Consider the following 72089-nt stretch of genomic DNA (forward strand, 5'->3'; position numbering starts at 1 on the left):
AATGATGTGATTCATCAATTACAGAAATTTTGGAATAGAGAATCAATGGATTCCATCAATACACAAAAGGATTATCAATTTAACATATGAGAAAGAGGTAATCATAACACATAAACACATCCAATACATATGAATCAAATGTATTATTTGTTATTCTTTTGAAAATATACAAGTCCAAAAGCTTTGAGTACCAAATGTAAAAACCAAAAGTTCTTTAAAGTTTCTCTACAAAATTCTGCAAAGTTTCCCCTTTGTCCGAGTCTCCCTTTACAATGCTAAAGCCTTGTATTTATAGGTTTGAGAGAATAACTAATTTGCAACCACTTCACCTTACTACTTAAGACAACTACCTAAGGGAATACTTAGAGTAACTACCAAATTGAATACAAGCTAGGATTTACCTAATTTTTACAAAAATAAAGCCCAAATTATAACATTAGTTACAATAAGTGATATAAGTCACTTTTTCAAAAAGATAAGTGGAAACACTCGTTGAGAGAATGAGCAAGTCGTCAATTTAGTCAAAGTGAGCATTGTGTCATCCTGCAATAACAAACAACTTGATCTTCAAGGAAAATCACTCCAACTCCAACTTGGAAAGTTACTCCTTTGCATGCAATCAAATATCCACCTTTTGTAACTAACAACAAATCACCACCAAGAAGATTGAAACCTATCAAGTTCTTGTTACACCTCTTAAAGCTAGTATCATAAAAGAATTTACAAATGATGTAGCTTTAACAAGGGCTACCTAGACCATTTCTCAAGTTGAGATCATGAAAATCATCTCCGAAATACTTTGTAGATGTCACATTTTCTAACTTCATCACATGAATGACATAAGTCATTTTTACAAAAGTGTAACTAATAACATTTGAATTTGAAGGACCAAATCATTGATCTTGCCAAAGGGGCTTTCCATCTTCATCAACTTCTTCTCTGACACTTTCAGGACATGCACCCCAATTGCTTCTACATCTGTCCAGCATTCTTTTATTTCATGAACATAACATTTCTTTTCATAATGGGAAAGTTTGTATGATGGCATGATTGATTCTTTTCATTCATACATTGTATATTTCATCAATCATATTTCGAAGAATATTTTCATCCTTGCACAAGGTATTGTCTAAAACTGTCCTCTTAATGTCATAAATAGATCTTCTGACCAAGCGTGAAAATAAAAAATTTCATGCCGATATAGGCATCAATGGCAAGTTGGTTCAAAAGTGGTGTGCTTTTGCAACTCGTGCTTCTTCCTCTTCCTCGGCTTCGCTTGCATTATATCTTAATGATCAGCTATAGATGTGATTACTCATGCAATTGAAGTATGTGCAACCACCTTCCATTAAATAGGACACAAACAAAATGGTTCGAGAGTCCTTCATTAATTCAAAGGCCTTGATAGCTCCACTGCAAAATCCATTTTGCACAAGTCATGTTTCAACATTTTGCATTGCATGCCTGTGGTTGCATTTCCAGCTATAACTTCTGATGAAAATCTTGAATTCTATTATGCTTTGTGGACGTCCATACCATGTAAGGAACTCGCAAAGGTTGTGGCATTCGAATTTACACCTACTATTTTAAAATTGCTTGAATGTTCCTCAACTAATTTCAACGAATCCATTTAGTGCATGTTCCACAAACATTAAATTGCACGAGATGAGATCTCGTCATGATATTTTATCAATCATTTTGAATGATTTCTCTATTCCCTATAGGTTGTAGCTTTGGTACATTGAAAGTCCCTATCAAACAGTTCACTTGCCTTAGCTTTGCTTCCAGATTTCTTTGAAAATCAATTTGGGTATGTTGCCTTTGGGAAGATGCAAACAAAGGTTATTGAACACGACTCCATACTGGAAAAAGTTTTCAAAACTTTTAGAATGAAACTATTATTTCCTTTAATATCCAACGATTGTGCATTCCACCCCGTGAGATGATGACTCTTCAAATTATTATGTTTGAGTTGCTCACATACGAGATTGTCCCTATGACCACGGCTTGCCACCACACATTTAATGAGACGCAGTATCTACAAGGCATTATGCCAAGTGTTCGCGTGCTTGGAAGGATAAGTCGACAACATTTCAATTAGCTTGCCAGATTCGTGATACTGTGTGTTTTCTCTCACAATGTCTAGGGTCGTTAAGTCATCCTTGTTAACGGCAAATCTGTTTATCCCCCGTGTACAAAGCAACAACTTAACCATATTCGAGTTCATTTTCTTTGTTGCAATATGTAGAGGCATGTCTCATTTACTTATCTTTGAAAAAAAAAGATTTTCTTTCTCAGTCAGATCTGCATTTCCTCCACTTCGCAAGGGCTCTTCCTTCAATCCTTGGTTGACCAAGTATGATAATCCTACCACTTTATTCAAGTAATCAACAATTCACACGTGGCTAACTTGGGTTGCTAAGTGTAGCACGTTCATTCCACAACTATTCCGTATTTTGAGAGCATCTTGCCTCAATTCTATCAACACTTTTACTGCTTCCAGATGCCCCAATTTTGCTGGCACACAAAGCGGAGTTTCTTCATTGTCATTAGCCCAATAGCACAGTTTGGGTTCAAACTCTATTAAAACCTTTATTATATCCTTGTAGTTTCTTCTAACATCTATATGCAAAGTTGTGTTGCCAAGTTTGACCTTTTCTTGGATTAATTACTTTGCATATGATGACTTTAGTATATGGTTGACCAAACCTAAATGTCCTCTGTTGATTGCAACTATTAAACATGTTCTCTTGTCCTCTGTCTCTGGGTCTAAATTGCAAACAATGCCTTTGGCAAACGGGAGTAGGCTCGACGGACATTTGTAAAACAATAAGCTTTGAACAAAGGCATTTCTCCAAGCTTGTTGGAGACATTTACACCATTTTGTTGTTGTTGGAGTAGAATCTTAACTACATTGGAGAAACCTCCCTGAGCAACCAAGTGCAACGCCTTTACCTTAGTGCAATCATGAAAAACAATTGCAAAGGTGGCGGTATTTGGCTTCGGCCTGTCAATTGCATATTTACTTGAAAAATTCTAAAGTCGCTTCAACAAATCCATTTGGTTGTATTCTGCAATCGTTTCATTTCACTCTGAGAGATGGTATCTCTTTGAGGATTTGTTCAAACTAGTAGCTTTGTTTGCCAACACAACAAAAACCCATCCAATAAATCCTTATATTACTCCCGCTCAATGGATGAACATAACTAATTTTCTTTCAATGCTCGAATAGAGGTTAGCAAGTTAGGGATTTTTAGCAACTGAGCATATAGGTTAGGATTGCTCAATTTTTGAGCTTATCTAACCTCCTAAGGTTAGTATTTTTACTTTTTAAAGCAATAGGTTAGGATTGCTCACTTTTTGAGCATTTTTAACCTGAGGTTAAAAATTTGAATTTTTTGAGCAACAAAGGGCATTGAGTAAAGGATCATTTGCAACTACTCCATCAGCACCTACATAAAGACTTTTGATTGCTTTTCCTCTTCAAAAAGAGGCAAAATGGGAAATATATTTAAAAACAATTTAAAATATTTGAATTATTTTTAAAAGAATAATTCAAATATTTCCCATTAGACTTTAATGCCTTGATTTAGGAAAAACGGCCACAACTTTCAATTGGTAAGGAGTTAGGCTCTGAAATTCGAAACACGCCTTCAAGGTAGGAGGATGAGTAAATACCATCATTTATTCCTCATGACAATACCTAGGGTGAGGGATTTTAATTGTTTTTGAGTGAGGGACATCAAAATTTAAAAGTTTAAAATATCAAAAACTATGAACTAGGTTCGTAAAATTGGTCATATGGCACAAAATGATGCTCAGGACATGTTCACAAAGCGTTTTCCCTCAATTCCTTGTAATTTTCAAAAATCGTCCATTTTTCACATTTTGACTGGGATATTTATGATTGGCCACCATGTGGATTAAAAATAGCAACCTTGGATCACATGCTCTCTCATTTGGCCAATTCAAAGTTCAAATTTTGGGTCTTTCAAATGTGGGGCAACAACTGGCTCTGACTGGGGACAAGGACTGCAAAGGACACATGATGAACCCATAATCTCTGGTTTCACAGGCTAGTGTACTATCCATTGGGCAACAGAGTCAAAGAGGAAATAACATAGGGAATAGTTGGAGAAACCAAACACAAACCAAAAATGAAATTGTTGGTGTTGGAAATAAGCCACGCCCGGACCGACGATGGACTAGTCCAAGAGGGTCCAATAGCTCAGTGGTAGAGCACTCCAGCAGCATATGGAAGGTCCTAGGTTTGAGTCCTAGTTGGTCCATGTCTCAACATGGTATCAGAGCCAGGCCCAGGCTAGGAGCCCCAAGCACACGAGAGGTGTGGCTTAAGGGGGGGTGTTGGTGTTGTAAATTAGCCACACCCGAACCGATGATGGACTGGTCCAAGAGGGGCCAGTAGCTCAATGGTAGAGCACTCCAGCAGCATATGGAAGGTCCTAGGTTCGAGTCCTAGCTAGTCCATGTCTCAACAGAAATGAACACAACAAAACTTTCAACTAGATATATACATGGTAGGCAAAGCGTACCTCAAATTTCTCCAGGACTATCATACAAAACCATCAACGAGCTAAGAAATAAGCACCTTTGCGAAAAAGTAACGTGCATCCATGTGACACCTGTAAACTTAATAGGTTGGCAACATTAACAAATGTGAGATGTGGAAGAATTTTGAACAACAAGCCGAGAAACCATATCTCATCATAAAATTGTGAGTCCTCTTGAATCAATTTGGTACCACCCTGAACATTGTTGGCAACTTTTGGAATATTTTCAAGCATAGCAATATCCTTTGTCTGAAGATCCTTCTAATAGTTTAGATTGGAAGAAATTGAGCCACGGATTGGACATCCTTTATACAATTTGTGATGTGAAGAAACTTGAGGAGACATAACCATTGAATCATGTTCTTGAATATCAACTCGAAAATCACCTGTAGAAATACATTCATATGAAAACAAAGGATTGAGGTACACACTTTCACCATAGGAGAAGTCATCATTTGAAGCCTTTAAGCACCAATCTAGGATACAAACATTGTGAGGGGTGACTTCATTGGACTCTTTCATCAAATCATCCATTACCTCATTTCTCTTTGCACTTTTGGTACATTTCCCAAAACTATCCTCTTGTATAAGGGTGTCTTCTTGATCTATAGATTCAAAAAGAGGATTGCTTTGAACCTTGATTACTTCATAAGGCATAGATTGTAATTCCATCAAGATAGGGACATTTGTTGATATACCTACATAGATTTCATTTTCAACCCGCTCATAGAGATTTGTATTACTTTTTGTCTTCTCTTGTCCCAATGATTCCTCTTCATCACACTCTTCATGAAATTTGAAAACTTCATACTCAGATGGCATGTATGATAAAGAGTGGATGCTTGATGGTTCATCTTCTTTCACTCGGGGTTGATCTAGAAGTTCAATAAAAGTCTCCATTTTTGAAGATAAAGAAAATGTCTGCAAAATTTTACCTATGGTTGCTTCTCCATTGGTCATATTCATACAAGGTTGTCCACTAGGTATTGTACCTTTGATTCCCTCGGAAAAGTTTTCATCTTCAACTGTTAGTGATGGATGAATGAGAATATCTTCTCCACATAGAAAGTCATCGTCAGAAGAATTGAGACACCAAGTTGGAATGAAAACTATAGGGGATTCCTCTTCATGCATGTCTTCATCATTATTTTCAAGTTGGGGCTGCAAAGAAGACTTGAAATCACTTGATACCTCTTCTTCAAGTTCCTTGATCTTAGGTTGATGGAATATTTCTTCAGTGCAATACTTATGACATGCTCCAACACCATCTTCTTTTTCTTCTTCACACACTTTCTTTTGATCTTTCTTTTGACATGTATCTTTGTGAACCGATATGGCTTCATCTTCCTCAACACATGCATAATGTGATGGATCTTTTTTGAAATGGATCACAAGACATCTCATCAGGAATGTGCACGTCTTCAAGAAAATAATTTTCTCCCTCTTCTTTTTGTTCAATCTCTTGCAATGTTTGAAGCAGAGAAGGATGCACTTTGTCATGATCAAGTTTCCTATTTCCATAGAAGCTTTTCAAAAACTTGATATGTGAATCATTCAGAATCTGATTTTGTTGAGAAATAGGTGAAGGAGAATGAGCATCATCATTATTATCCATTGGTGATTCAAGAATACAATCACGAGCAAAAATTTTGTTCTCTCTTCCATCTTTTTCCTCAATCTTTTGCAAAGTCTGGAGTAGAGAAGGATTAATCTTATGATGATCAAGTTTCTTTCCACTGTAAAAACTCTTCAATAAGTTGACTTGTTCAGGATTATCAAGACTTTGATTATGTTGAGTAACTGGTACAGGAGAAAGATCACTTTTATCTTCATCTTTCTTGATTGTTGTTGATTTAGGTAAATGATCACAAGCAAGAAAACCAATCTCTTTTCCATGCTTTCCTTCAATATCTTGCAACACTTGACATAAAGAGAGATGAATCTTATCAGGAGTAAACTAAATGCCACCATAAAAGCTCTTCAAGAACTCAACTTGTATGGGCTCATCAAGAACTTGCTTCTTTTGATATATATAGTGTCCATCATCACTTTAACTGTCACTTTCCAACTTTCCTTTGTACCAAACCATTCTTATGAATTTGATCTTTCAAACAGAGTCATCAACCTTCCATCTGAAGATGGTACCTTGAAATTTCTGAGGAACAAAACAGACTACTATTTTGCTCCCTAGCAGAGTCACCAAAAATCTGTTGGTAAATGGATTTGTCACTACGGTTGTTGATCTGAAACTGACCCTGTTTTCTCGAAGAGCAGTGACAACCAGTTCCAACAGTTGGAGAGATTGCAATCAAACTGCAATCTTCCTCTGTATTTGAGAGGAGCAACTCTCTTGTATGATGGGGTATTTGGGATTTTTGTGTACTTTTTATTTGAAAGTAGAAAAAAGAGACAAAATTAAAGAAAGGTGAACAATAGAAACCCCAATGGTAGACATACACACACTAAATAGGATTTCACAAATGATGAGAGATACAAAGGGGGTTTAAGAACAAAACAAGTTTTAGATATGCAAGGATGATGAAAGAAAGACAACAAACCTCAACATACGAAGAAATAAGTTGTACTAACACATACAATTTCATATACCAATAAATGATGTGATTCATCAATTACATAAATTTTGGAATAGAGAATCAATGGATTCCACCAATACATAAAAGGATTATCAATTTAACATACGAGAAAGAGATAATCATAACACATAAACACATCCAATACATATGAATCAAATGCATTCTTTGTTATTCTTTTGAAAATATACAAGTCCAAAAGCTTTGAGTACCAAATGTAAAAACCAAAAGTTCTCTAAAGTTTCTCTACAAAATTCTGCAGAGTTTCCCCTTTGTCCGAGTCTCCCTTTACAATGCTAAAGCCTTGTATTTATAGGATTGAGAGAATAACTAATTTGCAACCACTTCACCTTACTACTTAGGATAACTACCTAAGGGAATACTTAGAGTAACTACCAAATTGAATACAAGCTAGGATTTACCTAATTTTTACAAAAATAAAGCCCAAATTATAACCTTAGTTACAATAAGTGATATAAGTCACTTTTTCAAAAAGATAAGTGGAAACACTCGTTGAGAGAATGAGCAAGTCGTCAATTTAGTCAAAGTGAGCATTGTGTCATCCTGCAATAACAAACAACTTGATCTTCAAGGAAAATCACTCCAACTCCAACTTGGAAAGTTACTCCTTTGCATGCAATCAAATATCCACCTTTTGTAACTAACAACAAATCACCACCAAGAAGATTGAAACCTATCAAGTTCTTGTTCACCTCTTAAAGCTAGTATCATAAAAGAATTTACAAATGATGTAGCTTTAACAAGGGCTACCTAGACCATTTCTCAAGTTGAGATCATGAAAATCATCTCCAAAATACTTTGTAGATGTCACATTTTCTAACTTCATCACATGAATGACATAAGTCATTTTTACAAAAGTGTAACTAATAACATTTGAATTTGAAGGACCAAATCATTGATCTTGCCAAAGGGGCTTTCCATCTTCATCAACTTCTTCTCTGACACTTTCAGGACATGCACCCCAATTGCTTCTACATCTGTCCAGCATTCTTTTATTTCATGAACATAACATTTCTTTTCATAATGGGAAAGTTTGTATGATGGCATGATTGATTCTTTTCATTCATACATTGTATATTTCATCAATCATATTTCGAAGAATATTTTCATCCTTGCACAAGGTATTGTCTAAAACTGTCCTCTTAATGTCATAAATAGATCTTCTGACCAAGCGTGAAAATAAAAAATTTCATGCCGATATAGGCATCAATGGCAAGTTGGTTCAAAAGTGGTGTGCTTTTGCAACCCGTGATTCTTCCTCTTCCTCGGCTTCGCTTGCATTATATCTTAATGATCAACTATAGATGTGATTACTCATGTAATTGAAGTATGTGCAACCACCTTCCATTAAATAGGACACAAACAAAATGGTTCGAGAGTCCTTCATTAATTCAAAGGCCTTGATAGCTCCACTGCAAAATCCATTTTGCACAAGTCATGTTTCAACATTTTGCATTGCATGCCTGTGGTTGCATTTCCAACTATAACTTCTGATGAAAATCTTGAATTCTATTATGCTTTGTGGACGTCCATACCATGTAAGGAACTCGCAAAGGTTGTGGCATTCGAATTTACACCTACTATTTTAAAATTGCTTGAATGTTCCTCAACTAATTTCAACGAATCCATTTAGTGCATGTTCCACAAACATTAAATTGCACAAGATGAGATCTCGTCATGATATTTTATCAATCATTTTGAATGATTTCTCTATTCCCTATAGGTTGTAGCTTTGGTACATTGAAAGTCCCTATCAAACAGTTCACTTGCCTTAGCTTTGCTTCCAGATTTCTTTGAAAATCAATTTGGGTATGTTGCCTTTGGGAAGATGCAAACAAAGGTTATTGAACACGACTCCATACTGGCAAAAGTTTTCAAAACTTTTAGAATGAAACTATTATTTCCTTTAATATCCAACGATTGTGCATTCCACCCCGTGAGATGATGACTCTTCAAATTATTATGTTTGAGCTGCTCACATACGAGATTGTCCCTATGACCACGGCTTGCCACCACACATTTAATGAGACGCAGTATCTACAAGGCATTATGCCAAGTGTTCGCGTGCTTGGAAGGATAAGTCGACAACATTTCAATTAGCTTGCCAGATTCGTGATACTGTGTGTTTTCTCTCACAATGTCTAGGGTCGTTAAGTCATCCTTGTTAACGGCAAATCTGTTTATCCCCCGTGTACAAAGCAACAACTTAACCATATTCGAGTTCATTTTCTTTGTTGCAATATGTAGAGGCATGTCTCATTTACTTATCTTTGAAAAAAAAAGATTTTCTTTCTCAGTCAGATCTGCATTTCCTCCACTTCGCAAGGGCTCTTCCTTCAATCCTTGGTTGACCAAGTATGATAATCCTACCACTTTATTCAAGTAATCAACAATTCACACGTGGCTAACTTGGGCTGCTAAGTGTAGCACGTTCATTCCACAACTATTCCGTATTTTGAGAGCATCTTGCCTCAATTCTATCAACACTTTTACTGCTTCCAGATGCCCCAATTTTGCTGGCACACAAAGCGGAGTTTCTTCATTGTCATTAACCCAATAGCACAGTTTGGGTTCAAACTCTATTAAAACCTTTATTATATCCTTGTAGTTTCTTCTAACATCTATATGCAAAGTTGTGTTGCCAAGTTTGACCTTTTCTTGGATTAATTACTTTGCATATGATGACTTTAGTATATGGTTGACCAAACCTAAATGTTCTCTGTTGATTGCAACTATTAAACATGTTCTCTTGTCCTCTGTCTCTGGGTCTAAATTGCAAACAATGCCTTTGGCAAACGGGAGTAGGCTCGACGGACATTTGTAAAACAATAAGCTTTGAACAAAGGCATTTCTCCAAGCTTGTTGCAGACATTTACACCATTTTGTTGTTGTTGGAGTAGAATCTTAACTACATTGGAGAAACCTCCCTGAGCAACCAAGTGCAACGCCTTTACCTTAGTGCAATCATGAAAAACAATTGCAAAGGTGGTGGTATTTGGCTTCGGCCTGTCAATTGCATATTTACTTGAAAAATTCTAAAGTCGCTTCAACAAATCCATTTGGTTGTATTCTGCAATCGTTTCATTTCACTCTGAGAGATGGTATCTCTTTGAGGATTTGTTCAAACTAGTAGCTTTGTTTGCCAACACAACAAAAACCCATCCAATAAATCCTTATATTACTCCCGCTCAATGGATGAACATAACTAATTTTCTTTCAATGCTCGAATAGAGGTTAGAAAGTTAGGGATTTTTAGCAACTGAGCATATAGGTTAGGATTGCTCAATTTTTGAGCTTATCTAACCTCCTAAGGTTAGTATTTTTACTTTTTAAAGCAATAGGTTAGGATTGCTCACTTTTTGAGCATTTTTAACCTGAGGTTAAAAATTTGAAATTTTTGAGCAACAAAGGGCATTGAGTAAAGGATCATTTGCAACTACTCCATCAGCACCTGCATAAAGACTTTTGATTGCTTTTCCTCTTCAAAAAGAGGCAAAATGGGAAATATATTTAAAAACAATTTAAAATATTTGAATTATTTTTAAAAGAATAATTCAAATATTTCCCATTAGACTTTAATGCCTTGATTTAGGAAAAATGGCCACAACTTCAATTGGTAAGGAGTTAGGCTCTGAAATTCGAAACACGCCTTCAAGGTAGGAGGATGAGTAAATACCATCATTTATTCCTCATGACAATACCTAGGGTGAGGGATTTTAATTGTTTTTGAGTGGGGACATCAAAATTTAAAAGTTTAAAATATCAAAAACTATGAACTAGGTTCGTAAAATTGGTCATATGGCACAAAATGATGCTCAGGACATGTTCACAAAGCGTTTTCCCTCAATTCCTTGTAATTTTCAAAATTCGTCCATTTTTCACATTTTGACCGGGATATTTATGATTGACCACCATGTGGATTAAAAATAACAACCTTGGATCACATGCTCACTCATTTGACCAATTCAAAGTTCAAATTTTGGGTATTTCAAATGTGGGGCAACACACCCACATAATGGTTGTAATGTGTTCAATTTCAGTGTTTAATCATTAAACATGTATTGAATGATCTTCACAAATATACAAGGAAGTTGGCAACTATTTATAAAACTTTGAAAAAAAGAAGTTCAACAATGAAACAAAGTATGAATGAGACTCTTTTCATTATATTAAAGGCCTTTGGCTATACAATTGAATGAGCGTAAAGGATAGTAGGTGAATACAACATTGGTAAAATTGTGCAGGTATAATTTATTGAATCCCATCTATTACATAAATTGAGTCCCTAAAACATGTCAAGACAAATTCAAACACTTCTATATTAAAATTGAAAATATGTATCAATGAAAATTAAAGTGAAACCTGTTACATTGAAATCGAAACCCTAAACATTAAGTATGGAATAGAATCCCTAAACATGTTGAATAAAATCCATGAAGAATACAAAAATTGATTACATGAAACATGTAAAGTGATTGCAACAAAGTAAAATGTGTAGATATATAATGGAACGAGGTCGGATTTCATAAATTGAGCCCCTAAAACATGTTTGGAATTGTTCACCTACAACCGAGGACTAGTTTTGAGTTGTTCACCAAGAACCATAAAGTTGTGGAAATGTAAACCCTTGTACAATGAAATTGAAACCATTGATGCCAATTGAAACAGTTATATTGAATCCCTCAAACCCTTAAACAATTAAAGTGAAATTGTGAACCCTAGAACATTAACAGTGAAATTGAATCCCTCGAAGGGTTGAGATTGAAACCCTTCAACCCAAGTAGTTTCAAATTATTCACCTAGAAGCATAAAATAGTGAAAATGTAAACCCTTGGACAATGAAAATGAAACAGTGTAATGTCGATTGAAACAGTGATTTAGAAGCCCGCAAACCCTTAAATAATAAGGGTGAAATTGAAACCCTTAAACTTTAACAGATAAAGTGAATCCCAAAATCAATTGAGAGTAAACCCCTTGAACCCAAGGACTAGTTTCAAATTGTTCACCTTGAACCATAGAACAGTGGAAATATAAACCCTTGGACAAAGAAATTGATACCGATGTTGCTAATCGAAACAGTCAACTTGTAAAACCTCAAACCCATTGTACAATAAAAGTGAAAATGTGAACCCTTATACATTAACAATGAAACATTGAATTTGAAACCCTGAAACCCTTAAATGGGAAGGGTGATTTTGACAATTAAAATGGATGGAAACAATTAAACCCAACATGAACAATTCATTTTAAACCACTATGTAGATTAATTTTGCAATGGCAAACCATTTAATATAAATAGTGTAATTGAATCCCATGCATACCCTTAAACATTAATGGTGAAATTAAAAATCATTAAACCATTAAACTATAGTGATGCTCGAAATTGATACCAACACTCCCAATATTATCAATGATACACAAAATGAAAAAAAAATTATTCATAGGTCACCATTAAAATGACAATAAAGCTAGGACAGAATAGTATGATTCCCTTTTTTATGTATTTGTGTTTATGAACACAAAATTTAGTGTTAAAAAACACAAAGACATACAGAACCCTTGCAGGACAAGCAAAAAAAATCTGAGGAGGACAAGGGAGATAGAGCACCACCATATCAAACAATAAACTAAAAGGACTAATGATGGAAAAAAGAAATACAACACAAGAGCACAAACACGATGAAATTCATGAGCCTTAGTGAGGATAAATCCTCACCTGGGTTGAAGGGGAAAAGACCCAAGTGTCATCTGCAACTGAGGGTCCCTTGTCCTTGCCATTCGGCTCCAAACCTGTAAAATGGAGCTGGCGAGGGAGTAATGCACTTCAATGCAAAAAATGAAACCCCAAAAACCAGTTAAAAAATAGACAAAATACCAGTGAAAGAGGGTATGTATGCATGTGTTACCTGATTTGTAGTGTGCACGTTCTAGTTCGAAGTAGGCTTGAATGTGTCCCATGGCGAGCGGTTTGTGGCGAGCGAGAAAACCAACAATAGTCATCGATTGGGAGGGAAATGAACTAGTATCGGCTCAATGTGCGAGGTGTCGGGCATATTGAATGTTGAAAGGCTCAAAAAATGTGAGTCAACAAGAGCAAGTAAGGCAAGGTGACGCATAGTTAATGCCACTGTAGTGGAAGTTTGAATGTGATGGCAAGAGTATAGGATGGATGAGGTGCTCAATTGAGTGTGCATGTGGTTGATCGCCACGCAGGCACCTCATTTCATACTGATGGGAAGCATGGTAGGTTTGGGGTGTGGGCCTACCACATTTCAATCGACACACCAAAGTGGCATATTTTTTACCAATTGGAGGACAAGTCATCGATGACGTGGCAAAAAGCCGAGTTAGCATGCACAATCTTGATTTGGGGTAGCCAACTTAGCGGTCTAATTGGCCGTCGGTATAAGTTGGTATGTGGGTCCATGTGGCATGCCACATGAACCCTTAAAGTTAGGGTGTGTGCATTCTAGCTCCTCTCCCCTACTCACATCTGGCCCTTTCTCCCCACTTTTTCTCTTTGGTTTTGTCTTAGATTGGAAAGTTGGTGGTGGCATCCATGGACACCCCTATCATGTTAATTTTGGACAAGACGCAAATGCCTTTCCTCAAGGAAGTAAAGGAGAAAATGCTTAAGGCAATGTCCAACTCTCATGGACTGATATTCCATGCGATGAGGAAGGTCTTGGGGGGAATTCATATTCACTAGTCATCGCTACTAGGTGAATACAGATATCACCGCCATGTTCTTCTTAGTCACACTAGTGATGGGAGAATCCAAAGTGGGAGCGAAGGAACTATGTAGGAAGATATTCAAGGAATCTTTGTTGGACTTAGTAGTGGCAAATGCGGATGAAGATATGCAGATTCTCGCCCTATAGGACTACTTTGTGGTCAGATGCCAAGGAAGGGAAGTGCCCAAATTCCCCTATTCTTTCCTATCTTGTCTCTTTATAATTTTGACTACTTAATCTTTGAATAAGAGAGTGAAATCTCCATTTTATTTTTTGTATTCAACCTCCTAGCTCATTTTAAAGTTAACCTGTATAACTTACAAATAATTTAGGTACCCATACAGGGTGGAGGGCATAAAAACCCTAGCATGGCATGAGTAAATTGTGGTTCCCTCCTCTGCATAGGGACTAGAATTCCCCAAGAATGAGTTATCAGAGTTATAATTATGCCCAACCCCACACACAAAAGCAATAGTTCTTTATTTCTAGACTATCTTTTAATTAATTATTTTATTTGTGTGATGTTCTATTGAAATTGAACTACATAATTTTTGAGTCAAATTCATTCACCCATAATTTATAAATAATAACTCTTAAAATTCTCTCCATATGCTTTTTCATACTCACAAAATTAAAACTGTTATAATTGCTAATCTATTTTATACACACAAGTATTACTTTGGTTTTTGCTCTTTACTTTTGTCTTCTTAAGATATTTTTTACTAAAAATCAAAGCGTATTATTTGTGCTTGTTTCTTTTTCAATCTACTATACATATATTTCAATTTAATTTAAATGTATTTTAACATTTTATTTCTTACATCAATGCCTTCTCATTCACCTCTCCACTTTTGTAGGGCTAGTCAAGTCATTTCATGATATTTTTTCATCTAATAGAACATTACTATAATGTAATTATATCTAAAAAATACTGATGTTTTCAAGAATAGGTTAAGGACAACATAATTAAGGTGTTCATCTCATAGCGCTTTGGTTAAATGATGGTGTTATTGTTGTGACCACCAAAGTTCAAATTTTGATTTGTGACCTCATCCATTTATAACTCAAAATCAAAAGCATTTCATGTGATACTGACCAACCTTCAAAAATATTTTATGTTGTATTGAAAATCAGCACCCTTGTTTTTGCTGCTTTCTTAATCAAAAACATTAAAAAAACACACATCATAATTATTTTTTCTTTTTAAATGATGAATCCTAAAATACTTATTGAACAAGAGAGCATTCCAATTTACTCTTTTAACTATAAAATACAATGTCTATGATATATCATCTGCCCCACAATGTGCCACTAAGATTATGACCCCATTAGAACATATGATTTCACTGGAGTGATCTATAAATGAGGCATGAAGATTACAAGTATCCTATTATAACTACATGCTTTCCATGTTTGAAAACAATAATTTATCAAATACATATCAACTCCAAAAAATACTTTTGGAACAAAAATTCCCATAGCTATCATCACTGGTGTACATAATTCCAAAACATTATCATTACTACTGATAGGTATTTACGCTTCAATATAGTATAGGTCAATGTTGATTAGACTCTAATCAACTTATGCTGGCAACTTGACACATCTCAAGATGAACCAATGAATAACTAATAATTGAAAGTGAGGAATAAAAAATTATTCTATTTCTAACATTGTTGGCCAAGAAGACTAGATATCTCTCTTAGCTTTGATTAGATTTTATTTAAAAACATCAATTATTAAAAAAATATTATAAATTATAGATAGCTTCAATTATTACTTACCAGAAAAATTAATTAAACTCTATCCCATGCAACTGAAAAGCTAAAATGAGACAGGTAGAATTGCAAGCAGTGTGTATTAAATCCTTCATTATGTATCATAGCCATTTTTAAAATGGTCAATATTAATGCACAAATGTTTCATTAGTTGTGCGTTAAGATATTAATAAAGTTACACAATTCATCCAATTATAGTCTACAAATTTTAACAAGGGTACAAGTGGACAGCTATTGTTAAATATGAAATTTATTATTGAGCTTTTAGTTATCATTTTTCTGGTTTCTTTAAAGTTAATAATTGAAGAAATTTGGTGAGCAAGGAGCAAAGAATCATTGAAACATGGACAGCTACTGATGCTCTTCCCCTAAACATCTTCCATAGAAAAAGAAATCAAGAAATGTAATTTTTATTATACCTTTGCTTAGTTATTGTTAAACATTCACCATTTGCATAATTTCTAATGCAAGCAATGGAAAACATATTCCAATCTCCTTGTATAGGTAATCCCCATCTCTACAATAGGATGTCAGATATCCAAAAATTCCACATCTTTGTCAAAATTTAATTACACAATTCTCTACTCATTCTAGAACATCACATAAATAGCACGTGACCTCTCAATGCAAATCTTGTAGTCCAATACTAATATATCATCACATAAATGATCTCTAATCATTCTAAGTTTATTTATGTGATGTTCTCTTAGAATTATTTATGACCCATAATTCTGGTGAACAGTCAACAAAATATTTGGAATGATTAGAGAGTCAGCAGAAAATGTAACCTCAATGCAAATGACATGCTGTAGCAACATTGAACGTTTCCCAATAAGCCAAACAAAATCGAGCCTCAAAAATACATTCACATCCTAAACCTTGAGGAAATAAACTCACGAGGTTGGTAACAGAAGCTATGCACAATAACATTTACATCCTATCGAAACAAGTAGGCTAATGTAATATACAATTGACCCTAAAAACAAAAAACAAAAAATAAAGTACGTTATTCATCCTGAAAGAAGGTTCACATATCAATGTTATTCATCCTGAAAGAAGGTTCACATATCTATCTGATTCGTGATTGGTACCATATTCTACTGTCATTAAATATACCTTCAAATATTTGCAGTAAACTCACAACGACCACATTCACACTATTGAAAAATATATATCAAAAGTTCAAGCTGATGTAATGGACCAAGCTTTAAAATACAGATGTATAATGCATAAATTTCAAATTTGCAAAGAACCAACAACCACGTAGTAAGTAACACATGATATTACAGCATAGTGCTAAGATTCCAACTTGGCTCGGAGACACAGTCAAACTGTTATGAGGTTAAACAACTTGGAATTAGGGAAAATCTTGACAATTAAGAACAGGAAAACATACGCAATCAAATTTCAAAAACTGCAACAAGAACCATCATGGATTGTGGAAAACTGATAGATTTAAACAGAAAAATATTTAAACATTCTCATGCCAATGTCAAAATATCTATTCCAAAAATTATCAGACATGCCAAAAACTCTTAATTTGCCCATTCACTAAGCTGGACTCACATGTTGACCTGTTTTAATTTGTTTTGTCCAACTAGACTTAGGATAGGGAAAGTATATAAAAAATTAGTAGCCTTGACAATAGCAGAGCATTTGACAATGAATATGTCAATTGAGACTTCAGGACATCCGACCCACAAACTGCACATATCATGCCAATCTATTTCAATGTGGGTGAAATAGACCATATCATTCATGTCGGTACGGTTTCTGGGGCATAATCTTTTTTGGTCACGAATATTGAATATAATGGTTGCTCTATTTAGATAGCAGAGAAGTGGAAAATCAATCAGGATGAAGAATGCCCAGTTTTAGAATTACATATCAGATAAAACTAGACAAAACAACAATCTATTGAATGAAATCATGCTTGCAGTGAGAGAAACTGATTAATGTATCGGTATTTCAAGCACATTGTTAATACAGTACCAACCCTAATTGTTTCCAACAAGCAAATAAAAAACTCTAACAAATCGTGTACACATCCACCCTCCTTACATGGTCAATGTTGACGTGCCTGACTAAATCTGAAAGAATACCTAGTGTTTGGTAGATTTGATACAAATTTAACAATTGCATTCGCAGTTTAAAGCGTCTCAAAACAAAAGCTCAGGATGCACAATATTGCTGCAATAATCTAGAGTCCAAACAACACTAGGCAAGCAAGACAGATCCATTTCTTCTGAGCTCTCTGAGTCTCAATTTCATCAATTAAATTTTATTCTAATGTCAATGGAGCAATAGACTTCTCTTAATTAATTGAATTGTTGTCAGAGGAACTGATTAGAGTTTCACATCACTATTTCAAGCAAGTTGATAATACATTACCAATCCTAATTGTTTCCAACAAGCAAATGGAAAATTCTGACAAGTCATGTACACGTCAACCTTCCTTACAGGGTCAATGTTGACCTGCGAGATTATATCTGGAAGAACACCTACCCAAGTGTTTGAAAGATTTAATACAAATTTAATTATTGCATTTGCAGTTTAAAGTGTGTCAAATCAAAAGCTCAGGAAGCAAATATGACCACGATAATCTAGAAAGTCCAAACTACAACACTAGTCAAGCAAGACCTAGAAAGTCCAAACAACAACACTAGTCAAGCAAGACAGCTCTGTTTCATCTGAAATTTGAGTCTCAATTTCACAACATGCATGTTGCACCAATTGAAGTTAATTCTAGAGTCATTAGGAGAAATGCTTTTGTAACAGACTAGACTTGATTGATTGAATAGACATAATTGTACCCATAGAAGCAATACCGATATTCTTAAACTCTAAATTAACAGGCTAGGGAAAACCATATAAATACTGACATCATAAAGTAAGGATCAATTATGAATCAAACACTAGATTCCACTTAAAAATGTACAATACAACATCACATGCAGTTATATCATATCGAGGCTTTCCCTGAATGCCATAGGTCTCAATCTTATACCATGAGAATAGTAATTCTCTGTCTTCCTGAGTTAAGGAAGAAGATAACACTTGATGTAAACAATATCAAGTATTTTATGAACTGCAAACTCTTCCCTGACCTTTATATATAAATGTTAGAGGTTCATCATTCCTGACTCAGCTCAGTTCATGGCATACTTTTGAGTCCATGCTCTCGCTGTCTCTTCATAACGAGTCCTTTGATTCTTATAAATATGGGCTATTTCAGGAACAAGAGGATCATCGGGATTAGGATCTGTTAAGAGAGAACAAATTGACAATAGTACCTTTGAAATTGTCAGTGCAGGACTCCACTGTTCCTTCAGGATGTCCAAGCAAATGCTACCGCTTGAGTTTATGTTTGGATGATAAACCTAATTCAAGACAGGATAGCGTCATGTTAGTCGTATGAAAAGCTATATTATGTATTACACAAAACTATGAAATGCTCTTGGTGACAGAAAGCCAACACTCAAGCACTGGATACCCATCAACAATGTAAAGGTTCATTTAGACAGAAATAATTTTATTTTGCCACATGCAACAAGTCCTACATGCTCTATTGCTAAGAGGAAAGGAAAGAAAAGGGGCGAAAACAAGAAGAAATCTATGTCAATCTAGATAAGATAATGCATATCATAGAGAAAAATTAGTCACTGTTAGAATTCAGGGGCAAGTTGTGTGCTATGAAGGCAGAAAATTAAACAGATATTAAGAAATTGTTTTAAATGAGCAGAATTTCAATTATCCAAAGAAACGTGACATAATCACAGAGCTCAAATATAAAGACAGATTGTTCAGTTAATCAATTATGAAAAATAATAATTATAGTAAACATCAACGATGGAGTACTACATGACCCATAAATAGAGTGAAGTCAAGAAATGAACGGTGATATTTTTTATAGAGATAACTTCTTGTTTTGGTTAATGCACAAAGCTCTTTGAGAAGGGTCTTTACATGCTTTGAATTATATAAGTCTTTGTTGCACCACTCCTGACGTTTTTGGCACCCGCACCATTTGCTATTTAAGCACATCAATGAAAGTAGCACTGATCAACATATCATAGCTAGCTTACAAATTTCTATCTGGATCTCATATAATAGTTTCAAAGACTTTTTTAACAAAATCCATCTGTATAAGTTTTGTTGATGTTTTATTTATTTGAATCCCTGTCTTGGCTCTATGCATTCTAGGATCGGCGCCACCACAATCCTTCTCATCAAATGTCAACTTTTTTGTAAACATCATCTTATTTTGTTCATAATAATTTCTTACTTGTCTTTTAAAACCTTTCTTTTACTAAAAAGTAAAAACTAAATAAAAAATTGAGCTATTAGTGAGTCTTCATTGCTCTAACAGTGACAACCTTTCTTAGGCCCTTCAGAATCTTCAGCTCCTGCAACTTGAGAAACCAGCTTTTGGATTTCTCTACTCTTAACTACCATACTTTGTATACTATAAATCGAAATCTCCAGGCAAAAAAGGTAAGGTGTTCAAGGACTGTCCTCATAAAATCACCATACCAGTTTGGAGCTAAATTTTTTTGTTCAAGTTTCTCTCTGTCTTTCTTTTCTTGGAGAAAGTAAAAGCTTCAATTTTTTTATAAAACAAATTTTAAACTTCTCAATGAAGACCTGCGTCTCATGGAGGAAAATAAATGAAATATTGCATCCTGCAGAAAATGTCCTCGGCATTTTATTGAGCTCTTCCTCTTCGCATTATACCATGATAAGGTTCAGTAAGAACAAGCACTCCAGACATTATAACTACTGTTGTAGGGTTCAACCAGAGTCGCTCTCTTTCCTTGTTTTTCATTGTCTTTGATGTTGTTATTCTTTATGTATAATCTAGGACAGTTCTCTAGTTATAAAAAGCATTGAAAAACATTGAGAGAGCATGGTTTGCTCTTCTAATTTTCCAAGGGGCTGTAGTGTAACGGTAATGGGGACCCTCGTTATAAAGAGCATTGAACCAGCTTTGAATCCCCCTCAATCCTAAGGTATCCCGTAGCCCAGCTGGCATGACCACAATAGGGGCAACCCAAAACCTCACTCAAGATTTACCAAGAAAAACAAACGAAGGATTTAGCTCTTGTAAGATCAAGTTAAGAAATGGCTAAACATAATAGCTATCTTTGCTAAATTGTTTTATGAAGTAGTATTGCTAAATTGAATTTATATTAGTAGAAATCTTTATCACAATTTATTAGATATAGTTAAAACCAAAATGATAATAATTAATTAAAAAAATTACATTTTTTTATTAATTAATTTAATAAAAATTACAAAACTAAAATTTCAGGGAAAAAACTTGAGCAGTATAAAACACCAAACGCTCCACAAAAGGTAGTCCTGCTAGTAACTCCTGGCCCACATCAGATACAACTTTTCAAACAGTACAAGACCAAGAAAGACAAAAATATATGTAACTATCCACATCCATGGTAGTACAAATTATACAAACATACATTGTATTCTACAAAAAATAATGGTAAAAATGAATGAGAAAAACCTTCAATTATCCGGTAACAGGAGGTGCCCCAGGAACGAAATAGCAACACTGTGATTTGATTAGATTTAATTTGGTTGTAAAGAATATTCATCATCCATTCTGATGCTGGATTGCAAACCGTTGACGTTTTCTCCAACGAAATAAGAAAAACTTAAAACATAGTTTTCATCCAGAATTTTTTCCTTTTCCAACTCAACCAATCATTTTACCAACTAGTATTTTCAGTAGAACTACTACGCTGAATTTGTAAAATTGAAACCAATTCTAACACATCTACTAAATTTGTAATTAAATGGTACTACCAACTTTTCCCGCACAAATATTTTGATGCTACTAGCTATATCTAAATTTTCTTACCTTGGTCTGGAAGTTAACCTTTGGAGGCTTGAAGGGGTAATCAGGAGGAAAATGGATCATAACAAAGAAGACTCCTCCAGCATAAGGGCTCTCAGCTGGGCCCATTATAGTTGCCTGCCAATGGAAGAGGTCCTCGCCCACTGGCCCTGCACTGCAGGATGTGGGGGGATCTCTCTGCAAGTCTTGAAGCTCCTTCTGAATACGCTTGCTGGCCATGCTTCACTGACCCTAGAAAATTCAGTTCAGCTCAGATCCAACAAAAACAATTGACTATTCCCTATGCAAATATCTGGATAAAAGAGACATCATAAAATAAAAACAACTATTCTAATTTTTTAGTCAAAAACTCAACAGCCATATACAATACCGCTTATTATTAAATGGCTTGTAGGAGTTACCGAAAGGAATTTTCTGAATACAAATACAACACCCACATGCCTAAATAATCCTTATATTGAACATATCCTAAGTTAAGGTAATAAGAATTGTAATCTAAGCCACTAACTCATCAGACAAAATTGTGTAATGAACAGAAAATAACAGAAAACAAGATAAAACAATTCAGACTTATAAATCACTGAACACACACATAAGAGACAAACCAAACGGGAAAACCTACTGATTTTAACCTCAAAATAAACGATTGTCCAGGCAAAACTTAAAACCCACATAAAATACTCTATCTATTTGATCGAAAGGCTACTGAATATGGACATTTTCCATCAGAAAAAAACTACCCACATGTTTATATAAAAACAGGCCAGTTTGGTCCAATATCAGATCAACCCACCTCCTAAATTAGGGAAATCTTAGATCAGGCAAATTTCCCACAAAAACTTAGACTGCTGAAGCAAATCGTAGCTAGCCCACTAGTTGGAACTCTAAAACAGATTAAGCAAAATAAGTAAATCCAAAAAATTAGCTAGGTCACCAAGAGAAAACAAATCCACTGGATGCCCAATTGATATATAGTGCAAGAGAACATATGAGTAAATCCAAACCACTAAAATTCTGTGAGAACAACGGCTTTCCTACTCATTACTTTTATCTAAAATCAGCCATGATTGAAGATGTAGCAAATACTTGCCTCTGAATGTATACTGCTCAAAACCCACTTCCCTGGGGCTTCGAAGGGCAGGTCAAGGACTGGTATAAACCTTGGCAAGGGTTATATTTCTTCCAAATTAGTTCATATATGTAGGCAACATACCCCAAAGCGCAGTTTTATAGGTTAATTTGGTCAATCTGTATGAATTTCTGAAAAGGATTCCCTTAGGGATAAGGTCAATATTGGTAGTAAAATGCTCATAATGGTCGCGTGGCTCTATAAATAGTGATTAAAGTGCTTGAGCTTTTTTGGGAATCGTCGGCTTCTTTTTATAATAAATAAATGTTATTACAAATTACAAAAAGAGGCTGCACTCATATTTTCTTGAATCAGAGGGTGATCATCTAAAAATTAGATCATGAGGATGATGAGAATGTTATGCAAAATTAATGCACAATCAAATTCAGAAGTAATAATACATAAGAAGAAACATTGTCAATGAATAACATATCATGTGATTTTTTGGGTAAATAATTTTTTTATACTGCAAAAGCATGCTATGTAGAGATTTGTTTTGTAAAACTCTAACTACATCCCATATTCATTTTTAGTTGTGATAATTTTTAACTAAAATTTTATAAATGCAAATATTTATTTAAATAATTGATTAATTTTATAACTGAAATTTTATAAAAGTAAACATTTATTATATTCTTTAAAAAAATTCATAGAAAATATTTATAAATATTTTAAAGATGATTAGATTGTTTGTTTGTATCACGGATCACACTTTGTGTCCATCATTAGGATGATAGAAAGCTCATGGAATAGAAAAATAGACTGTTGCAAACACCTTCCTCCTCTTTTTATACCACCAAAGGTCTGCAAGAGTCTATTTTTCTATTCCATGAGATTTCTAAACAAACACACACAATCTAATCCAAAGGAGTAAAACTAGAACTATTATGAATTGTGGAAAACAAATATCGTCAATTTATTTTATTTATATATCACAATTTTTAGGTTTATAATTAATTTTTAATTTTTTTTAATTTTTTGGAAAAGGAGGCACTTGAAGAAGAATCCCTTGGATATATAATTAATATTTACCTACAATTTTCTAATTGACTTGACTAGAATCATAGTTTCATGCTTACTCTTGTTTAATATATATTAATTTGACCATGTTTTAATTATCCACATATCATAGTAATTAATAGTTTTACCTATTTTAACCATGCATTACTCTTGACTTAGAGGCAAGAGAATTTCAAAACAATATAAATAAAATAAACTCTTAAGTAAATAGTTATTTTATTTATATTGGTTTGAAGTTACTTCAAATCTCTTTTTTATATGTTTTGAAGTTCTAATGCCTCTAAATCAAGAGTAATCCATTGTATGTATATACATATACATATGATATTCTAATTTTGTAATACCTTATGTAACCTTCTAATGTGTCTTGAAGAGGGTACAAAATTAGAAAGATTGGTATATGTGTGCATACATACATGCATACATTACGTAAGAATGTACCACATGGGTTAAAGGAAGCACATAAAAACCATAAGGAATATTCCTCCAAGTGGGGAAACAAGTGTTTCCTTTAACTCATGTAGTGCATGCTTATGTTACTTCCTATGTTACCCAAGTTACATGATTTTGATGTTATGCTCTTACTCTTATCATGCTTACATCCATAGATTATATGATCCAAATTCTTAGGCATACATTGATTCATTACTACATGTTATCATATTACACACTCTATCATGTTTATGTCTTATGAAACTTAAATGTTATACATAACATTTATAATCTTCTAATGGTTGTCATGGGCATATATTATGAATTCATGTCTATATTTACATCGTTATTTTATCCTCACATGCCTATATGTTACATTGATCCTTATCATATTTATATCTTACACCTTACTCATACTTACATGATCCTTATCTAGCACCTATCATTATCATGTTATCTTATTATTTTCCCTCACTGGGAAAATATAAGGGGGAACCTTCATTTCCTTCATTACATGTGTTTTTATGATCGTATTTTACCAATGTTTTTTATATGCTTATCATATGATAATATCTTTTACTGCATTAACATGTTGAATCATGATTATATCTAAATTAAAGAAATGAAATTTCCACTATGCATAAAAATAGTGTGTGCAATTTTTTGTATTAAATTGTGTGAGCAATTTTTCTCCATCAATATTTTGGACCACACTACATGATCTATCATGAAGATGATAGCAAGAGAATATAGTAGATAGTTGTGTAGTAGACTAGTTGATCAAATAGATGAGGGGAGGGGTGGTTCCAATACCAAGGTAAATAAGTAGTGTCAACAAGATATTGAGATATAAAAGACTAGGAGAAAGGGAGGATGATAGAAGATGAGGACAACTAAAGGAAGAAAGTGCTAGTTTGTAAAGAACTCAAAGTATTATAAGGAATACCAAAAAGACTAGGAAACAAACTTACTAGTTAATGAACTTGATAAATTATTATTTAGTGAGAACTAAGATGCTAAAATCTTAAAAAGATAAATTGATAAATATCATGTAACGATATTAATATAAGATATTATATGAATAAGAAAAAGAGTAATAAATGAGGTAGAATAGATGGAAAATTTTAAAAATTAAGGGATGTTAAAATAGTTATCAATATAGAGAGGATTTTGCTTATGAAAAAATATATGCTAAAATAAAAGTGAAAGAGAAATGTCTAAGTGTGTTAAGGTATTCATTAGAAGTAAATTATCATAAGAGATGTTCACCCTTACAAAAATCTAGGTACTACAAATCAAAGTGAACAAGTTCTAATCTACAAAATTATCCCATATCAAATCCATGATTTATAAGTCTAGATGCACACGCGCATTTTAGTTTTACAGTCACAAACATAACTTATGCACACACAAAAATGAATCCAAATATTACACAAACAAATTTATAAATTAATGTCCCGTTGTTATTTTTTTGAATGAATATTTTGTATTTAACTTTGCATTAATATAAAGAAAATAGTATAATGAAGGTGGTAAAAAGGCACACCCACGAGTTCAAGAATAAGGGTCAAGTCCTAAAAAACATCAAAACGACAACATTTTAACCTGACAAAAAATTAAACAACTAAAACGACATTTGAAAGAAGAGGATCGTTGTCATATATATAACTATTAAATTTCAACGCTATAATAAATAAATTTTTAACTTAAATAATATTTTCATTAAAGATCAAAACTAAATATCTACTTAATTAATTAATTTAAACTCTCATATTTTTAAACATTTATTATATTAGTTAATTGACTGAATGCATTTATTTAATTCACCATTTCTTGTACAATAATAATCTTCTCCAACCAAACTTAAATAATAATCAATCATGCCCATGTGATATATCATGGGCTTTTATAACTGGTCCATAATGTCAAATAACATTCATTGATCATTATTATCTATGGAGAAATGGGGCAACATAAACTAAAGTTCTTGTAACCTAGAATATCCGCTTTATGATCAAAATATTCTACAATAGAATGATAGTGTGAATACATATCTTATACTTTTACCACCATATTCCTATGGACAACATTTAGCATCAAACAAAACACTTTTTATTCATCTTATGTAGGATGGAAACAAGTTGTCCTATGTACTTTTTAAAAATTGATGCTTCTTTATATTTATATTTTTCAATGTTCCTTACAAATAAATGTGAACCGTTGGTGCAGGGGATTATATATACATGTGGGAGATTTTATAAGATTCTATATTATCTATTAGATCGTTTTGTTATCTAATATCAGAGTACGAGTATATATTGATATTTTTCAAATAAAATTGTTTAGGGTATAATTTTGATTTTATTCTTTATATCATATCTCAAAGAATTTGAATCTTAAAGGATGGCGTAATTAAAAATATACCATCACCCTCATCAATTGTGTTAAATAGATTGAACTAGAACTCTTTGATATTAATATTAATATATTCATAAAGATTGGGTGAATTTCACAGATTAGGTCCCCCTGTATGTAGTTGCTTACCCAAAGGAGGCTTGTAGTTTAGTTGTATGCTTACTCAAATCCTTGTAATCTGCTATAAAGACAAACATGTCAACATCTATGTATGTTGACATGTTTCCATCAAAAAAAAAGAATTCATAAAATATTAAATTGTAATATAAAAGAAATAATTACAAAAATAAAATAAGATAAATATTACCATGCAACATTTTATAAAGACAATAAAAATAACATAATAAATAAATTATAAATATTATATATGATGTTGTACAAAATTATCTTATTTCAAATTTGTTTATTCAATAGACCATTGACTAACATTAAGAAAGATGAATTTGAGATGTTTTTTATTCTCTAATTATAAATATTATATATGATGTTGTACAAAATTATCTTATTTCAAATTTGTTTATTCAATAGACCATTGACTAACATTAAGAAAGATGAATTTGAGATGTTTTTTATCCTCTAATCAATGAACAATTGATGAATATTAACAATCATATAGTTTTCTTTTGTTTTTTATTCACAATATTCATTATTTCTACTGATATGCAACTTGATTGTAAAAAGACCAAAATATTAACTGTTCTCTTTTAGATTTTCTTATGTGGAGTGAGAGTGTTTTGTTTGCATTAGAAACCTTTGGACCTAATAAGTTGTAAGAGAATCTTGTTATCATATATGCTGCAACTTTTTGGTGTAAAGGAGCTTGTTAAAGGCCTTTAATAAGGTATATTTTTTTCCTAGTGGTAAGGTTCTTGTTCAAAGCTGGCATAATTCCCACTTGGACAAAAGTGGACCCATTTAGATACTTTAATGATAAACCTATTATTTCTCAAATTCCACCTTTGAGTCTTATTCAAGAAAATAATTCTATTGAGACTATAGTGTATAAATTGAGTTTGACCACTACTAATTAAGAAAAGGAAACTTCCTTTGGGCCTAAAATTGTATTGATAGATAACTACTTTTGTTGGAAGAGAATATAGATTTGTTTTATTTGTTAGGGTCTACATATGGTTGAAAAAGTATCCATTTCATGACTCTTGTCTATATAGTCATTAGATTGCATTTTTTATCGTATTTACTAATTAATTAAAAATTAAAAATTATTATTTTTTAATTAATTAATATAATCAAATGTGTAGTACGAGGGTTATATAGACGTTGTCCATCTCATGTGATCTCTTTCCAATAAGATTAATTGTATTGTTGCATTTAATATCTAGAATGGAAAAAATAAAGATATTAATATTTATTTGTTATTGAAATAGGTCTTGCTATTAATATGAATGTACTATTGGAGGAAATAACTATATCAATGTTTATTTGTTTATGAAATAGGTCAATGGCATTCGTGTACATATGGAATGAAGGTATAAAAATATATGGATCAGAGTAATTTACATAACTTCTAATTCAAAGTTTAAATTAATTTCAACATTGTTCATTTAGGGTTTAATGTAAATTAAATTACTTATAACAAATTGGTAATTGAGAATTAAATAGAAATATCAAATTTTGAATATAATGTTAAGATTTATGTGTAATTCAAATTAAAAAAGAATAAGAAGTATATTTGAAATCTGGTGTGTTCTTAATTTTGAGTTTGTTCATGGAATGGTGTACTTTGACAAAAGACTAGAATATGAGATCTAGTTTACGGGTGGAGATTATAGAGTAGTGATTGAGACTATTTTATTATATTGGGGATAGAAAAATGTCAAGTGCCCCAACTTTGACTAGGCAACACCACATGACCTGTATAGGTAGGATGTGATCTCTTACAATGTGCTCACCTCCTTTGTGTTATTCATTGAGCAAGGGATTGTGTTGGAAATCACATTTGGCCATGTTGTAGGGTAGAGAGAAGAATGTTGACTTCCTTAACGACAATCAAGCCCTTTTGTTGTTATACAAATATCAAAACCTATACCAAGAAAATAAGAAAATACAAGTGCAACTAATGAAACATAGATATATTTGTAATTGAGTAATCTTAGCTTGAATTCTTGGCACTCTTAATGAGCTTGGAGATATCTGTGAATACATGTTTCTAGATACACATCTCAATACCTTCTTATGCATGGGATAATAGAACAACAATCATCTTCTAGGAAAGTTGACTTGGGAATGAAATCTTAAATTTGAAAGAAGTGGACTAGGTGGCATCATATGTTCTAGCCCAAGGATTGGGCCAGACAATGTGACATAGTTACATGTTAGAAAATCCTACAGAGAGGTGACTAGGGAGGCTAAGGTGATATATGTTACCAATTAGATAATGATTGGAGGGGTGAATTTTGGTAAATACACTAATATAGTGATAATACCATGTATATATTAGATCAATGTGTTTTTTAGTGGTGGAACTTTGTCAATTGGTGAATAATTCAAATAAGGCCACTAAAGTTAGTTATAGAATAAAATAGTATGGGGGAAAATCATAAGGAATTTATGATAAGTCGATCTATTGGGTGTTAAATTGTCACCCTAATATTAATGAGGCATTTACATCAAAATATTTTTACCATACTAAACTACACATGATTAACATGGAATTGCCTAAAATTAGGATGCATGTCTCAACTAATTGACATATTCACCAATACCATTAAAAATTCACCTTGTGTAAGAGTCAAAATTGTCATTACTATTATAACACTATCCTATTATTGCAATCATGATAATCTTGAATCATCACTCATTATTTAGAGGGTGATCCTACAATAGTGTGTCTCACTTTTTGGCCTAAGTAGAGGACTCAAAATCAACATTTTTTTAGGATTTTTTTAATTCATGTCAATTATAATGAACAAATGTTCAAGGATTTATGAGAGATTTGTCTCCCTTTGTTAATTTCATTAGTATTTATGGTGATTTGTTCTCCTCAAGATCTATGAACTCGCAGGCGGTTTGATGACCATCTTGCATGATGTACATTCTAATTCTGCTCTAATTTAATAAATGGGAGCTACCCCCTTGGTAGTGCTTATCCAAAAAAAAAGTTCAAGAATTTAAAGATGATATAAACTAATAAATTGTGAAGTTTTTCTACGTTGATTCAATTTTTTAAAAATATTATACATTTTTAAAAATTCAATCAATTTTTATTTTATCACATAACTTTCATTGCAAATAGAAAATTTTCATGATTTTTTGAAAATAGCTCACTAACATCAATATCTACATATATTTATTTTTCTACCTTTTTTATTGATTTTTGAATATGTACTAATAAAAAATTTAAACCTATATTATTTTGTAGCATATATCTCATAGCGCGCGCGCACACACACACACACACATATATATATGATTCAGACAAAGACATCCATGTGGAGTGTAGTGAATTTTAAAACAAAAATTCTAACAATATTTGTTATTTTTCTAATGTCTTAAATAAAGGTCATTATTTTATAATAGACTTGCATTCATTATAATATATATTAAATAAAAAATAATACATATTATAATTTTCATAAATCTAACATTAAGGGTTGTGTACTTAAAAAATTGTATTTTCAAATGACTTCATTTAATCTCCCAAAAGGTGAAGAAAAAATTATTTTTATTAGTGTTTGATAAGTACAAAGGTAACTTCATTGGGGTATGATTTAAGCTTGGGGTTGTATCTTAGGGCATTTGATCTAACCCTCTTTATCAAGACCCCTTAGATGGAAATCCCCCTAGTTTAAATTATTATATTATCTAAACAATACAATATTTTGGCAGAAAATCAAGATATCGTACAAGTGGGACACACTATTCTAGGATCACCCTAGACCATGGTCCTAATTGCCCAACAGTTGCATTCACCATTTTACAATCATGTAGGATTCACAATATTTTTATCCATCATTTCATATTCTAATAGGTTAAATAAAATTTGACTTCACATAAATAGAATTACAACTCTCTATTGTTCTTTTGCTTATTTTGTTCTACTCTCAATTCAAAATAAGTTGATTGTCGAATCTTTACACCCTTTAAATAAACTATTTTTGGACTATTCTCTCCGGTTTTTTATGCCTATTCCCTACTTCTCACCAAAACAATTTATCTTTAGTGAGCTATAAACAACAAACTAAAGGAATTCTCAAGTTAGCAACATGAAAGTGTGAAGCATTGTAAATTATATCTGCATACAATTTCGTCCCCACCTAGACCTCACCTCGGTGCTTCATCTTTCAATGCCTGATGATTGTTTTGATTCTGCTCACACCATCTACAAACTTGCAAAATCATCACCTTCCCTACCTTCTCCCCAAACTTGAGTCCTAAATCTCAAAACCAGGGTGCCCAACACCCTAGTCCTCTTAATTAGGACCCAAATTTGGTCCTGATAATGGTCACCTCAAGTGAGATAAATTTGATCCCATGTTGGCCTACTTTGAAAATTCAATTAATATTCAGGAAATAAAGTATAAAAGGAGGTCTACAGTCCCTCTCATTTGAAAACCTAATCTAAGCACTTCTAAGAGCCTCATTCAAGATTTCAAATCAAGTGAGCAAGCAATAAAGCATTCATCAAGCATTGGAGAAGAAATGAAGTCAAGTTCAAGCATTCAAGATGGCATCCATGATCAACCTTCCATGAAGACATTCTATATGAAACCCTAAAAACCTTGTGTGGGGATTCAAGAAAGCTTCATCAAGGTATACATTTCAATTACAAGCATTTCATTTCAGATCTGGCCTTTCCCTCAAGAGAAAAGCATATTGTTGCAATTTCCACTTCAATTACTATTTCAATTTCAAGGTTAATTCCTAAATCGAGGTTTGAGCCAAGGCAAACCCCTGTCCATAACACTTTTTCCTCTCTTTCTATGTGCAAGGAAGTGACTCAAGAGCTGTACTTAGAGATTCTGATAGAGTTGATGATGATGAACAGGTTCAACTTTTCACAGAGCGAAATTTGGAGGACCAAGGTGAATCTCTACTACCTGGTCCCAAAAAATCAACCTGAATTTTCAAGTACATATTTTAAATATCTTTTTTTATCCAAATCTTATTATGTGGCTCTATTGGATATCTGTAGCAATTTGGTTTCGTCAATTTACTTCAAGTTCTCAAATACTTGCCCTAAATTCAACTTTACAATTTTACTTGCATTTTCAACTCAAACAAAAGGGGAATAAGGCTTCAATCAACATTCAACCCTCTTCTTAATAGAATTGAGGTTGGATCTATTGTATTTATCCCCATTTTAATGTAATGAATGAGAAATTTAGGTCATTTCCTAGTTTACAAAGCATAACTTGTGAAACCATAATTTTCACCAATTACAAAGTGATAATTTCTTTATTATTCTATGAATATAAGATTCCTCATGTTGATTTATTTGTTTGGCTTCATTGTTAGGATTGTATTAAGTAGATATGTCTAGCCCCTATATATCTATGATTCCTTTTATTAAATTTTTTTATTTAGTTTCATTGTTAGAGATGATACTAAAATAATTTCTAGTGTTGAGTTTTTGGCAATGACCTTAAACACAATGACATTTTTTAATTATTTTGAATTCATGAGGGATGCTGACTACTATCCCAATTCCTAAAAGTGGCTAAGGTTACTCATCAAAATGTAGAAATATATTATGTTTGGAATTGCATGTGGTACAATAGATCAACCTACAACATCAAGTTTTTCATCATGTGTTGATGAACAACGGCTAACTCAAAGGAATGATTTCAATTAAGTAAATGATAATGCCAAAGATGGTGTTATGAAGTCCCAAGGTAGCAATAATAACAATCTTGATAAATCAACCTCAAAAAATGACTACTAAAATGAACATCATACATAGAAGGTAAAAATAAAAGTCAAATAAAAATTGGGGCATGAGTGGGACTTGTTACTAAATTTTTAGATTGATTGGATATCAAAATACCTATTAAATGAATAAATGAAGAGTGAAAATAAATATGAACCTCACACACATTGTAGGTGTGAGATTTACAATTACACCATATAAGAACATGTTCATGATTTTTTTAAAGAAATTCATATATGATTAAAAAAAATTGATGATAAGATGAAAAATGATGGAATAATGTCTCCATGTTAAGTATACACTAGAATATGATATTATCACATGCCAAAAAAGGAGAAACTTGCTACATGTGGGGGTATAATTCATGCTCAATCTAGAAAGATGATGGAATTAACAAATTAAAAATTTGTTCAGTTGAGTGTTATTTTTCATATTGTGACTAGAAGACATTATGTGACATATTATCCTTAGTATAATAATTTTTTGGCCTTTTGTAGGATTTCCCAACTTTCTAAGGACACATTATTGAATAAATAGTGAAAGGGAATGGGCAGGTTGTCTTGTTGAGGTACAAAAATAGTATGTTTAGAAATGAATGAAGAGTATGAGAAAATAGAATGAGCAAGCTGTGAAACTAAGGATTTGAGTGTCTTGTAGTGGCATTGCATATCTTTGTATGCCACAACATGTGAGTGCAGCTATTATCTCTTTCCTTGGTCTTTGAACTTTTTGTGTTTCTATATGTTTTCATTCTCTTTGTTGAGCTTCTTTGAGTATATGTATTTTTCTTGATGCTTTTAGATCTAATTTTTAAAAGAAACTTTGTGATTTATAAGGGGTTTATGGCTATTCCTCATAATCTTTTAAAGATTTCCTTTAAACAAGCTAAGCTTGGTGCAATGTTGTAAATTGTAATCCTTTAATTAATGAGTCCAATTTCACACTCCTAGCATTAATTTTAGTGTTTCCCTACTCCTCTATGCATTTTAGGACCTTTTCTAGCATTAAATTGATATTTAACTCAAGAATATGAGTCCTTTCATATTTTAAATCCTCAACACACTCTTATTTGGGCCCTTTGTAAGGCCTACTAATGTATATTATGATAAGAAGGGAAACCTTAATTTGAATACCATAAATAGATCTTGGTCTATTTAGGTTGCAATTTTTCAATGAGATTGTATTCTTTCTTTCTCCTTAGAGGGTGATGAATAATTAGAGGAAGAATAGGGTTTAAAATAGGGAGGAACATGAACAGGGATAAGGTTAACTTGCTTGATTTTTTTAGTGTTAATATATACACTACTGTGTGGAGTTTGTAGCTACAAGAATATTGCATGATATGAATTGAGCTCTATAAGTGTAGAAGTTAGATTCTCAAGTGTGATTTGGAATGCCCCAAAATAGTGATTATGGATTGAGAAAGTGGGGGTTAATCAAGCACCCCATGGACAATGATCTTTATAGTTTGAATCTCATTCACATAAAAGAAATAAATGTATTGGAAACAACATTTAGGACTTCAATTCATGCTTCTCATCTATGGATTATGTGTTGCATATGACATCATTAGTTAGACATTCTTCCTCATCACAAGAGGTGACTATGGTTGTGACAATAGTTGAGGACTCCCTCATCTCCATCACTGGAGGAGCTAAATAATGGTTTATTGCAATATTGTTCTGAAAGATCCCAAATGGATCCTTTTGTTGTTGCTGTTGTAAATTCTTAATTAAACATACTATATTTTTGTAATTTTTCGGTGATCTTATAGAATAGACAAAAGTTGCAGAAAGGGACTGTTTGTTTTTGGGTTTTGATGTTATAAGTAAAGTAATTGATAAATAGCAACAACTGTGAAATAAAACAGTAAACAATGTTCATATGTAAGAACACTTAAGCAATCTAAAAATACAGCAAATCATACCAGGCAAATAACCTAGTTTTGTATTCAGCAAGAATCCATACATTTATTTGGAGTTGTTCTCAATCTGGATTCATGCCAGATGGAGAAATATTATTGGCAATGAACAAGGAAGACCAAATAAGATGAATATAACCCTTCAAGACAACATACAAACAAGGCGTGGTTGCAAAGGAGGCGTGGAAGCTGCTGCAAATCACATGCCAGCTGAAATAGACCAGTCGCCCAGTTGAAACCCCCAATATGTATACTGAAACTTCAGGCCAAGAAGATACCTCTAACAATCTCTGTGCAATCCTGGATAAATCCACTGTCAACTCCTGCTGAGGGCTACATCCCAACAAGCTCAGACCTAGGGTTTGCGTCCCAGACCAAAATCACTCTTCCAGAGCAATTCCCAAATTCGCAAGTTTCAAAATGATCAAAGATGCTATCAATTAGGTTTTCATCTTCTTATAACTCCTTTCCCTTTACAAGTCGAACCCTAAAGAATAATAAAGCTCGCGCTTTATAATTAAAGTGACACTTTCCCAATTATGGTGTCAAACTATAGAAAAATATCACTTTATTACGAATAAATAGCTTCAAGCATCCAAAAAGACTTCGGGAGGTGAGAATCATGTAGCAAAGTTCAAGACCTTTCCAATGACCTATAACACATAGGCATATCAAACCAGATGAAGCCAAAAACCCCTTATTACTCCGAAATAGCTATATACATAGCCTTATTTTAATTTATTTAATCGCTAAATTAGGAAATATTTAAATATATTTAAATATTTTCATAGATCCAATAATAGCCCAAAATAACCAACCAAACATGAATCTGACTTTGTCACCTGTTTGTGACTGATGCCAGACAACATGGGCCAACTGGCAGTCCCATCCCTAAAATCTAGGGATAATCCTAGAAACTAGGAAACACACCCAATCTTCCTGAAACTGAAACCATGGTATGGTCCCGTGGAACCTCAAATATGGAAACTGCCACAACCTCCTAAAAGTAGGGAATCTCCCTAAAAATTAGGAACATCTCTCCAAACACCTGTAACTACTCAAAAGGGTCCTGCTCTACTCCTTGGTCCCCTAGGTGGTCATTTAGTCAACTGCCAATTCTCCCTAAAAAATAGGAATTGTAGTTTGAAGGTCCAAAATGGCTCACAAAGCCCCTACAAAGCTCCATGACCCTTAGAATGAGTCCCCTAACCATGTCATTGACCTACGGGAACTCGAATGGTAGGTCAACCCCTGCTCATCCCATGTCACCTAGAAAAGGGGACATTACAATCTTCCCTTCCCGAAGATTGCTTGCCCTCAAGAAATTTGCACCTGCACGCTGAAAACCAATTCACTGGATCCCATATCAATCTGATAAATGTTGCTTCACCCAGCCGCTACGCTACTCTGATATATTATACCCAAAGTGAAACAACTCATCATGGATCCACTAAAGAAATACACCACACATGTCAATACCAGGATCGCAAATCTTTGCACTGTCATATCCATCCATCATGTCAATACTCATTATACTGCTTTTGTGAACCTGAACATCATCTAACTAACTAAGAACTTCACTCCAATTGAAGCCACAAGTACTACCAACCATCAATGCTGATATGAATCCATCAATGAGCCAATTTCCAATAAGTAAAGTGTGTTGAATACTTTTCCAAGACCTCCAAACAGTTGTTGTAACTTTACCTATATTTCCACAAATTAATGTGCCTTCATTAAAGGTTGCTAAGTAAATGTTTGGTTGATCCATGTAACAAATGAAGTCCCTTACATGCTGATCTTCATAGCCGACTGTCAAATCTAAGAAAACTGAGTCACCACTCAATAAGTGCAATGCTACCTTATCATATGAAAGAGGTGACAAAATGAAAGGTGTATTGGGAACACCTTCTATGCCAATAAAGGATAACTCATTAGTGGTTGGTTCACTATGAGCCTCATTATCAATTCCATCACCACCATGAAAAAAAAACCAATATCAGCTGAAAAATTAGAATTAGATAGCTCATGTTCCTCCTTACCAATATGGTGATGAGTATCATGAATGTGCTGAAGTTGAAGCTTGGCCTGATGAGCTATCAACTTGGCTTGCTTGGCTCTTGCCAACCATCCTTCATTCATCCTCTGAGATTTCTCTATACCAACTATCCCAAAATGCACAAAATCTGAATTATGATGGATTGTAGTATTCACATTATCATAACCCATGATTGCACCATGTGTACCTTCAAGTCTAGAATGCAAATCATTATTCTCTTCTTCACCAAAGGCTGCCATATCTTGAGGAAGGGAAGTTATATCACTTTTGTTATGAACCTCGTGGGGTGGCTTGAATGACATGATAGAGGCTATTGATTTGCCAAGTTCAACATACACCTCCCCTATCAAGATAAACTCACACACATCCTTCAAACTCTCCTCGGAACCATCACCATTAGACACATTTTTTGTTTTGTTCCCATCTTCTAAGGTCTGATTTGAAAAATCAGACTCATTATGACATGTATCTTCAATATCAGAAGCATCAGTGACACCCAAACAATGAGTGTTTGCATGATATGATCGCTCACAACCATCATCCTCATGCACCAAAGCATCAAAATCTTGATTATGCTCAGTAACAAGACTGCTGTCATAAAAGTCAGGGTTGCTATGGCTTGTTTTTCCATTGCATCCCTCTTGTTTAACACTCATATATTGTGTGCCAACTCTAGGAATCCCTCCTACAACTTCTTCCTCATCTATCATGACCTTTGAATCATCATTGTGTTCATATGAAGGACCGCTGTTATAAAAATCAGAATGGTTGCCATACCTTTGTGACATGTTTCCAACATTCATAGGTACCACTTCATCCCTTGTAGCATGTTCATCAAATTCCTCATAGATATTTTTATAAACCTCATTTATGGATGAGTCAATCAGTTCTTCTCTTTTTATTTGTACCTGATATGAATTCATAGCATCTCCAGCTTCATATGGAATACCCATAAATTGGGTGAAGGTAAGCATATCCTGTACCTTTTTTGGAAGGGAGCAATACCCATGATAGTTTCTTATGACTGTATCATTGAATGTTTTAACAGGGGGCCTCCTTGTACTTTTAGATGTAGTTGTACCTCTAGTGTGTCTTGAACTCTTTGAAGGTGTTTGATCAAATTCCCTTCCTAATTGTTTATTTTTACATAACCCTGTCATGATGATTCTTTTTATGTCCAACTGAAAACCAAATCCAATCAGACCAAGTGAATGCAATTACCACCCCACAGGCTGGCTGGATTATGCTCTGATACCACTGAAAGATCCCAAATGGATCCTTTTGTTGTTGTTGCTGTAAATTCTTAATTAAACATACTATATTTTTGTAATTTTCTAGTGATCTTATAGAATAGACAGAAGTTGCAAAAAGGGATTGTTTCTTTTTGGGTTTTGATGTTATAAGTAAAGTAATTGATAAATAGCAACAACTGTGAAATAAAATAGTAAACAATGTTCATATGTAAGAACACTTAAGCAATCTAAAAATATTGCAAATCATACCAGGCAAATAACCTAGTTTTGTATTCAGCAAGAATGCATACATTTATTTGGAGCTATTCTCAATCTGGATTGATGCCAAATGGACGAATATTACTGGCAATGAACAAGGCAGACCAAATAAGCTGAATACAACCTTTCAATCCAACATACAAACAAGGCGTGGTTGCAAAGGAGGCGTGGAAGCTGGTGCAAATCATGTGCCAACTGAAATAGACCAGCCGCCCAGTTGAAACCCCCAATATGCACATTGAATCTTCAGGGCAAGAAGATGTGTCTTCTACCTCTGACAATCTTTGTGCAATCTTGGATAAATCCACTATCAACTCCTGCTGAGGGCTATGTCCCAGCAAGCTCAGACCTGGGGTTTGCATCCTAGACCAAAATCACTCTTCCAGAGCAATGCCCAAATTCGCAAGTTTCAAAATGATCAAAGATGCTATCAATTAGGTTTTCATCTCCTTATAACTCCTTTCCCTTTGCAAGTCGAACCCTAAAGAATAATAAAGCTTGTGCTTTATAATTAAAGTGACACTTTCCCAATTATGGCGTCAAACTATAGAAAAATATCACTTTATTACGAATAAATAGCTTCAAGCATCCAAAAAGACTCCGGGAGGTGAGAATCATGTAGCAAAGTTCAAGAACTTTCCAACAAGCTATAACACATAGGCATATCAAACCAGACGAAGCCAAAAACCACTTATTACTCCGAAATGGCTATATACATAGCCTTATTTTAATTTATTTAATTGCTAACTTAGGAAATATTTAAATATATTAAAATATTTCCATAGATCCAATAATAGACCAAAATAACCAACCAAACATGAATCTGACTTCGTCACCTATCTGTGACTGATGCCAAACAAGATGGGCCAAATGGCAGTCCCATCCCTAAAATCTAGGGATACTCCTAGAAACTAGGAAACACACCCAATCTTCCTGAAACTGAAACCATGGTATGGTCCCGTGGAACCTCAAATATGGAAACTACCACAACCTCCTAAAAAGTAGGGAATCACCCTAAAAAGTAGGAACCTATCTCCAAACACCTGTAACTGCTCAAAAGGATCTTGCTCTACTCCTTGGTCCCCCAGGTGGTCATTCAATCAACTGCCAGTTCTCCCTAAAAAATAGGAATTGTCATCTGAAGGTTCAAAATGGCTCACAGAGCCCCTGCAAAGCTCCATGACCCTCAGAATGAGTCCCCTAACCATGTCATTGACCTACGGGAACTCGAATGGTAGGTCAACCCCTGCTCATCTCATGTCACCTAGAAAAGGGGACATTACAATCTTCCCTTCCCGAAGATTGCTTGCCCTTAAGCAATCTGCACTTGCACGTTGAAAACCAATTCACTGGATCCCATATCAATATGATAAATGTTGCTTCACCCAACCATTGCGCTACTCTGATATAAACATTTTTATACCCAAAGTGAAACAACTCATCATGGATCCACTGAAGAAATACACCACACATGTCAATACAAGGATCGCAAATCTTTGCATTCTCATATCCATCCATCGTGTCAATACTCATTATATTGCTGCTGTGAACTTGAACATCATCTAACCAGCTAAGAACTTCACTCCAATTGAAGCCACAAGTACTACCAACCATCAATGATGATATGAATCCTTCAATGAGCCAATTTCCAACAAGTAAAGTGTGTTGAATACTTTTCCAAGACCTCCAAACAGTTGTTGTAACTTTACCTATATTTCCACAAATTAATGTGCCTATGTTAAAGGTTGCTAAGTAAATGTTTTGTTGAGCCATGTAACAAATGAAGTCCCTTACATGCTGATCTTCATAGCCGACTATCAAATCTAAGAAAATTGAGTCACCAATCAATAAGTACAACGTTGCCTTATCATATGAAAGAGGTGACAAAATGAAAGGTGCATTGGGAACACCTTCTATGCCAATAAAGGATAACTCATTAGTGGATGGTCCACTATGAGTCTCATTATCAATTCCATTGCCACCATGAAAAAAATAACCAATATCAGCTAAAAAATCAGAATTAGATAGCTCGTGTTCCTCCTTACCAATATGGTGATGAGTATCATGAATGTGTTGAAGTTGAAGCTTGGCCTGATGAGCTATCAACTTGGTTTGCTTGGCTCTTTCCAACCATCCTTCATTCATCCTCTGAGATTGCTCTATATCAGTTGTCCCAAAATGCACAAAATCTTATTTATGATGGATTGTATTATTCACATTATCATAACCCATGATTGCACCATGTGTACCTTCAAGTCTAGAATGAAAATCATTATTCTCTTCTTCACCAAAGGCTGCCATATCTTGAGGAAGAGAAGTTATATCACTTTTATTATGAACCTCATGGGGTGGCTCGAATGACATGCTAGAGGCTACTGATTTGCCAAGTTCAACATACACCTCCCCTATCAAGATAGACTCACACGCATCCGTCAACTCTCCTCAGAACCATCACCATTAGGCACATTTTTTGTTTTGTTCCCATCTTCTAAGGTCTGATTTGAAAATCAGACTCATTATGACATGTATCTTCAATATTAAAAGCATCAGTAACACCCAAACAATGAGTGTTTGCATGAGATGATCCCTCACAACCATCATCCTCATGCACCAAAGCATCGAAATCTTGATTATGCTCAGTAACAAGACTGCTGTCATAAAAGTCAAGGTTGCTATGACTTGTTTTTCCCTTGCATCCCTCTTGTTTAACACTCATATATTGCGTGCCAACTATAGGAATCCCTCCTACAACTTCCTCCTCATGTGCCATGACCTTTGATTCATCATTGTGTTCATATGAAGGACTGTTGTTATAAAAATCAGAATGGTTGCCATACCTTTGTGACATGTTTCCAACATTCATAGGTACCACTTCATCCCTTGTAGCATGTTCATCAAATTCCTCATAGATATTTTTACAAACCTCATTTATGGATGAGTTAATCAGTTCTTCTCTTTTTATTTGTAGCTGATATGAATTCATAGCATCTTCAGCTTCATCTGGAATACCCATAAATTGGGTGAAGGTAAGCATATCCTGTAGCTTTTTTGGAAGGGAGCAATACCCATGATAGTTGCTTATGACTGTATCATTGAAAATTTTAACAGGGGGCCTCCTTGTACTTTTAGATGTAGTTGTGCCTCTAGTGTGTCTTGAACTCTTTGAAGGTGTTTGATCAAATTCCCTTCCTACTTGTTTATTTTTACATAACCTTGTCATGATGATTCTTTTTATGTCCAACTGAAAACTAAATCCAATCACACCAAGTGAATGTAATTACCACCCCATGGGCTGGCAGGATTATGCTCTGATACCACTGAAAGATCCCAAATGGATCCTTTTGTTGTTGTTGATGTAAATTCTTAATTAAACATACTATATTTTTGTAATTTTCTAGTGATCTTATAGAATAGACAGAAGTTGCAGAAAGGGATTGTTTCTTTTTTGGTTTTGATGTTATAAGTAAAGTAATTGATAAATAGCAACAACTGTGAAATAAAATAGTAAACAATGTTCATATGTAAGAACACTTAAGCAATCTGAAAATACTGCAAATCATACCAGGCAAATAACCTAGTTTTGTATTCAGCAAGAATCCATACATTTATTTGGAGTTGTTCTCAATCTGGATTGATGCCAGATGGAGGAATATTACTGGCGACGAACAAGGAAGACCAAATAAGCTGAATACAACCCTTCAAGCCAACATACGAACAAGGCGTGGTTGCAAAGGAGGCGTGGAAGCTACTGCAAATCATGTGCCAGCTGAAATAGACCAGCCGCCCAGTTGAAACCCCCGATATATGCACGCCGAATCTTTAGGCCAAGAAGATGTGTCTTCTACCTCTGACAATCTTTGTGAAATCCTGGATAAATCCATTATCAACTCCTGCTGAGGGCTATGTCCCAGCAAGCTCAGACCTAGGGTTTGTGTCCCAGACCAAAATCACTCTTCCAGAGGAATTCCCAAATTCACAAGTTTCAAAATGATCAAAGATGCTATCAATTAGGTTTTCATCTCCTTATAACTCCTTTCCCTTTGCAAGTCGAACCCTAAAGGATAATAAAGCTTGTGCTTTATAATTAAAGTGACACTTTCCCAATTATGGCGTCAAAATATAGAAAAATATCACTTTATTGCGAATAAATAGCTTCAAGCATCCAAAAAGACTCTGGGAGGTGAGAATCATGTATAAAAGTTCAAGACCTTTCCAATAAGCTATAACTCATAGGCATATCAAACCAGATGAAGCCAAACACCCCTTATTACTCCGAAATGACTATATACATAGCCTTATTTTAATTTATTTAATCGCTAACTTAGGAAATATTTAAATATATTAAAATATTTCCATAGATCCAATAATAGCCCAAAATAACCAACCAAACATGAATCTGACGTCGTCACCTGCCTGTGACTGATGCTAGACAAGATGGGCCAACTAGCAGTCCCATCCCTAAAATCTAGGGATACTCCTAGAAACTAGGAAACACACCCAATCTTCTTGAAACTAAAACCATGGTATGGTCTCATGGAACCTCAAATATGGAAACTGCCACAACCTCCTAAAAAGTAGGGAATTTCCCTAAAAAGTAGGAACCTCTCTCCAAACACCTATAACTGCTCAAAAGGATCCTGCTCTACTCCTTGGTCCCCCAAGTGGTCATTCAATCAACTGTCAGTTCTCCCTAAGAAATAGGAATTGTCGTCTGAAGGTCCAAAATGGCTCACAGAGCCCCTGCAAAGCTCCGTGACCCTTAGAATGAGTCCCCTAACCATGTCATTGACCTACGGGAACTCGAATGGTAGGTCAACCCCTGCTCATCTCATGTCACCTAGAAAAGGGGACATTACATGTTCAAAGAAGGAAGAGAGATCTTCCTAAATCTATTTCAAAATCCCATTCCCAAGTTAAGGTTGTGTTGATTGCAAGGAAGGGGTTAGGTCTACTATAGGTTGGATTGTTTATTTTCTAACAATAGCTTGTTTCTATTTGTGTTGTATAATAGATTCTTTGGTAGTCATAGCAGTTCCCTCGTTTAAGGTTCGAGGCCCTTTTAAACCTTGATATTTAACTTCGTGGTTGTTAGCTATTTTATTGTCGGCCAATTATTTTATTGTTAACATTTTGCTATAACAAGGTTTTAGGAGCCCATTTAAACCTATTTACCTTCTAATCAAGAAGAACATATAGAAGAAAAATATTAGAATATGTAGAATTGGAAGAAGTTGTTTAAGAAGTTTTATGTTGAAGAGGAACGAGAATGAGATCCACTAATGTCTTATCCAACATGTCAAAGTCATTGAAATTTTGAACAAGGAATTCCAACATTGTAGCTTCACCAAATTGTAGTCGTTAAATGTGCTTTTATGTTTTTATACTAGAATATGACTAGTTTTTTAAATAGTGTTTGTTGTTGCTACTTATCAAACAATATTTCTCCAAGATAAATCTATGAGTTGGCTTTTATCTTACAAATATAGTTTAGAAGTGGAAAAAAATAAAGAAATGGGGAACTTGATGCTAAACTCAGGAGCTCATTGTCCAAGAGGCTAATGTATCATGTTGTCATCTTTTGCATGTGTTGTCATCCCTTTAGCATGTTTTCATCTTAAAAAAATGTGAAACAAAAATATCACCAAAACTTGCTTTTCCTACATGCTAAGAGGCAAGAACAAAAAGGATAGTAGACAAATCATAGACTAGCATACACAAAAATACTTAAAACCAATATTAATCTATTTGATTTAAAGTTAGGCATAAAAATGGTGAAGGAGACTACAACAAACAAGTAGCTAGGGACAAGGAAAATATTGGTAACTACCTAGGAGCTCACTAAGAATGGTCAAGCTCCTATTTTTTCTCGTGTCTTCCATAGATAGTGAAAATATGAAAATAGATTGAGAAATGTGTGCACTTAATCGATGTGCATGTAGGACTAAGAACAACAATGCTAAAATAAAAAGTATAAGTGCTAGATCCCTAGTCTATAGGAAATAACACCAAATGTGTTTATTTGACTGATAAGAGAGGAGGTGACATTCACCAAGTGATTTTTCAATAGTATAATGCAATTGTAAAACTATGAAAACAATAACAGAACTTGTTTAAACAATATTACTAACCAAATAATGAGGAAGGAAAGAGCATTTTGAAGAGGTCAATAGTGGAGCAACAATATCAACCCTTGAATAAGCTCCAACAATGTGCAATCAACAAGGATAACATATAAGAACTTGTTAAAGAGGAAGCAAATAAAAAATTTGGGTTCCAAAAGGTTTCTTGGGAAGTTGAAGGATCTAATTTGAGCATAAAAGCATTATGACAAACAACAATTAACAATTGGGCAAGAAAGACAACCAAACAAATTTGAAAGCTCACAAGATGCTAGTGTATCAAGCTAGGGTTATAGAGAAAATTTGACAAGTAGTACCAAGCTAAGAAGAAGAATAAGAATGTGACATGAAAAATTCATAATCCAGAGGAAGAGATAGTCAATGTTAAGGGCTTTATGCATCCTAAAACATGCTAGGGGAGTAGACATCAAAGCAAGTGCAAAACTAAGTATGAAAAATGTTGGATTAAGGTGTCATCCACCTTGTAAATCCTGTGATGTGTTTCCAATATCCTTGGAAAATGTCTTAAGGCACTTAGGATGTATTGTAAAAATAATTATAATACTTAATTCTCACCATTATTTGCAAAACATTCATAAGGGATGATGGATTTCACTAGCAGCACTAAAAGTGAGTTGTGAACATAAATATTTAATATTGTTTTCCCCACTTATGGACATCTAGAATAACATATTTAATGACTTAAGTGGAAAAGGAGTGACCTTTTTTCTTCTCCAAGTGGGAGTATGGAAAAGGCAACAAGTGTCTCTAGGTGTTCCATCATTTATTACATTTAATGTAATGCTTATCTTGCAAGAATGGGTGCCTAATTTGGAGGGAAAGTATTGCAGCCAAAACTAGTATCTTCTCAAGTTCCATGGAGGCATTCCATGGGTTGTGGTCATGAGGAATGAAGAAGCTTCTTCGTACATATTTATTGGTGGTTTTGGAGCTCTTGTCATTTTATAAATTCAACCCTTTGGATGTAGAATAATGTGAGAAACAGTTGAATGTAGATTTATTTGTAAAACAAAGGACCAGTGGGAGGCATAAGGAGGTTGTTTATGTGTGCATATGTGTTTCTATGATGGAGGCAAAGAGGAGAATGGAAGTGATTGTAGTGTAAGGACATTTATTGTTGATAATGCAAACGTGTCCTCTCTTCTTGGTGGAGTTTTTTCTTCTCCACATAAATCCCATGTTATGTGATGATCTCATGTTGATGATTTACGTCTTATTGTTGGTATCTTATGTTGATGTTTTTTATTAAGGGTCAAATAGGTTTTGAAGGGATCTTAAACCCTTTTTACATTAAGGTGCCATAAAGATAAAAACCAACAAACCAACAACAAACCATCATCAAAAAATCAGGCCAAAAAAACATATAACAACAAAAAAACCAGAAAAGCTTATTTTAAGTTCTTGAGAGCCTTTGCAGCCTTGGGTTCTAATTGAGCCATAGTGAGGGTGATTTTCTTCAGGTCCCGGATGTCTTGAGAGGATTGTTCTGCATATCTTTTCAAATTTTCTCTAGTGCACTTGCTTGGGCCTTTATCCTCCTCTTGCCCCTTCATCTTGTTCAATGCTTCAACATCCACCACAACCCCACAACCCCTTTTTGTTGAGATTTTTCCAATTTTCCAACTAGGGTATTAAAATTATTAGTTGAATTCTTGACCATTATGTGGCTAAAAGTAACAAGGGAGGAGATTATCATTTATATTTTTAAACTTGTTCTCCAGATATTGAATTCTCCCCTCATAATCATTTTTCAAAACTTTTACATTTTTCACAATCTTTTGGAGGGAATCAACAATAGACTTCCTTTCATCCTCACTCCGCAACCCCTCACTACTTCTTTCATGTTTGCTACTAACTGAATGAAGCTTGAGATTGATGTCCTTAATTTGGTGAAAATTCCTTATGTTGATGTTTATCATTATTTATTGTTGTTATAAGTTCACATAAGATAGGTTTAATAAGCGTAGTAAACAGGTTATTTTTTGGCATCATTAAGAAGAAGGATCTAATCTTGATTTTCATAATCAAACCGACTTAATTTTCAGATTTGCATATGAGTTTCAGATTTTTATGGTGTAGTTATTTAAGCCTTGTATCTCATCCTTTGATTAGTTTATTGGATAAGGATTGATATTCACAATATTTAGTATTGAACCTATTTATTTCCCAACAAAAAAATTCAATATACGCAATTTTCATCCTTACACTAACCCAAAACTAAACAACAATCATATATATATATATATATATATATATATATATATATATATATATATATATATATATATATATATATATATATATATATATATATATATATATATATATATATATATAACATTTAGTAAAATGTAAATGTAAATGTCTATCTATCATAGTTTATTTTGTTTTATCTTTAATTTTATTTATTACTTATATGTTAATTTAAATGACAATATTGAAGGGTGGTGAGCAAGCCTGGAATTTGACACTTCAAATTATTAATAAACCATAAAATATTATAATAGGTTATATATATATATATATATATATATATATATATATATATATATATATATATATATATATATATATATATATATAATTTAAAATATTGATATATATTATTTAAGAATGTTTATTATAAAAATATAAATTTATTTTAAAAAAGTAAGATATATTTGTTTCTAATTTTATAATATTTTAATATGAATTTTCAAAATAATTTCTATTTTCTTAAATGAATTTAGAAACTTAGTCAATTTATTTTTTAAATATTTTTAAGAAGATTGTCTCAAGTATCGATTTAGAAACTTGTTATAACTGAAATACTAAAACATAGTTGTTTCTAATTTTAAAACTATTTTAATATGAATTTTTAAAGTTGTTTCTATTTTCTATTATAAATATGTATTATGTTGTTATTCTTTTTATTCATCAATAAAATGTAATTTTCTAATTGTACTTCATTTTTCTCATTATTGATGAATTTGGGGAGATCTCAAATATTAATTTAAAAATAAAATGTAGTTATTGTGAGAAGGATGACACAAAAAAGATTTGTTTTTGACAATCAATATTTTTTTTAAAACGTCAAATGAAAGGCATTGGAATTACCAAACCGTCATAAAAAATTGATATGACAGGTAAGGGTGACCGTCAAATTCCAAGCCTGGTGGTGAGTATTTAGAAATATTTTATTTGATTTTTAATATTACATTTTATTTATTTTCAAATAAGATTATAAGTTAAATTGCATTTGATACATTACAATTCAAAAATTATTATGATTGTAAATTATGATAATGATAAATTTGTGTAATGAATAAATACAAATTATATTTATTTAAATGACTATACATCACAATTATTTATATTGTTTTACTATTTAAATTTAGGGGTAGTGGGTATTTAAAACTATTATTGTATTATTTTTTAATATTACAATTTATTTTATTTTTCAAAAACTAGGATGGGTTATCTCCTAAGACATCTTAATATTTCACTGATATGAACATCACTTAGAGAAAATTAAAGCTAAGTAAACCATTCATACTCATGAGAGATGGATTCTTGTGAAATACAACTCATAAAATATACATTGATCAATTTTAGCTAAAAAAAATAAAAATTGGATCTTGAGAAAAAAAAAATCACATTATTTGATATATTGCAAAAGAACCATCCACTTGAAAATGAACGCGTCAAGGAGCTCTATAATAAATGATTCAACAAGACACAACACTTACTAAAGGTTTTATAAATGGGGTGGCAAACTAAGTGGAGTTGGTCTTGGGAGGAATTTCATGGTTAAGCTTGTTTGAGTTGTTGTATTGGGATGGGTGACTTCCCAAGGAGCCTTGATACTTGAAACCTCTATGAGCATCACCTAGATGCAATGTGTTGGGTGGACAATTCATGCTCATGGAAAATGGGTTCTTATAAACCACTTATCTCAAAATAGAATCACTAAAGATTGACTAAAAAATTATGTAGTTGAATCCTAAAATAAATGTCACATAATTTCACTCTATGAAAATATTACATACTTGAAATGAATGAGCTGAGGTGATCTATAATGTATGGTTTATAAGACACGATTGTTGAATTTTTTGCAATAAACCGCTTATCTCAAAATAGAATCACTAAAGATTGACTAAAAATTTATGTAGTTGAATCCTAAAATAAATGTCACATAATTTCACTCTATGAAAATACTACATACTTGAAATGAATGAGTTGAGGTGATCTATAATGTATGGTTTATAAGACACGATTGTTGATTTTTTTGCAAATGGAGTAGCAAGCACAATGCACTTTATGTTGAGAGAAACTACATGGTTAAGCATTCTTAAGCCAAAGCAACACTAGGATAAGTGACTTCCTAGGAAGTCTTAATGCTTCATCCCTATCATCACCTAGATACGATGAGTGCTAACTGGAACATTAATGCTCATGAAAGATGGGTTTATGCGAACCACTACTCATGAAATATGGATAGATGAATATTCACTCAAGAATTACGATTAAATCCTTTTAAAAAAACATAACATTATGAAAACACCACCTACTTAAGAATGTTTCAATTACTTAGTTTCAAACTTTATTACACCCCAAAAATAAAGTCAACAAAACTATACATGATCTTTACACACTCAATGTAGTACAACTTGGGAGCTACAATTATATGAATTTATTGCTCTACTTGTTCCAACAAATGAAAGAGGGATATTGATGTAAAATGGGAAAATAACATGTTAGAATAAAAAGGAATCCAACACAATAACTAGGAAGTCTTTGCTCTTGAAACTTACAAAGATGGAAAAAAACATCTTTAGTAGTTGCAAATGCATTACTACCTCAATAATGTGAATTTTTTAGTACAATGAGTTGCTACATATGCAATCTATCCTTGCTCCATTAAATTACACACAGATTTGTCTTCTCTTCTAAACACTATTGATAAACTAATGAAATTCTTCTTGCTTTGATTAATACATTTCATTAATCTTCGTGTGAAAACATACTTTCCTCTTCTATTTATAATCAATGTCCATGCTAGAGATTCCTCTTGATCCCTAGAAGAATCCTCTTTCAATATGAAATTAGAAAAGTTATCTTTCCATTTAAATCTTATTTTCTACATCACAAAAATCAACTATACCAACTTTGTAGGCACTAACTTGTGTTGTGCAAGATAATTTTTGTAGGTATAAACCTATCCCTTGCAAGATCCATCTTCATAAGCGTTGGTCCATCCCCAAAACATATTTTTTCTTCCTATTATAATTGGTTGTCATAGTACTAAAAAAAATCCCCTAAAAAGTTAGACCAATTCCAAGAAAGACCATACAACCTTGTAGACATGAGATTTGCATAGTTCATCGTGTTATTATGCATAGCTTCTAATATCAAATATGTATGTTTATTTCCTCAGTGTTTTAGATCAAACTCTAGGATCCATGATCAGAAAGAAGAAAACAAGAGAAGAGAAGATAAATGAAAGATTGTTAGCAAAACAACAAAAAAATAAAAAAAGAGAACCTTTTAAGGCCGGCCAAATCTACTACCCTTTTTCAAAACTTGATTTTAAGCTATTCTAGTTGTTTAGCTTTGTTCGTGATTTCCTCTCATGAAGGGTGTTGATTGTCAAAATGAGATTTTCATAATTCATCATGTTATTATGCATAGCTTCTATATCAACTATGTATGTTTATTTTCATACTATTTAGTGAAGAGCTATTTTTATATATATAAAGAGATTTTATTTTACTTTAAAATTATTTAAAATTTAATTTATTTAATTTACATTAATTCTTTCATTTGAAGAGCCATTTTTATTTGAAGAATTATTTTATAGTTTAACTTCTTAATATATGTTGATTATATTTTAATTTTTTTGCATTTAATAATTACAACATGAGATGCCATTGTAATAGTAATTCTACTTTGCATTCTATAATAATTGAACATCTAAATTAAACAAAAAAGGAGTGTTTAATGTATGCACCACACAACAAAATTCAAACTCAAATAAAACATACATTCAAGTTAGAGCAAAATGGATGTAAATAACAATGTCAAATGCAATGAAACAAAAACATCAAACCTCCATCAAATCCTTATGATATGTTCCAAATAGTAAAGGATTGAGATGTGTATGCTCTTAGCTATGATGCTTCTAAATTTGATAGCATCAATGAATAAGATTTCCTTGAGATGGAAGGAAATGACAAGTAGTAATAAATGGAAGAGATCAATGAAGGATGTAGATTAAGAGATGAGATGGAACACCAAAATTCTTGCATTTTACAAGCTCACACATGTGAGCATATATACAAAGGGTAGAGATTAAAAGATGAGTTAGAGGATCAAGATTCCTCCATGTTGCATGTTCATACCTCTAAGGCAGGGTCTCATGGAGGGGATTTATGCTCTATTTTTAAGGAAAAGGTGGTCTCATGAAAAAACTATTTTTCTGCTAAAAAATTATTTAGAATAAATTTCCCAAAAAATAGGAGCCCCTACTTTTTAGGCATGTAATTTTAAGTAGGGGAAAATGGGGTGGGGCTAGAAATTGCCCTACTAGGACGAAGAAACCCCCTCTCAAAAAATTGTATAAAATCTTAGTGAATATTTAATTTTTTTTAAATAATAATTGTTTTAATTGACAAATCTTTCTTTTTTTTAAAGAAAAATATTAATTTTATTGATAAATTTTTTTATATCATTTTTTTTGGTAGAAAATATTGGTGAATCTTGGAAAATAATAAGAGTATGCATTAATTACTATTGCAAATCATTTCATTTAAAAAAATATTTTTTTATAGAAAAATAAAGTCATCGAGGCCATTACAATTTGTAGGTACAATTTACTTCATAAAATACAATGGTGGTCATTAGATTATATTTTAAATCAATGGTGGCAATTAGAGATTGTTGATATAACACCAAAGTAACTAATAATTATGATATATTATTGGTGAAATAATTTAAATTTCTTTAATAAATTAGTAAATGTTGGCAAATAAATTCTCCGGCAATTTAGATAATACAAATAAAAAATTGTAAAAATGTGGCAATTCAAGTCACCTCAAACGATGAACTTATTAGCCAAATCTTGATTCCCAAATCGAATATTAGCCACTAAAATTTTCATTGGTGTGTGCGGGTGAAGGGTTGAGAGTTGCTCCTTAATTTTAAAGTGGATGGTGAAAATTAAAGGACGGCGTTTTCTTACCATAAATGGTGTGAAGTGAAATTTTAAAATTAGAGAAAAATATTAATTAGTTAATAAATTAATCTAACCAATTGAATTTTACTTCCTTGATTAGTTACACGAATTTTGAGTTAAGGCTACTTAATTGACATTGAAAATGTTAAGGGGAGATCAAGATAAGATCAGCTGAATTAATTAATCCATGATACAAAATAGTTAATCTGAAAGTGATTAGCTAAATTATTTACATAATAATTTATTTGATAAATTCGCAAATCAAACGTGGGGAAGTGGGAACGGGTTTGCAGACAAGATACAAATGCCAACATACCATGACGATGGTTTCTTCACTAATCTCAACCTTCAACATTGTTAAAAGATGATGGTGTATAGAAGCCTATGCCCATGGGGATGCGTCTATTCTGGCTCCAAAATGACAGTACGGATTAGTCGCGCGTTTTACACCATCAATTTTGCAATTAACGGCTGTGATTGACTAACCTGTCACTAACACGCTGTACGAAAGATCCGTTTTGAAGCCAGAATAGACAGAGCCGTGCCCATGGGAGGGTTCAGGTAAGGACAGTCCTAAACCTAGTAAGAATGTAGGAAAAAGTGGTGACGGAGTAGCTCCTGGAGATTTGAAGTCATCGTTATAAATCCTGCTAATAATGACCATACTGGCAAAAAAATTCCTATTCTGTTGACAAATATCCAATCACTTTCATGCATTACTGAAATTCTCCTTGGGAAACCATACATTTAAAATCAAAAACATACCTTGAAGGCCTAGTTAATCATTTGTCAATGATGTCGAAAGGACTTGCAAATGGGTTCTGATCAAAATCTCATCTGACATCACTCGTGCATGCCAAAGCATGAAATTGTCTTGCAGCAGTTTTAAGACATCTGTGAGTTTTTTTATACGGAAGATTTTTCATCCAGATAGTCGTTTTAGCTATCCAATACAGGAGCACGAGCCTAGGGCTGAAACCTCCTTGGCTACTGAGAGGTATCCATTCCACCAAATTCACCCAGGACACATTCCCAGCAGACCAAGGGCCCATTGACATTTGTGATGTTTTTGAATTATAGAAAGTTATAAAACCTGCAGCTTGCACGTCCACGAAAACAAGATAATTGAGTTTGTAACTCAATCTTTTGTTTGTACAAACCTTGTAAATCTGTTAAAACCAAGACATCATAAATAAGGGTAACCAATCAAGGCCTCCAAATGGGACGTTGAATCAGAAAGGTTCAGAACGTTTGGCATACTATCTTGTTTTCCAAAATAAGTTTCAATATTCGAAATAACTTCAAAATGAGAGATTTATAGCTGACCTTGGAGTGGTGATACCTGTTTCAATAAAATGAAATGTTTCAGCTGCCAGTGTATTTGGAAAATGAGATAAATCTACCACAGCCCACATAAAACCGAACTAAATTGTTCACGATTCTTGGGCCAATAGTCATATATGGGTTCTAAAGTGTCTCTACTGATAGAATGCTTGGAAATGACAAGTTCTCTATGAAACGCAGAGTTGCTGCAATGCATCATTAAAGATGAATGATGGAACATGTGCGATGTCTCTTGTGATTGCCAATGAATTGTGAGTACAAACTTGTGGATCGATTAAAAACAGAACACAGAAACCCTGGGAGAAATATAGCGGGATTGTGAGTAAGGCATTGACAGCTTGAGCAGGGACGGAAACCAACAATTAAGGTGTTTGGATATAGATAGAGTAAAAATCAAACTTACACACCTCGTGCTCAAATAATTTAAAACAAAATGGTTAAAGTGGATAGAACAAAGACTCATTCCACAAATTAATTCAAGACTCACCAGACAAACAACCGCATCTTGCACTTCAGGGGAAACTGACTTCAGAAATATTGGCTCCACTACCACTAGATCAGAAAACATCTACCTTGATTTTAGTTCGAATTAAGAGTTACAACAATAAACCTGGGAATTTCAGGATTATTTCAAACCTTGCAAAAGTTCCTTGCATTAAATTTCTACCTTGATTGTAGTTCGAATTAAGAGTTACAACCATAAACCTGGGAATTTCAGGATTATTTCAAACCTTGCAAAAGTTCCTTGCATTAAATTAATAACTACAAAGAATTGTTGAAAAAGTTCGTTTTGATTGTGATTGAATCTGTGAACAGAATCCTCCAAATGCACATAATATATACTTTTAAAGCATGAGAATCTCTGTATATAGTCCTTATCTTTCTTTCTTGTCATTTTAAAAGGTGAACAAAAATTGTACAGAACTTAAAATGCATGCATTTCTTATAAATATGCCTTGGAAATATGGTGGGCAAATAGGATTCATTCACATTTTGAACATAACAGATGAGAAAAAAAATTGTAGCACAAGCCTGAGACAAATAAAAAAAATTCAGAAGTTAATTTATCTTGAAATTAAAATTCACGAGACAAAGATAGATTGGTTTGAAACTTGAATGTCAAAATTTGAACTTGATAAATCACAAAGAAGTAGATTTCCAAAATAAATTCTCAAAATCATTTAAAATTACTAACAACACTACAGCGGCTACAATTACTACTCCAAGAAAAAACTAGAAATGACAACTTTCTCTTCATCGCTTTCCACCTCCACCACCAAGCTTAGGACCTTTAGGCATTGCAGCCTTAGGCAGCTTGGTTTGTGTCTTCTGAGACTTTGAGACAGTCTCTGCTTTCTTTGCTTTCTTCTCATCTTTATTCTTCTTTATTCTTTCTTTAATTTCTCTGAAAATTAGAAGTAAAAAATACTGTCAGCAAAAAGTAAAGAATCAAAGGGGCTATTGTATGATCACAAAAATGACAATTGGGAAGAAAGAAACATTCTCAAATTTCTTACAAAACCTGTCAGTAGAAGAGACCATACCTCAAGGCAGCCTCGCGGGCAGCAGCTCTAACTTCTGTTTTCTCAGATCTTTTCTTTTGGATAACTTCCAACGAAGCACCAACAATGGACCTTGAATAAGGCTTGCTCGTCTTGCGTCTTGTCTTTTTGACTTGCTCAGCATTAATATCCTGGTAATAATCACAACATGTGTGAGCAATAATATCAGACCACACAATTCAGATTGTAGTGCATTAATAATAAATCACCTTCTTATGCTGCTTTCGATACATTGCAGTCCATGTCAATTTGGATGGCTTCAGACGGTTATGGAAGTACCTCTTACACTTGGAATTCAGAAACAGGAAAACCTGTAAATTTCCATATAATACAGATCAGGATAATTGAAATGTAATACCAGATTAGGCAACAATTCAACAAACAGATGCCATCATGATATGAAGACTTGGCTCAATACAGAACAAGATTATGCATTTACAGTTTGATTGTTTCAGTGATAACTGAGATGCCTTTTTTTTAATTTGTGATACAATCTAATTATCTAATAGAATTATTCAAATCCTTCCAAATAACATATTAACAACCAAGAGTTAATAATATCAACATACCTGTGAATCTGAACGGACAAACCTGATACCCTTGCCAGGGTAAATCTTAGAACCGCTGAAGCGGCAAATTTCTGTCCTGCAGATATTAAAGATAGCGACTGTTTACAGATAACAGAAAATAAAGACAATAATTGCTAATAAAGAACATAGCGATTAAGCAATAAACACGAAAGTGGAAACTTATATGCAAAGAGAGGTGCAAAACAAACTGATCATACAAAATAACATGTTAGACAAGAACATATAGATCCAACCAACCAGAACATCAAATGTGCACGTATTATGCAATAAAACACTACAGGTTATGCTTTTGCGAAATCTTAGAAGTATACACATAAAGGAAATACAAGAGACATCATAAATACTTATAATGAATAATTAACACACTGAAAAGAAAATATATATACAAACAATCAAAAACAGAAATTTTACATGTATTAATTTATTAAACCAATAGTTTAATCAGCAAAACACAACCTCAAAGGCAAATACGTTCCAACATAATTCAGCTGGATTTGACCTGGTGATATCTTATGATTATCTATGATAGCTCCTCATATTGATCTCTTATGCTCTTGCCAAACTTGAAGGCTGCACCACAATAATGTCTTGACAGGTATAGTCACACCAAACCATCACAAAAAATGAGAAATATAAAATGACTGCTATATAAGTTTGAGGGTGTTGCAATGTCCTGTGGCAGCAGCAGAACTACTAGGTCACACAGAACCCAGCAAAAACTTGCCAAATGATCTGTGAACTCAGAAGATTGACAAGACTCTTGATACCGGTAAATGGCAAGAACTATTTTGAAAAAACTTACAAGTAATACAAATCATAAACTATTTGGAATTTTTTACCTCTTAACATATTTTACAGAATTATTTTCAGAAGTGGTGAATTGGCCAATACTTGTCTGCCCGGCCAGAACATTTATAAGAATTGTCCATGTGCCTCTGAAGAGATACCAGGTTACGGGTGCAGATATAGTAGTTTTTAAGACTCCAGAATTCTAAGTGTGCTCTAAACAAATTATACAGTTTGCAGAAATGCATAGAGACATTACTTACAAACTGTGTTACCAGATCCAGGTCCGGTTTGATGCAGAAACACATAGAGATATTACTAAAAGACTCTGTTACTGGACCTGAATGGGGACCGGCCAGATCTGGATCCATTTTGGTCCACCTACGGATACAGAAGGGGGTCATTGCTGAGGTGGTGGGTTTGTCTAAGATGAACCTGGCGAACCCAGCCAAACCCAGGATAAATCCGACAATTTTTTTGCACTTTTTTTTCCCCTCCTTTGACTTTGACCTGGTCATTCTAAAATTAATTTTTAGCCCTAAAATTGCCATCTAAAGCATTTCAAACACCAAAACAAGCTCATTTTACTTCATTTTTATTATTTTATTGCAAAAGACACATACCATTCCAAAAGGCTGAACTTTCATTCTTGCTTTTCATTAAACAAAAGGAGCTGAAAATTGACCATTGAAGGATACACAGAATTTGCATTGCATTCCTATGCATTTGCAAGTGTTATTAGCAGCCAAGAAGATCATTAAAGAATATTCTTGAAAAAAGACATTGTTTTTTTCCCTGCATTTTTATTTTACAAACATGAAACAAATTCTCTGCTTTGCTAATCTTTCATTTTTCAACAAATGTATCACCGTACTTTAAATTTTAATCGAGCCAGGTTTTATATATCTATTTTTTGTTTTTAAATTTTTATTTGTCTTGAATGGTTTGTTTATAAAATTTCTTGTCATAAAAATTACAATGAAAACTAATTTTAATTCCAAAAGCCGACCTAAATTCAAACCAGAATTAAGTTCTCCTCTTTGGAAGTATGTTGATATGATACAACAGGTTCTAGGTGGTGGTGAATATATCTGAATTTGTAGGAGGTGTGATGTCAGGAATTCAAGTTCATATAGTTGAGTGAACACCCATTTGTGCGGACTTCTTGGACTAGACATCAAAACTTTCCCTAAAACGAATGGTGTAATTATGTCATTAGAAAAGTTATAGCATATATTATGGACCAAGAGCAAGCAAATGAACTAGTAGGCCATAGAGAAAATTATCGTTTAGCAAAAAACACATCAAAAGGAACGAAGCCTCCTATGCTCTCATCTAGTCCCTATGTTGTAAACAAACTCTCATTTTTGGCTGCTCCTAAAGAACCCACTACAAATAAAAGACAAAAGGGGCCTTTGAAAATGGCATTTCAAAATGTCAAAATGACTAAAGACATTATTCATCAGCACATAACAAGATGTATTTATGCAAATGGGTTGGTTTTCAATATTTGCTCACTCACCATACTAGCAAGAAATGGCAAGAAAAATTAACGAGGCTCCAAAAGATACAAAGGCCCATGTTATGAAAAGGTGTGTAACACCTTATTAGAAAAAGAGATCAATCTTGTAGAAAACTCATTGAAGCCCTTAAGAAAATCATGAGCTGAGACAGGAGTGTCCGTTGTTTCCAATAGATGGAAAGATACTAAAACTCAGCCCTTGATCAATGTTATAGCAATGTTCCCCAAAGGAGCAATGTTTTTCAAATATGTGGATTATGAGAGGCAGACGAATGATGGCCAATTTATTGTTAATATCCTCATCAAAACCATTGAGGAAGTGGGACCCCATAATGTTGTTAAAGTCATAATGGACAAAACAAAGAATTGTAGAGTTGTTAAGTTGTTGGTTGAGACATGTGATTCACACATCTTTTGGACACCTTGTACAATCCATTATTTCGATCTTATGCTACAAAAGATTGGCAACATAATTAAATGAATCAATCTAATGCTACAAAAAAATGGAAACAAAAGTGATTGGATCAAAAAGTTATATGCAAAAGTTGAAGAGATCCACATATTCATCACCAACCATCATATTTCATTGGAGCAATTGTGGGTAAGTGAAGTAATAGAATATTATATGTTTTAATTTCACTTTAGTTAATTGAAAAAAGAAGTAATCTTAATTACTGAAATCATAATTTTTGTGTGCAATAATTATTCTTTAAAATTTGTTTTTAAAGATTTTATTTTTTATTTTTGAATAAATTGTTGAAACCCGTTCCACCTTTAACACAACTGATTCTCTTAAAAACAATTTGTGAAGGTTCAAGAGACACTTTTTAACATGGTCATTAGCCAAACTTGCTCCATATTGAGGCAAAGCAACATTAAGAAGACAACAAGTATTAAGTGGTAATCCTAAATGACTCTTTGTGGGATCATGTAGAGCATCTCCTTAGTTTCACCAAGCCCAATTTGAATATGATTCGTATTTGTATAACAAGTCTTTCTTGAGAGAGATATATGATATCGAAAACAATCATAAATGAGAAAAAGCAAGACCTTGAAGAAACCTAATTATTTTTCTTTGCACAGAAAAACCCTATCTCCACAAACAAACAAAAAAATAGCACACACATTGTAAAGAATACCAACAGTTGTTGTACACCTGCACTAAAATTATATCAGATTTTATTTTATATGTAGAGATAAGAATGCTATAAAACCACTAAAAGCCCCACCACTTCTTACGTGAAACTTCAGGTTAAGGCCCTAGATTAATGGGTATTTAATCAAGAAAAAAATGCTCTTGAGCGTCTTCTTAGAACTAAAAGTGAGATTACCAGCTGCCGATAAACGAAACAGTCCTCAATACCAGAAAATATCATTTTTCATAAAGACCGATGTGTCACAACCAGTCTAAAATAAATGAAATTACAGTTCAACCAGAATTCCAACTCCTTATCTTATTCCAAACAAGAAAACTAAAACCATAAACCCTAATAACATCATTTTACCGACAACGAAACAACAAAATAATTTCACTAAGCAAAAAACCTAGTTTTGTGTTTTGAGGTAGCCATAAAAATGCAAACTGGACAACACCTAATAATATAGAAAAGTATAACACCGTGATTGACTTCTGGAAGAAAAAGGTTTTTCCTTTTACATTATTAACATGGGTATTTTCCAGAAACTTACTTGAGCACCATGGCGCCGGATTAAATTTCCCTCCGCTGCTCCTGAATCGGCTTCCTCCTCTGCTCCGAACAAAATCACAGCCCTCGACAAAGACTTAAATTTTGTTTATTTTATTGTACATAACTAGGTTACATGCATGGGTATCTTTCTATAGCAGTCCGAAGGCGCCGGACTTAATTTGACGTTCGACCCTGCCTGTCAAGCAATTTCTTTTATGACGTTTATCTATTCAAACTTGCCACATAGACTAAGCTAAGAACCAAAAAAATAATAATATATATATATATATATATATATATATATATATATATATATATATATATATATATATATATATATATATATTTGGTTCTTAGTTTAGTGTATGTGAAATTTATGTAATATAATTTATTAAAATTTTAATAATATTTTATCTTAAAAATATCTAAATATAATCATATGATCATCAAATTTAAGTCTAATGAAAGATTGAACATCTAAACCTAATCATATTTTGGCAAAATATAGTAATACACATCTAAACCTAATCATCTTTTGGCAAAATATAGTAATACCACCTAAAGATATTATCAAAAGATCATTAATCACTAATTTTTATAATGTTGTTGGTTAAACTCACAAGACTTTAAATATTCGTGCTTATTATTAATTTAATGATTTTGATTTGAGCAGTCAATGTTTCATCAAATATTTTCAAATTAAGATTATAATGTCTATGGAAAAAGAATGTGGCTTCATATCTTCTATTCTTACATATTCATCAACACAAATAGAAGTCTCAATTTTTTGTGAAAATTAAATGCATATTAATAAAAGATTTATAAGTTTTTCAATATAAATAGATTAATATTGTCAAAAAATATTTATTATATTCTAAAAGATAAAATATCAATTAATGATTTGATCTATAAAAATATAAGTAATATCATAGGAACCAAAAAAATAATATTTTATCTTCTTGTATACGTCATGGTTTACATGTTTTAGGTAAAGATCATACTACATTTTTTATAGAGATTATAGAATATTAAAGAGAAACACTTGTACACAATGTTAATGTGTTGAATTGTTTCACTAGCTACTAGACCCATCAATTTCACCTCAAACAAACATCACTCATCCATTGAATATGTATAAGTCTTTAAGCTTATCATGAGATAGTAAATTGTTGGAACCAATGGAAACATAAATTGTAAATTTTGAAATTGTGAGATTATATCTATATAATAAGTAGACTATATAATTCTTGATATATTTTGAGATGATTGTAATCTTTTTTTTTTTTTTTTAAATCTCAATTATGATATTCAAATTTGAGAATCAATTTATTATTTTTTTAAGATTTTCTCTTTGTTTTAGCATCATTTGTTTCAAGTTCGATTTAATGACAACACCTTCATGTTTCATAGGTGGCATCAATGTTTATTCCTTGACAAACACAAGACTTCAAGACCTGATTATAGAAGAGGTTATTTGTGTACTATTGAAACTTGTCTTTTTTTAAAGGAGGAGCAATTTTTGTACCATGATTTTCACTTTGTTTTAGAATCATTTATTTCAAGTTTGATTTAATGACAACGCCTTTATGCTTCATAGGTGGCATCAATGCTTATTCCTTAACAAACACAAGAATTTAAGACCTAATTATAGAAGAGATTATGTCTGTAATATTGAAAACTTGTCTTCTTTTTTTTCTTCATTAAACATATGCATCAATGAAAAAATGGTCAACCAACTTCAAATTGATTGTTGTTCACCCAACAACATACCATGTGTCTTCCTTGAATTTGTCATCTCATCTTTATCATCATCTAGCCTATAAAGAAAATCTAGAGAATTAAAAGCAAGCAATGTGTATGTAATGAAATCTAGAAGGATACAAGTAAGGAATTCATTAATTGTGTGTAATGCATGTAGGGGAGTTGGCTTACCAACATTAAACCCAATATTGAAAAAAATTGGAGAAGCAATTGTAAGGAGAATATAGCATAAAGTGCACAAATCCAATTATCCTAAAATGATATGTGATTAACCATCAAATTTGAAAATGTAACATGGATATTGTCTTTGAGTAGGAAACTAATTGTAGTTCATCTCAATCACCATCTATTATACCAAATCATGCACCAAAAATGTTTAAGGGTGAAGATGAAGAATATAAGGATGTTTTAAACATGATAAAGCCAAAAAAAAGGTGGTCAAGATTGTTCCAAATAGACACTCTCCATCCCCATATTACATGCACAATAAACCCAAGTGGTATACCATGAAGAATGAGAAGTTCTAACAATTTTAGACATGTCTACCTTAAGGTCAATGACTCACAACAAGACATTGAGGAACTTAATTCAACTCTTTAGGTGTATAGGGATTTAGATTTCAAAACAAGAAACAATGAATATATTAAGTCAAAGTCATGAAAAGATGATATGAATGCTAAGAACTAGACATCAATGAAGAATAATACATGCAAACTTATTGTTTTTTCAACAAGGAAGAAAGTAGTTAGATGCAAATGGGTGTTCAAGATCAAATAGAAATGTAGATGGAGGTATTGACAAGTATACCCTGACTTGACTTATAGTAAAGGGATATATTCGAAAGGCATTGACTATAAAGAGATATTTTCAAAGGGATACACTTAAAAGGTATTGAATATACATGTGTTATTCATGTATTATGTTTTGCTTTCTAACATATGTGATGCATATTTATTTGTTTTTGACACATATGTGTTGCAGGTTTTATGTTGTTGATGCTTCCATATATATGTTTGTGATTCTCTAACATAATGGTTTTGAAGGTTTATGCTTTCTAGCTCATTATTGTCTTATAGGTTTTTGTTGTCTAATGCACTTGTTTTGTAGTTTCTTAGCATGGGGACATGATCCCCTACTTGAAGATCTATCTGCATCTTCTACAATATCTTTTTGTGCACTATTTTGTGATGATGTTTACTTTTAGCATTTCATTTTTGTACTTTAGTGTTGCTTATTACCTAGTGTCATTAGCTCACTAAACTGGGGGCAAAATGTAACATATAAAATTGTATATCATTGTAATTTGATGTCATGTTTTGGGATTTTTTGAGTATCCATTCCTCTAGTATGTTTTAGGGATCATTTTAGCCCCTACTTTAGCCTTTTCTTTCACCAAATTATCAAATTTATTCATCACATTATGATTCTTTCTCAATGCTTGAGGTCATGCGTTAAATTTTGAGTGATTTATCTAAGATGAGAATGCAATGTGAGGACATCCATATGATGTTCTAGCATCCTACAATGTTCCAAAAAAAATTAAATGTTGCTTGCCACTTAGTTGCTTGTTATTGCCTATTATAACACTTGTATAAAAATACCTTTAGCTTCCGAGGAACCCTTTTGAAAACCTATATTTTGATTTGTCTTTTCATATCCAACAATGATGATAATAAATCTATCTCTTTCTCTCTTTTCTCTTGGATACACACTCCATTGTTAAGGTGTTCTAAAATAATAGCTCATTGCTACATTGCATTAACTTCTTTGTGCTCTCAATTTTTTCTTCGTTACTTGGTTGGTAATATTGTTAATCAAGTTTTCATTCTTGTTTCAACAATGTCACGAGATTTCTTTCAATTTCATTTCTCTCTATTCTCTTTGGCAATATGTTGATGATAGTTATAGTCTTTTATTGAATATCATGCACATTGTTTTATCAATCCTTGTAGACCTAGGATTTGATATTTATAGTTTTATTTCAATTTGTTGTTTTTAGCCCTAGATGCACATAGGGTAAGAGCACATACTATTATAAATCTTAATTTTCTATGTGATACTCATGGAGGTAAAAAGACCAAATTAGGGGCTTGATCATTCTTAACAAGCTCCCAAGTGGTCCCAACCATTTTTTTTACTCTAGTTATAGGTATTTGGAAGACTACAACTGCACAAACGTTCCATTCGCTCTCTTATTTTTCTTTTTCATTTCATTTTTTTCTATTTGGTTTAACTTCATTTCCATATCATTTGGTCTCCTATGATTTGTTGGTTATATTGTCCTTGTTTCTTGTTGTGCAAGTGGGTTTGAAATTTGGTGAAAACTTTAGATTTTGTAACTTTTTAAGACAAAAGTGTAAGACTAGGATGATGATGCATAAGGATACAACATATCACACATGTGTTTGTGCATTGAAATAGCATTAAAGACAATGAACTCCAACTTCTAGTGTCAAGTTCATTTACTTATATTATTTCCATTCTTGCGTCCAATTTATTTTATTTCAACACTTTTATTTCTATAATCTATAAATCCTTTCTATTTCTCTCATTATTTCATGTAATGTAATTTAGAAGTCTAAAATCAATTATTTTAATTTTTTTATTGGTAAGTACAAATATTTTTAGCCTAGCTCAAGTCAAGTGAGGCCACAAACAGAGACCTCATCCTTGGCATGAACACACCTCATCAATGCGAATAGTCCCAAATTCGTGAGCATGGTAACCTAGCAAGGGCACAAAGCTCACAAGCACACTAACCCAATGAAGGCCTAAAGCATAGTCAACACTAAGTCATTTGACATGAACACCATTAGCATTGATGTGAAGGTTCAATTATGTGATCACATTGGATTAGTGAGGGCACAAAGCTCATGGTCACAATAGCCTAGTGGAGATTTGAACCTCGGTGGCAATATAAAAAATGCCACAACTTAACGTTGCACCATGGGATGAACCCAAGATCAATATTTATTAAGATTTTCATAACCCACAATTTTCTTTAAAAAAAGTTTAGTGAAAAAAAAATTAGAACCAAGATGTCGAAGATCAAATTATTTTTTATTATATTATAAGACATTAAGGTATCTATTTTTTACTCTAAGTCAAATAATATTTATTATTTGGGATAGATGTATTATAATAAAACTATATATAGAATTGTTTTTTATTCACTTAAAATTTATTTTATCTTACTTTAGAGATATTGTATTTAAAATATTTCTAGACGATAGAAATCATGTAGCCCCCCATACGTCCTTCGATACCATGTGGGCTAGAGGAGACTAGACCTCGTGACCTCATGCTTTACCACAGGAAGCTCTCGCCAATCGTGCCAACCCCTAGCCCCTTACTATACATTTAAAAAAAAAATAGTCCTTTTAATTTATTTTACTATGGAGTTATTTTATGTAGTACATATTATTTTAAAACTTTATGTTTAAGATTTTTCAAAACATAGAAATGTTATTTACTCACTTAATAGTTATTTTAATTTACTTCAAAGTTATTTTATTTGTTACACATTTAAAACTAGCATACCTATATTTTAAAAAATCTAAGTAAGATATGTGAAAGAAATTTTGGAATGTAATGCACAACATAGATGAACAAAATCAATATATCAATGTTTGTACATTTTGATAATTATAGTGATATATATATATATATATATATATATATATATATATATATATATATATATATATATATATATATATATATATATATATATATATATAAAGCAATTATGACTTTAAGAATTTGAAGCATGCATAGATAAAGTATAAGGTGTTATGGATAAAACTAATCTTATACTTGTTATGTGTATATATTAAACAATTTAGACATTATAGAAAATAGAAGATTTTCAAACAAAATTTACATTATGTATTAATAAATAGATACATAAAACTATAAATAGTATTCAATTGCATTTTGTCTGGATAATTTTAAAAAAATAGTTAAAAAATAGAATGACTTTGATCAAATTATTTGTCACAATATAAGTCATTAATAAAAGTAAAAATTGGGAAAAATAGAAAGATATTGGAACAAAATTTCAATTATTTTTTATATTAATAAGCAGAAAAACAAGGTTGTGGTTCCTATAAACAACAACCCAAAGGATGTAATGTTAACAACAAAAACAGTAGCAACAAAAAGATATATTACAACAATTATCTTCTAAAAACTTTAATCTGTTTTCTTTGGCCTTTTATTTTGCAAGTTGTCTACTGATTTTCATTTTTTCATGATGCTCATATGTGAATGTTGGCATTATTCTAACGCTTTCTAGAGATTTTACTCGAGATTGTTAAGGAATTTAGTTCAGAGATAGAGAAGACAATAGTTTGATAATATGTAGTAAGGATAGACTTTAATGAGATCATTGCAATGAATATGTTTTCCTGTGATGTATATATATAACTCTATTTATTAACCTTCTAAGATAACATCGATAGCTTGCTGGTTCGTGAAATTTCCACGGTTATTGGTTTCAGTTCACAACAAGTGTCGATGCCTTTGCATAAATAAAGGGATGAAGAGTCATGTCCACGAAGGGGCATGACTTCTACGTGGCTTATGCCACGTAGAGTCATGACCCTCTGCTCAATGTTCACCGCTTATGTATATATTTCTTTCTTCAATCCAAATTAGGCTATATCTTTAACACTCCCTCTTAGCAAAAGAGGATTGAATTTCATAATTAAGTTTTAAGGAACAACATTCTAGATATACACATTCATTTGACATGATCATTCACTCAGTAACACTTACTAGTGAAATACTTCATATCTCAAAGAGATATCTGAGATATGGATTATCTGATATCCTGCACTCTGGGACAACAACTACTTGAAGTATCAAATTACAACCTTGATTCTAGTAACAATTGTAACATTGTCATTATCATAGGTGAAACAATTTTAGTATCATGATATCCGACACATTCTGGGACAACAAATTAATGTAGTCAATCATGATATGATTGTTATCATAATTTCTGACATATTTCGGAACAACCATTTAATGATAACAATTCAATAACTCATCATAGCAAATTTAGTATCAATATTTTCGGCACATTCTGAGACAGCAACTTAATGTAGTCAATCTTGATAACAGATCAGGCTATTGTGAAAGTTGTCACCTTACAATAGTGATCTTACACTTACATCAAATGAAAGATTGTCACCTTTCATGACATAACACATACATGCAATATTGCATCCAAGATATTCATGAATATATCAAATTACATATGGTTAAGATTAATATCATAAATTTCCATTATAATTTAGTCATACCAAGTTCACCTCTAAAGTACTCCACTTTCAACTTTGCAAGAGGTTTGGTGAATATGTCGGCACTTTGCTCTTCACTGTTGATGTGGGTCAATTTGATAACATCTATGTCTACCATATCTCTTATGTAATGGTATGGGATTTCTATATGCTTGGATCGATTATGAAAAACTAGATTTACAGAAAGTTTGATGCAACTTTGATTATCACAGTGAATCACAATGGGGTTTGGGGGCTTCCCAAATAGTCCAACTAGCAATTTCCTTAACCATACTGCCTCACATGCTCCCATGGAGGCAACCATATATTCGGCTTCAGTGGAACTCTGAGCAACTACTGACTATTTTCTGCTAAACCAGGATATCATAGCTGATCCAAGACTAAAACAACACCTCGTTGTACTTTAACGATCAATGGAACTTCCTGCCCAATCGGAATCAGAATACCCTTGGAGTTGTATCTCAACATTTTTATACTTCAGGGCAAGTCCAATAGTGCCACACAAGTATCTCAAAATATGCTTAGCAGCCATTAGGTGAATCTTCTTAGGTTCGCACATGAAATGACTTAACACAGTGGCAACGTAACAAATATCAAAGCGAGTGTTTACCAGGTACATAAGAGATCCAATAATTTGTCTATAGTATGTAGGATCTATAGGTTCTAAATCTACTGCTTCACTTTTGAGCTTATGAAGATTTGTTTCCATTGGAATGGATAGAGGTTTACAATCTATCATACCAAATCTAGTCAGGATATCAGTGGTGTATTTTCCTTGATTTAGAAAAATATAATTCTATTTTTGCCATACTTCTAGGCCCAGAAAATAGTGCAGTAGACCTAGATCATTCATATCGAATTCAACCACAAGATCTTGTTTGTATTTTGCAATGAGGTGACCTTCTCCTATTATCAACAAGTCATCAACATAGAGAACAAGTATTAACATGTCACCATCTAATATTTTGAAGTATATGTTAGAATCTGCTTCATTTTTGGAATATCCTAGCTTGGAGATATAACTATCTATCCGTTCGTACCATGCCCTAGGAGCTTGCTTAAGGCTGTAGAGAGCTTTTTTTTTTAGTCTACACACATAGAGATTTCAATCATGTGTAGCAAAGCCTTTGGGTTGTTCTATATATACTTCTTCCTCAATAACACCATTCAAAAATGCGGTCTTCACGTCCATTTGGTGTATCTTCCACCCTTTGGAAGCTGCAATGGTAATGATGGTTCTTACAGAAGTATATTGGGCAACTGGAGCAAATGTCTCTTCGTAATCAATTCTAGTCTTTTGAGAGAAACCCCCGGTAACGAATCTGGCTTTGTGTTTTTCAATACTACCATCTAGTGCATATTTGATTTTGAATAACCACTTTGATGAGACAACTTATTTGTCTTTTGGTCTAGGTACAATGTCTCAGACATCATTTTTTAAGATAGATTGGTATTCCTCAATCATTGCATCTTTCCAAGCTTGACATGTTAAGGCCTCTTCAACATTTGATGGTTCAGATTTTGTAAGTTCGGTCATGAGTGCAACATAGCATGATTGACTTCTTGCTTTCTTATTCTCTTTGAAGATTTCATCGGGTTCCACATTATTTTCTTCAATCATCTTTCTTTCCCATAGTGGTCTTTTCTCGTTGTTAGGATTTTCAGCATTCTCGAAATTAGGTGATTGAAGTTCATGATTTTCTATGCTATTCTCCTTGTGATTCTCAATTGTAAGATTTTCATCTAAATCTGTGGTTAGATCATCTTTTGCACTTAGAGAGAGTTTTTTAAGCAACATCTTCTTCAATTTTGACATCTCTACTGATTTAAATAGATCTTTGTCCTAGAATATAAACTTTGTATCCTTTAGTGGTTTCATTGTAGCCAACAAATATGCCTTTCTTCCCGGAGGGTTCTAGTTTGGTTCTCTTTTCTTTAGGAACGTGAATATACACGTAGCAACCAAAGATTCTTAGATGGCTTAAATCTGGTTTATTTCCTGTAAAGGCTTCTTCAGCTATTATATTCTCTAGGATTGAATAAGGGCATCTGTTTTGAATGTACACAGTTGTATTTGAGGCTTCAGCCCAAAATGAGATATGTAGATTTTGATCATGCATCATGGCTTTAGCGGCTTCGATGATGGTTATGTTTTTTCTTTCTGCGAGTCCATTTTGTTGAGGATTATAAGGTACAACACACTCCCTCTTAATCCCAACAGAAATGCAGAATTCTTTAAAAATTTTAGAGATATATTCACCCCCATTATCTGATCTTAGAGTCTTTATTTTCTTCCCAGTTTGATTTTCTACTAAGGCTTTAAATTCTTTGAATTTCAATAACACTTCATTTGATTCTTTGAGTTTTATGAAATAGATCCAAGTTTTCCTAGAGTAATCATCAACAAATATCACATAAAACAAGAATCCCCCTAGAAATGGAAATGACATTGGACCACACAAATCAGTGTGGATAAGTTCTAGTACAACTTTTGATTTGTGTTCACTTGAGGGAAAGGACCCTTTTGAGTTCTTCCCTAGAGCACATCCTTTACAAGTTCCAACATGATCAGATTTTAGATTGGGTAATCCTGTGGTAATTTTTCCTATAGAAGGTAGGGCACTAAATCAAAGATGTCCTAATCTTCTATGCCAAATTTCATTAGAGTTTGATACTTCATGATTTAGTGCTTGTTTTTGAGTATTACATAATTTGTATAAACTACCATCTCTAGATCCTATAGGAATAGCATTATTTATGTTAGAATTGTTAGGCCAGAGTAGAACTTTATCTTCATGGAAGGTGAAACGATATCCTTGATCAGCTAGTCTTGAAATAGAGACCAAATTCCTTTTGATACCCGGTACAAAAAGAACATCTTTCAATTGTAATGTAACTCTTGTTCTTAATTGAATTGAGCAGGTCCCAATTCCTTTCACTGGATAGGTAGAATTGTCTCCTATTGTAACTTCTTCAATTGAGTGGCCTTCAAAGGTTTCAAATTGATCTCTAAATTCGGTTATGTGTCGTGATGTTCCACTGTCGATTACCCACATATGTTTGTTTGAGTTTAGTTCGCTTGACAAGGCTAAGAAAAATAGAGGATTCTCTACTTCCTTGACTTCAGCTATGGTTGCTTGAGCTTTCTTTCTTTCTGGGCAGAACCTGTGAGTGTGTCCAAATTTATCACACTTGTAGCATTGAATCTTGGAGAAGTCTCTGCTTTTTTTATTATTTCCTCTCTTCCATTAGAACTTCCTTTTCTTCCCTTTGTTGCTTGTGTTAGCATGTAGTGCTTGAATTTCTCCCTCTTTGTTTGGACCCGATCCTCTTGTAATTAGTCGAGATTCTTCTTGAGTGCAATCATTCTTGAGTTGATCGAATTTTGGTAGTGTCGGACGAGCACTAATGCCTTGAATAAAGGATTCCCAACTGGATGGTAATCCCCTAAGTGCTATTAGAGATAGCTCCATATCATCTACAATATTTCCAATAGTTGACAATTGGCCTTTCAACTCTGAAATCCTCATGAAATAGGATGTGATTGTTTCTCCTTTGTTCATGTAGATATGCATTAATTGTTGTTTTAAAGTGAGCAATTTGTTTGCATTATTTATTTCATATGAGTTTTGAATGGTCTTGAACATATCATAAGCTGTGGTTAGTTTTGAGATGGTTGGGAGTGTGTGATCTTTAACATCATCAATTATGATTTTCTTAGCTTTGTTGTTGTATCTTTTCCAAGTTGTTTTCTCTGGCTCGTCTTCAGGCATCTTAGTATCTTCTTCTATGTATACATCTAGTTCGAGTTCTTGAAGAATTGTTGTTATTCGAATTCTCCATGAGACACAGTTGGATGTGCCTTCGAGTCTATCCTCCACTCTAACATTGTTCACCATGATTGTTTTTCCTTTGATTCTGAATGCAAGTCTGAATTTTTAGAAAAGAGGTGTCACTATTTTTATTATTTCTCTACCAACTTGGCTCTGATACCATGTTAAGGAATTTAGATCAGAGATAGAGAAGACAATAGTCTGATAATATGTAGTAAGGAAAGACTTTAATGAGATCACTACAATGAATATTTTTTCCTCCGATGTATGTATATAACTCTATTTATTAACCTTCTATGATAACATCGACAACTTGTTGGTTCATGAAATTGCCTTGGTTATTGGTTTCAATTCACAACAAGTGTCGATGCCTTTGCATAAATAAAGGGATGAAGAGTCATGTCCACATAGGGGCATGACTTCTACGTGGCTTATGCCACGTAGAGTCATGACCCTACGGGGACATGACCCTCCGTTCAATGTTCACCACTTATGTTCACCGCTTATGCATATATTGCTTGCTTCAATCCAAATGAGGCTATATCTTTAACAGAGACACTGCCACAAATGTCAATCATGTTCTTTCTGTTGGTCCTATATCTATTGTGGCTTTTGATAGAGTCTGTTATCACTGATTAAAATGGGCTTTTCCTTTCCTATAATTGACTATGATTTTGAAATCTTGAGTAAGGCGTATTTTTCAATTACTTCAGCTCTGTGTTAGGTCTTAAGGGTTTAGGGTTTTTGATTTTAAATCGCCTAATGTATGATAAAAAACCTATGGTTTCTATTCTTTCATTACTTTATCCACTTAAGTAACAAGTCCTGGGATCATAGGAAGTGTCCCCCCTTGTTTTTTGTCTAGGCAGTCATGTGAATTAATCGCAAAAATTTATGCCTTATGTGTTTTCCTCCTAAAGTTGTCGGGCCCAGTAAGTAGTGCGCATCTCACGGATGGATCTATGGCTTTCGCTATTTCGCTAGGCGAAGTTGCGCGTGGTTTAAAACCCGCGAAGTTGCAAAAAGGCTTTGCGTTCTAAATGGCGATTTTGGTCTGGTCTAAAGAAGTCTCATCTTGTCCAAGATCCAACGGCTAGCGTTATTCCGCAGCTTGAACCTGCAAGCGAAATACCTTTCGCGAAATAGAGAAAGTGTTTGGTGGGACCCTACATGCGAGGATTTTCTAAGTGATTAAAAGGTGATCAAGTCCCTTTTGATCTGACGGTTTGCGTTATTTCGCAGGATGAAAATGCTCGACAGTTATCTTTCGGGAAGTTGCGAAATGACCTAGCATTCCATGTAGATAGTCCAGCTGGTCGAGAGGGCGAGAAAGATGGTGGCACGTGGCATAAGCTACAATAATCGGCAAGTTGGGATTAAAGGTTAAAAGGCGGGTCCCAGAGGTGAGTCAGGTCACAGGATAGGAGATGACCTGGCAAATACATGTGTCAAGAATTAATCGGAGCCCGGTGCTTTCTCTCGGCAAATGAAAAACCGACATGCTAGCTCTAAAGGTGACTGGACTCCAGGTGTTGAGTCAGAGGGCCCACCCCTCCCGGAGTCTATTCAGATGGTTAAGCGTCGAGCAACTAGAAAATGATCTGACGGCCCGCGTGATTTCGCAAGGGTAAGATGCTCATGCTTTATACCCTGCGAAATAGTGAAAGTAAAAGAGAATCGTCCATGTGTCATGATAGATGGTAACGTGTCCATGGACACGTGGTTTTAGAAGAATCCGTGGGCCCGCCAAGGTGGAACCAATGGTATAAAAGAAAGACACGCGGTTGAGGTTGAGTTGAATGCGAAAGGTTTTTCAAAGCCAATGGTTGAGTGCCACATGGTAGCACATAGCCAATAAAGAAGTGGGACCCAGTGCGGAGCCAAGGCTGTTAGTTAGTGTAACGGCTGATCAAGTTTCTTTTGATCGGACGGTTGGCACTATTTTGCAAGACTGAACTGCTCGATGGTTATGCTTCGCGAAGTTGCAAAAGAGTGAAAGGAAAGAATTGTAGGAACGTTGCAGCCCGTTGGAGCGAAAAATACGAATTCTCCCATGAATTCAATTTTGAAAGGACGGCTGAAGCATGCAGAATCAATGTTGCAGTTAAGACCTTGGGTACAAATATATGATTTCCTATCAACCGAATGAAGGTATCTTTTTAAAGAATTATTGCAGAGGAGCAGATACAGAGCTATTTTCTTCAGATACAGAGCAAGTCAATTCAGTTGCAGAGCAAATTCCTTCGAGTTAAGAATAGGTTTTCTCGTACTCTCGTGTAGCAATTTCTGTGTGGTGTGTTTTTAGATAAGATATTGATTTGTAACAGAATTATTTAGGGGTAGTATTCATCTCTTACGTTTTCAAAATGGCACCTAAGAGAGAATTTTCTGGGAAAGTCA

At 33.3% G+C, this 72089-nt stretch overlaps 2 protein-coding genes across 3 annotated transcripts; both read right to left on the bottom strand.

Moving 5' to 3' along the window:
- Positions 1-18586: 18586 nt before the first annotated feature.
- LOC131026773 (ubiquitin-conjugating enzyme E2 5A) lies at positions 18587-22877 on the bottom strand. Of its 2 annotated transcripts, none has more exons than XM_057956722.2 (3): positions 22661-22877; positions 21574-21801; positions 18587-19075 (listed from the first exon to the last, which is right to left on the bottom strand). In XM_057956722.2, exons 2-3 carry the CDS (start codon positions 21787-21789, stop codon positions 18845-18847), a joined length of 447 nt encoding a protein of 148 aa, XP_057812705.1. In that variant the 5' UTR covers positions 21790-21801; positions 22661-22877; the 3' UTR covers positions 18587-18844. The 2 variants fall into 2 exon arrangements, with proteins under 2 accessions (XP_057812705.1, XP_057812706.1); XM_057956723.2 differs by having other exon boundaries at positions 21574-21795; positions 22661-22869.
- Positions 22878-53758: 30881 nt separating this feature from the next.
- On the bottom strand, positions 53759-58965 carry LOC131026772 (large ribosomal subunit protein eL24). The gene is made up of 5 exons (XM_057956721.2): positions 58791-58965; positions 54773-54848; positions 54413-54514; positions 54186-54334; positions 53759-54046 (listed from the first exon to the last, which is right to left on the bottom strand). The coding sequence occupies exons 1-5, from the start codon at positions 58799-58801 to the stop codon at positions 53896-53898; spliced, it is 489 nt and encodes a 162-aa protein (XP_057812704.1). The 5' UTR covers positions 58802-58965; the 3' UTR covers positions 53759-53895.
- Positions 58966-72089: the final 13124 nt, after the last annotated feature.

Source organism: Cryptomeria japonica, chromosome 1, assembly GCF_030272615.1.
Source record: "Cryptomeria japonica chromosome 1, Sugi_1.0, whole genome shotgun sequence".
NCBI classification, from domain to species: Eukaryota; Viridiplantae; Streptophyta; class Pinopsida; order Cupressales; family Cupressaceae; genus Cryptomeria; species Cryptomeria japonica.

Bases quoted from the DNA above. Each gene is read 5' to 3' on its own strand.
- LOC131026772 (XM_057956721.2), bottom strand. The intron at 54,515-54,772 runs GTATGTTGATAT...GGAAATTTACAG, and splicing joins TTGTCCGTTCAGATTCACAG to GTTTTCCTGTTTCTGAATTC. The intron at 54,335-54,412 runs GTGATTTATTAT...GATTATTACCAG, and splicing joins ATCGAAAGCAGCATAAGAAG to GATATTAATGCTGAGCAAGT.
- LOC131026773 (XM_057956722.2), bottom strand. From the start codon at position 21,789: ATGGCCAGCAAGCGTATTCAGAAGGAGCTTCAAGACTTGCAGAGAGAT. The intron at 19,076-21,573 runs GTAAGAAAATTT...GTCTTGAATTAG, and splicing joins AGGTTAACTTCCAGACCAAG to GTTTATCATCCAAACATAAA.